The 69820-nt window shown below is 44.6% G+C and overlaps 3 protein-coding genes, 2 non-coding genes and 1 pseudogene across 18 annotated transcripts; 1 reads left to right on the top strand and 5 right to left on the bottom strand.

Annotated features, from left to right (window-relative positions):
• The first annotated feature begins 2045 nt into the window (after positions 1–2045).
• TRNAT-AGU lies at positions 2046–2119 on the top strand. Its single transcript has one exon. It is a non-coding gene; the product is annotated as a tRNA-Thr (tRNA).
• Positions 2120–7244: 5125 nt separating this feature from the next.
• Positions 7245–7327, bottom strand: TRNAL-CAG. Its single transcript has one exon. It is a non-coding gene; the product is annotated as a tRNA-Leu (tRNA).
• Positions 7328–9874: 2547 nt separating this feature from the next.
• On the bottom strand, positions 9875–40326 carry BTN1A1 (butyrophilin subfamily 1 member A1). Its single transcript, XM_036869543.1, has 8 exons — positions 40221–40326; positions 17241–17379; positions 16715–17062; positions 14627–14908; positions 13659–13808; positions 13143–13163; positions 13018–13044; positions 9875–12597 (listed from the first exon to the last, which is right to left on the bottom strand). The coding sequence occupies exons 2-8, from the start codon at positions 17317–17319 to the stop codon at positions 11924–11926; spliced, it is 1581 nt and encodes a 526-aa protein (XP_036725438.1). The 5' UTR covers positions 17320–17379; positions 40221–40326; the 3' UTR covers positions 9875–11923.
• LOC118903953 (butyrophilin subfamily 2 member A2-like) lies at positions 29890–42136 on the bottom strand. Of its 7 annotated transcripts, none has more exons than XM_036869534.1 (8): positions 41931–42136; positions 41319–41433; positions 40221–40568; positions 35214–35495; positions 33572–33793; positions 33139–33159; positions 33018–33044; positions 29893–31531 (listed from the first exon to the last, which is right to left on the bottom strand). In XM_036869534.1, the coding sequence occupies exons 2-8, from the start codon at positions 41401–41403 to the stop codon at positions 30909–30911; spliced, it is 1608 nt and encodes a 535-aa protein (XP_036725429.1). In that variant the 5' UTR covers positions 41404–41433; positions 41931–42136; the 3' UTR covers positions 29893–30908. The 7 variants fall into 7 exon arrangements, with proteins under 7 accessions (XP_036725435.1, XP_036725430.1, XP_036725429.1 ...); XM_036869537.1 differs by lacking the exon at positions 41319–41433 and adding an exon at positions 41141–41280 and having other exon boundaries at positions 29903–31531; XM_036869535.1 differs by lacking the exon at positions 41931–42136 and having other exon boundaries at positions 29891–31531; positions 33626–33793; positions 41319–41752.
• A 1539-nt stretch (positions 42137–43675) lies between these two features.
• Positions 43676–66597, bottom strand: LOC118903950 (butyrophilin subfamily 3 member A1-like). Of its 8 annotated transcripts, XM_036869520.1 has the most exons (15): positions 66406–66597; positions 64384–64548; positions 64030–64050; positions 63914–63940; positions 57573–57638; positions 53038–53122; positions 52453–52800; positions 51529–51618; positions 50769–51050; positions 48446–48646; positions 47944–47964; positions 47829–47855; positions 47391–47417; positions 46916–46942; positions 43676–45387 (listed from the first exon to the last, which is right to left on the bottom strand). In XM_036869520.1, the coding sequence occupies exons 4-15, from the start codon at positions 63914–63916 to the stop codon at positions 44684–44686; spliced, it is 1881 nt and encodes a 626-aa protein (XP_036725415.1). In that variant the 5' UTR covers positions 63917–63940; positions 64030–64050; positions 64384–64548; positions 66406–66597; the 3' UTR covers positions 43676–44683. The 8 variants fall into 8 exon arrangements, with proteins under 8 accessions (XP_036725415.1, XP_036725422.1, XP_036725419.1 ...); XM_036869527.1 differs by lacking the exon at positions 48446–48646; XM_036869524.1 differs by lacking the exon at positions 51529–51618 and having other exon boundaries at positions 66406–66596.
• On the bottom strand, positions 58808–59114 carry LOC118903449 (annotated as a pseudogene).
• Positions 66598–69820: the final 3223 nt, after the last annotated feature.

Raw genomic sequence — 69820 nt, 5'->3', positions numbered from 1 at the left:
ATATCTTTCTACTGGGTCTTCTTTCTGAGAGTTCCAGTTTCCAGCTTCCAGTCTTTTCTTCAGTAGTTGTTCCAGTCAGAGAAAGAGAAACAGAGAGTCCAGAAAAAACAGAACCAGTAGGAAAATATACATGTATTTCTAGGAGTTGACTTACGTGATTGTGGGGACTGGGAAGTCTGAAATCTGTAGTGTAGGCTAGCAGTCTAGAAAATCTCAGGCAGGAGCTGATGCTACAGTCTTGAGACAGAATTTCTTCCTCCTTAGGAAAACCTCCATTTTGCTCTTAAAGTCTTTAACTTGTTGGATAAGGCTCACCCACATTACTGAGGATAATCTCTTTTACTTTTCATCAACTAATTGTAGAAGTTAACCACATGTACAAAAATACCTTTACAGCAACATCTAGATTAATGTTTAATTGAATAACTGGGCTCTATAGACTAAGTTGACATGTAAAACCAGCCATCACTGCGGTGGACTCTCCTCCTCCTCTGGGTCACAGTGCACTATTCTTCCAGTTTCTCTCCCAAGCATTTGGAAAATAGTAGCACTGCCAGCCATTTCCACTGTCAGCAGTCTGTGACACCACGATCTGCACCTTCTCCAATTTCAGTTGTATGGAACAGAGCCATTGTGAGGGGCCTTTCCATGGTCTTTGCAGGTCACACCCAGATTTCTGGAAGTGATTGCTCTGAGTCTTAATTTTTCTCCCAAGACTTGTCTCTGGCTTGTTAAAAAACTCCTTTGACTTCCCAGAATTACTGTGCAAATTTTGACAGCTGCCAGTCAGAGGAAAAACCCAGACCAAATATTGCTGGCTCTGCTGTCTTTCTCAACGTCTACCACAGTTTGGTCAAAGCCATGTTAGGTGTGACTCTGCTGTTTATGATTATCTTGGCTCCAAGCACATTAATAATACAATGGTTAATCTTATACTGTGAAAGAAATCGGTGCTTATTTCATGAAGTGAATCAGACTGTGTGTTGAGTTCATAGACTTTCAATCGTTTTATGAAAAAGAAATCTAGCAGAGTCATGGGCTTTTTAACCTCTCCCCCAAATCATGTTCGCAGGCAGAGATTAGTGCCAATGGCTGGTTTAGAGTGAGACAGAGAAATCCTTCAATATTGATACAGTTCAGAAATACTGAAATGTTAATTTCAACATTTTCAGAACGGCAACAGATTTCAAGCAAGCAGCCAATCATAATTGCAGGTTTCATTTGGGAAGTTACTTTCACAGCTATGGCAACAACTTGTAAACTCTTCCGAATTCCACTAAAGCCCTTTGCCTAAGGACGGTTCTATTTCACAGAGAATTGAATGAATTTGGAACAGTTACAAATACACAAGCCCCCATGAAAATATAGAAATTTTTGTGAATGCTTTCAATTTGACAGCTTGTCAAGCAGATCCTTTGGACAAGTTTTCGGACAAGAAAGCGTCTCTCTTCCTCTAGCTGCAGAGGAGAGGAGACTGCTCCTTTATCTCTTTCCAAACTAGGTTTTGATGATGAAGTCTTGAATTTTTTAAAGATACAACTTAGTTAAGCAAGAAGCAGGCAGGTGGAACCCAATTTTACGGAAAGAAATGGGGTAAGGAAGAGCTGGAATTTTAATTAAAATCCGTGAACTAAAGAACACATAGCTTGCTTCCTGCAGGAACCAGTTCTTGGTGTTGGAAGTGTTCTGGTGTAAATGTGGCCGATTTCCTCTCCTCCAGGGGCCCCAGGTCATAATTCACCCAAGGAAGCTGCAGCTGCTGAACTCTTGCCCTTCCTGGCAGTTCCTGGAAGACTCCTCTGGCGCCGCCTGACGGTTCAGGCTCGCGCCAGAGCTTCCCTCACCCCACCCCCGCGCGGAGGGTCTCAGTTTTCCTATGGCTGCGCGGTCTCTTAGGTCTTTGGGGGCGAAGCAGAGGTTCATCTTTAGGGTCTGAGAGACCATCTGGGAGGGCTCGTGAACCTCAATAACAAGGAAACAGATGCACAGAACAAAAGCTAAGATCATTCCTTTTCTATGTTGATTTGGAAGCTGGCGGACGGATTGGCTCCGTGGCTTAGCTGGTTAAAGCGCCTGTCTAGTAAACAGGAGATCCTGGGTTCGAATCCCAGCGGGGCCTTTTGTGGTTTTCCTGCCTTCGAAAAAGTATGAGGGATTAAAATGTAATCAATCTTGAAGGTAAATTTTCCCTACGGAGTTTCACGGGACTGTATTATATGAGTCTGAGAGTGGGGACAGTTTTATCGTTTACAAAAAAGAAAAAGAAGAGACAAAGATGAATTTGTTTTTCTTTCAGAAGAATATCTACCTTTCTTGACGTTCTTACATTTTTATGTAATGTTTTTTTCAGCAAACAAAAAAGGAACCAGGGAAAGCAGAAGGCAAAGTCGCCAGATTTAAACTATAAGCAACATCATAATCTCTGGTCATTCTATTATTTTTCCTGGGGAAATCCCAAATGGATGCACTTTCGTAATCTACAGGCAATATTTTTTTAGCAAGATCAACCTCTGGAATGACTGATAAATGTGTTGTTGAGAAGTTTGCAGCATCTCAATTCATAGCAGCCACTAAAATCCAACTATACAATGCAAGTTGTAAATAACTATTTTAAAAGGTGGTCTTGGGCTCAGAGTTTTTTGGAAAGGAAAATCAAAGAGAAAAATATTTGTCCCCGTGATTTCAGAAAAGAAGCTGTGAGGGAGAAGCATCCTTTTGATTGCATATCCACGGAGTGGATAGCCCACTAGAACAGACAGACCTGAAGCTGTTAGCATGCAGGCTGACTTGAAGAAGCAGTCCAGGAAGGGCTGAGGTGCCTTCTTCCAAACTCTCTAAGAGAGAGGAAGGAAACATGAGAGGTGGAAAAGAAGTCTGGAGTTTTAATCATTACTGGGCCCCTTTACATAGAAACTCAAGACCAGGGAAATGAAGTTCACTGTAACTGTTACCCTCTTACTCATCTCCCAAGACCAAGCCCCCCTCCACCTGGCCCAGAAAGTCCCTACCAACCTGGCTTTTACCTTCAGACCACATTATTTTATGTGGATGGTCAAGGGTTGAAATATGATCTCCTGTTCTATCTGCAGAAACAAAATGTCCCAACACTTTGAAGAATAGTTCAGGAAACAATTCTACTTTTATGGAGACTTTCTCCACTCACTCTGAAGCTTGATTCCCCACTTTTCTTTATAGGCATCACACAGCAATGGAGACTATCAATGAAAATTCAATTAATAATCAAGTTGAGAAGAAAAAAAAGGGGATTTTATTTGAGCTAAACTGAGGATTATAACCAGGAGACAGATTCTCAGAAAACTCTGAGAAATGTTCCACCTGTTCGAAGTCGAATGCACAGTCATATACATTTTTGAGACAAAGGATAGTACATCAGAATGTACAGATATGTATGCTGATATTTTACATAAAATTCACCAAGCGTATACATAGTCCATGTAAGCACATACAAAGTGAGCAGCAAGTCACCATGACCCCCCTACAAATTTGGTAAAGAACGCTATTCTTTTAAGAAGTTACAGCGCTAGCATCAGCAGAAAGAGGGAAAATACGATCTTTATGGTGGAGTAGTCACTCCTCCATCTTTGAGGTGCTCTGGTTAATGTGTAATGCAAATGCACACTGCACATGAGGGAGGAGCTCCAAACAAACACAGAGAGAGAATATTATGTGTTAATTTTTTCTTGCCCTGCCTTAAAATATAAATTTTATTTCGTCAAAAGACAGACCCTCTTTTTCACATTCTCCTATCTTCTGCTCAAAAAAGCCTTTTTCCCAGGCCCGGATTACACACCTCCCTCAAATGGTGAGGCCAGCTGTGTCCCAGTGTAGATGTCAACACTAGACCACTCCTTCATCCTGTTACCAAACCTGCCTTAACCTTCACCTTTCTGCTCCATCAGGCTCTAGGAATACCTTTACAAGGATGCTTCCAACCAAGTGGCCCTCAATAGATTGCCTGATCTGTACGAGTGAGGTAGTGTTGCTGGCTACTGAAGCTATAGAATATTCCAGGTGAGGAATCTAACCATCTCTCCCAAAAGCCTAAAAATCTTCCTAACTAACTCTCCATGTATCAATCATGAAAATGATTTACGTGTACAAGTGGAAATGGTTTACAATCAAATGCTTGTTTATCCACCTCGTGCCTATCATGTGGCAGACACCATGCTAATCTCACATGGGTCATGAGTTCCGTCCTAAAGAGGCTGGTGGGAGGATGCGTCAAATAGTTCAATAGCAATTACAGTAGAGTGGGATATAACACCATTGGGAGTGGAGGGTACTGTAGCCCACGCTTTGATACTTAACGCAGACTGGGTGGAGATAGAAGGAGGTGGGGAAGACGTCATGGAAGAAGTGACACCCAAACTGAGCATGGAGGAGATGTAGGCAAGATCGAGGCAAGAGAGTGGGCTGGAGAGAGAAGTGGAGAGGTGCTCCAGGCAAAGGGAACAGTGTGTGCCTAGAGGTGAGAAAGAGGACGCTTAGTTCAGGTAAGCGGAAGCAACTAGAGAATGGGGTGTGCAGATCTTGAAATTCTTCTTTGTCTGGCGATGACCATAGACCCATAGGCATCCTCATAATTTGTGGCAGGGGTCCCCAACCCCCGGGCCACGGACCAGTACCGGTCGTGGCCTGTTAGGAACTGGGCCGCACAGCAAGAGGTAAGTGGCGGGCGAGCAAGCAAAGCTTCATCTGTATTTACAGCTGCTCCCCATCACTCGCATTACCGCCTGAGCTCCGCCTCCTGTGAGATCAGCAGCGGCATTAGATTCTCATAGGAGCTTGAACCCTACTGTGAACTGCCCATGTGAGGTTGCGCGCTCCTTATGAGAATCTAACGCCTGTTGGTCTTAGGTGGAGCTGAGGCGGTGATGCTAGCGCTGGGGAACGGCTGCAAATACAGATTACCATTAGCAGAGAGGTCTGACTGCACAAAGACCGTAATAAATCAATTGCTTGCAGACTCATATCAAAACCCTATCAGTGAGTGGCAAGTGAAAACAAGCTCAGGGCTCCCACTGATTCTGCATTATGGTGAGTTGTATAATTATTTCATTATATATTACAATGTAATAATAATAGAAATAAAGTGCACAATAAAGGTAATGCACTCGATCATCCCGAAACATCCTGCAAACCCCCTCCTTGGAAAAACTGTCCTTCCACGAAACCAGTCCCTGTGCCAAAAGATTGGGACCTGCTGATTTATGGCATCAAGAAAACCACAGCTGGACTTGGTTTGACAGTTTGCTAAGTCTCAAGTGTTTCATGTTTTCTTTTGAAAAGACCATACATTACCAAAGCAGTATGGATGGAACTTGAATTTACAGTCCGTGGATTAAGTGGGACCTCTAGCTGGGCTGCTGATGTTCTCCTATGGAGATGTAAGCTAAAAGGTCTTTATTTCCATTTTTCTTCCTGGGTAGCAACACTCATCTACTTGCTCCATACCTGCTTTTGCTGCCAACATGTCTATTCCTCGGGGTAGGAGCTGCACCTGTCCTGCTCAGAGGCCTTGGCAAACAGCGGGTGCTCAATTACAACAACAACAAAAAGATTTATTAGGCATTTATGCCAGGGATTTATCAGGCCTTTATTATTTGCCAAGCACTTTGTATATACCAAATCATGCAATGTCACAGCATACATATGGGGTAAGTTTCAATTATTTCCTCCATTTTAAAGAGGAAGTCACCAAGGCAAGGGATACAAAGTCATTTGACTGGAAGGTCATACAGCTCATAAGTGGCAGAGCCCAGGTAGCCTGAATAGCGTTGGACCCACCTAGTGACCCTCCAGGCACTTCTGAGTGCTTCTCCTATTACCCTAGGAGTTGTGCCTATTTGCCATTTCCTCCTTTCTCATATGTTTCCAGGGCCCACGTGGGGACCCTAAATGGGCAGAAATGGACAATATGTGGTCACCTAGACAATAAAGGGAAACTTCATTTGTTTGTTCTTTTCTAGCCTTGCTAATGACCATCTTTCTAAGACATACCAATTCACTTTTCTTTCAGTGTATGTATGAACCTTTCTGTGAGTTCTGAGGAATTTAGAGGAGAGAGAGGGCAGAACAATTCTAAATATCAATGATCATAAGAGATTCACCCTGTTTTCTGCCTTTGTAAACTGTTATTAGATTTCTTTTTTAAAAAAGGAATGGAGAGGAGAAAATTCCAGTCACCTGAGGTTTTTGATTTTGGGGGGCTTTGCAATAAATTATGTAAAAATAATATTCGCTATCCAAGTTTTGAGTTCAGAATAGAAACACTGTAGGTTAATATTTGTAACTGTAGTATTAATGCTCAAAATAAGCGGGCTGGACGTCAGGAAAATTGAATTTGAGGGATGTTTCTGGAGATGTCACTAAACATGAATTTGTGTGTGTCTAAATCTCCCTTCCTGGGTCCTGGGTCCTGGGTCCTGGGTGCTGTTCTGAACTGCAAAATTTGTAAGCTGTCAGACCCTCATGACCTGCAAGTCAGTCCTGCGGAAAATCTTACACAGCTTCATAATGGAATACATAGGAAGATGTTCATTGATGGCACCCTTATTTGTGGTGGGAGGGCGTTGGACCTAATCTGGGAGTCATCCCTGGGTGAGGACACACATTGCAGACCTCTGTACAGTAATTAAAAATAATAGTTCTAGATGGGGTCTAGAGGTACGCACAGCAACACAGATTAAAAAACTGTGGCACGAAAGGGACAAAGTAAAAATAGAATGAGATATATGACACAGCGTCACTTATATAAATTAAAAACGCATGTACCGAAACCAAAAATACATGTTCTACAAAAACATATAGCAAGAAAGAAAAGGATGATCTTTCCAGTGATTTCTTATGGGGGTGGGAGACGAAAAAATGAAATTGAAAGGCAATTAAAAAGGAATCCATAAATAAAACAAAAGAAGGGCCCTGTGGACATCAGTGATAATTGAGGAGTAACATTCATTCGACTCCTTGAATGTGAAGGAGAGAGAGAGGGACAGACAACTAGAGACAGTGAAAGGAGATGAGATTAAAATGACTAGATCTTAAATTGTGTTCTGGGTACAGAGTGCTTTCATTCTAGAGCTCGGATCGTTTCTTTTTTTAAAATATTTTAATTTATTTCGGATAATTTATTTAAAAAAAAAAAGGATGAATCCACGAGATGAACATGGAAGAATGTAAGTAAGTGATACACATACAATCGTTAACAATTTGAAAAAGCGAGTTGTCAGGAGTGGGATTCGAACCCACGCCTCCAGGGGAGACTGCGACCTGAACGCAGCGCCTTAGACCGCTCGGCCATCCTGACTAACTGCGCAAACGCCCCGCTCGAATTTCATTTCCGTGTTTACCTGAACGCTAGTCAACTTTTTTTTTTTTTTTTTCCTGAGGATTTGGAAATTCTTCGGTTAAAAAGCGAAACCACAAGTTTGCGAACTGCCCTGGACGCCGACCCTGGATGGAAGTGCGGAATAAGTGCCAGGTTGCCGGGGCCCCCGGGGGGCTTCTTCTGCATGAAAGCGGATTCGATTCCTGGCTGCCGCGGGCGTGGCGGCGCAGGCCTGGGTACCCAAGAGTAAGGGAACTTTTTCTCCATTCTCGACAGAATTCTTGTTCAAATAATGGCACCCACGTTGCTGAAGTTGCCTTACTTAAATTGACACCTGCTCCGGGAGGTTTTAGGCTATTTATTCAGTTTGGTGCTCGCCGAGGCCCAGCCCTCTCGGGTGCTAGCTCACTCCTCCCTCCTGTCCTTTCTGTTGTAAATCTCCCCGCTGGGGTTACGCTGGGGACCGGTGTAAGGGTGTCCGGGTGTCTTGCTTCTTGTTCCGAATTATCTAGCTGTACACTGAGGATTTGTGGACTTTTCTGTATGGATGTTATACTGTTCTCAGAAGGAGGCATCAAACTGAGACCAGTTCTGCCTTTCACTTTCTACAAGTGTATCGCTTTATCTTCCATTAATTCTTATGGCTTTCCTAAATCTCTGTTTATGTCCAGCAAAGCTACCAGATCTGTACCACAAAGAGTTTCTAATTGGTATGGAACACTCCTCAAAGAGAATTTAGTTTAGGTCCTTAGAACTAAACCATGGAGATATAGTTTTGTTTTGTTTTTTTAAGGAGAGGATAAACCCAAATTTTGACATCGGTTATATTTGAGTGATGAGATTTTGATCATTTTTATTTTTTAAAATGAACTTCCATATGTATTCAAGGAAAAAGGCTATTTCCATTTTAAATTTTAAAATGAGAGTAAATGTGCGTGTAGTTGGGAGTGGACTCAGGTTTTGAGAAGTTTTGAGGAGACCTGAGTGGGTCTGGAGGCAGAAGGGACAGATGAATTGGGATATGCAGAGAGATGGCGCGGAAGAGCTGTTGTTGATAAGGGATGATAGAAGTTGTACAGTTATTTTTCTCTTAATTTGAATGTCTGAGCTCAACTATCTCACAGAATCTCTGTTAAAGAGAGGCAGGCCCTTTCAAACATGTGATGACCAGAGTTGGCATTTGGTGTGTGAAATGAAGTCTATTACTATCATTACAGTAGCATTTGCATTTTGGGGCTGATCTTTAGCTGTGGGGTGAGAGGTTTTTGTTTCTGGTTAAAAAAGAAAATCAGGCCTTGGAAATACTACAATTAATTATTTGCAGTGGTGGAAGAGAGGCCTTTTTGGTGCTTCTAAAATGACAGTATCACCGATTCTGCTTCAGGTGATTAAGACGGGCTTTGGCAAAGCACCAGCAAGGCCACCTTTCTTCTCTTTTGGAAGATATGAAAATAAAGCCAGAACGACCAAGACTGTTAATTTCTTCCAGGCACTGGTAGCTGGTGCCAGCTGGAAAGAAAGCCTCAAGGCTCATCAGATAAGTTCTCCCTCAGGGTGCCTCATGTAAAGAGGCTAAAAACCTGGGAGGGGGGGTGAACACAGATGTTTCCTAAGAATCTACTACCAGCTCAGTACTGTGTTTGGTAACCATTTTCCTTGAAGATCATGAGGAAATAGGAAGGGGAGGGAAGTCGCAGAACTAATTAAAACCTATGACGATTTCTCTATCTACTCTCAGAGAAGGGTTCCTGTGGCAGTCCCATCTATTCGGAGTGAGATTTTACATATACATTTCAGGATACACATTGTACATTAAACTAGCAAAACAACTGCTTGAGGTTCTCAAGTATTTTTAAAGAAGTTTGGACTTTGTTTTTTGAACTTTTTTACTTTCTAAAAGTACAATTTGAACACAAATGAATACTTTTAAAGCAGGGGTAAATGATGTTCTTCTCCCAGGAGTACAGTGTAGAGTGGGGTGAGTAGGGTTTGAAGAAGGGGCAAGGAGAGGAGGACCTTGGGTGCTGGGGGTCCATGAAATAATGGAGGGAGGAGCCCTTTTTATCTGGTTCTCCAGGTACCAGCCCTCAGTTCCACCTTTGTAATTCCTCTAAACAATTTTCTGAAGCTCCAGTCCCCAGATGAACTTAATCTATCCTCCTATTCAACTGTGGTTTGCTCAGTGGAAGATGTCTTGGACAGATAGCAAGGACCCCTGCTTTCAGGTCCTGGCATGGGCACATACTATGTGCCTTTAATCAAATCATTTCATTCCTCTTACCTTCAATTTCCTCATCTGTGAAAGGAGGCAGTTGGAGTTAATGTTGACAGTCGCTTCTCATCTATTACATTTTCTTCTTGACCCCTTCCCAAAGTAAGACCTCTGTGGTCTGATTCATAAGCCTGGATGTGGATTCACTTAAAAATAATCTAGCAATACATCCATGAACATATGATTATCTAGATATTGTTATGTAGGTCCCAAGTCAGTAGGGGGACACCAAAATCATAACCAAAACCTAAGTGGAGCCGACAATGACGAAAAGTGAGTGGTGGAATATTGTTGTCCTTGTCATATTTCACTTAAAGTATCCTGAATGTGATGATAATAGACCTGTCTGGTGTTCAGAATTTCCACCTAAGAGAGAATGCTTGGTTTTAATTTGTCATAGTCCTCTATGAGGGTAGCAGGTAGACTGAAAACTTATAAAAGTTGGTTTTTAGCTTAATCATGAGAAATATAATGTGGTACAATAATGGAAATAATATGTTAGTAAGAACATAATTTGGAGTTCTCGTCTGATGAGTAGAGCTCTGATTTTAATAATTTCTCAGCAAGAGGCATACTTAGGAGGTGATCTCCCACCACTCGGTGAACCTTTGGAGACTCACAGTCTGTCCCTTTGGGCAACAGAGCTGCTTGATTTGCATTAAGGTCAGACCCTCTGTGAGGGGGACTATTCCTGATCCTTGCTTGGGGCAACATAGGGAAAAGTGGGCATCTCACTGAACTATCAGGGCCTTCAAAGTAGGAATCCAAAGGGCCTTTCCTCTGGAACAGCGGTTTAAAGATCACCCAAGTTTGTTTGTTTTTCCAATTATGAGGCATCACCACTAAAATTTCCCCAACATTTCCTCCAGAGGCTAAGGGTAGGTAGCCATTGGCACTGTGGCCTTATTGTAAGTAGCTGGACCATCCTGGGACAATAGCCCCTTCCCTGGTGAGCCCACTGCCATCAGGTCTGGGGATGGGTCTTGGATAAACAGAACCACACTGCTTTGGCTCACTGCATACCCACACAGGTTTCTTTCCTCTGTTTTTGTTTCAGTTCCACTTGTTGGGATAAAGAAAGGAAGGTGCAGATGCTGTTTTCAGCAATCAGACAGACTTATTTATTAGGTTAAGACCATGGGCGACATCTATCCTGGAAACTGGAAAACCCAGTGGAAATGAAAGCTGGGAGCCTAGATAAATTTGCAGTCTATTGGCAAGACAAGACACACGTATACAGGAAAATGCAAATACAGGCAACTGCGATCAATCCAGCTGTGCTGAGCACAATGATGCAGCCTTCAGGGACCCTGAGGAGAAGCAGCGTGTAGGAAAGCTGGGTGGGGAGAGTGCGATTGGTGGTGCGGTGTGGAAGTGGGTGGTGGTCGAAGCTAATTAAAGGTATGGTGGAGGCTTTAAACCAAATGTTGGGTTGAGGCTGAGACAATGGCTGATAAAGTGGTGATATTACTGAACGATGATGCCTGGAAAAGCCTCTGAAATGGAGAGATTCTAGATCAAGAAGAAGAAGAGAACGTGAGACTTGTGGAGTCAACAAAGTGAGGTTGAGATGAGCCCCAGGCAAGGGAGAAACGCGGGTGCAGAGAGGGGAACAGGGCCGAGGCATGGCTGTGAACACAACCTTTGAATTTTATCTAAAATTCTCTCCTCTATCAAACGTTCTGTCTGATCCCTTAGCCCTGCTCATTTCATCTCTTCTTTACTCTCCTCGCCAATTGCTCAGATCCACCCCAGAGGACATGACTTAAAAAATTTGACATATAGGCCCTAAAACTCTAGGGGCAGGCCAGATGTCCATCACTGGCCTGGGTTCACCTCACTTTCTTCTATCATGACTTCCCCTCCAAGTTCCTTTATGGGATTTCAGCCTCAGATCTTCCCTTCCCAGGATCCTTTGGGTTTTCTGCTGGCCTAAAACCTGTTCCTCTACATATTCCTATTCTGGACACCAAGATGTTTCTGTCACAACCCTAGGCCAGCCTAAGCCCATCTCGATCCCTGAGCTTCAAGTGCCTTCCTATAGGCTTTGGCCTCAAGGGCCAGGAGAAAGTGAGAAGTAGTTTGAGTCACCTCTCCGCCCCCTGAATATTGAAACAGAAAAGGAAACAGATTAGGAAGGTCCTGCACCCCACACTCTATCAGCAGCAACACAACCTTCTCAAGAGTAATTAATCCCTACCCAACAGAAGAAACAGGGGCCGGGTACAGCTGGCAGATGAAGCCCCAGGGGATGATAGAGAAGGGGGTAAGAGCGAAGGGAAACGGTTGAGCTGGGGTATTCCTTAAGGTACCCGTTGGCTGGGCTGGGGAGGGATCAGTTTAGAATGGAGGGTGTCTGTATCCCCAGAGGCAGAGTCCTGCCCCATGGGCGAGAGTGGGATGTCCTTAGAAAGGTCCTTGGGATCAGCAACTACTGTGACTCCCTCAAGCCCATCAGTGATTGGGCAGATGGTCAGGGGCTTTTTACCACAGGACCACAGGCAGAAGAAGGGCCGGAGGGGGCCTGAGAAAGAGGCATTAGAGAAAGTATAGATATGGGATCCATCAGTCATGTTGTAGAAGCAGATGTCTCCTGATTCACAGTCCAGGAAGATCCCAACTCGGCGGGGGGGTCCCGCCAATGGGAGAGGGGTCCGCAGGGGGGTGAGCGCCCAGTACCCATTTCCATACAACTCCACAGCCCAGAACCCATTCTCGGGAGTCATGGGGTCAAATCCTTTCTTCATCACGTTCTCCCTACACACCCCGATTGCCCAGTCAGTCCTGTCTCCGACCTCCACCTCCCAGTAATGTCTCCCCGAGGTGAAGGCCTCACGACCCAACACACAAGGCCAGGAGTCAAATCTCTCTGGTTTCTCAGGCAGTTTCTGACGTGAATCTTCCAATCGGACAGATTTTGAATTCTCATACAGAAAGAGGTGGGGGTGGGCGGTATCTGGATCCAGAGTCACATCAACTAGAGACAGAGAGAAAGTGAGTCTGAACATCAGTGAATGGTAAAGGTTGAAAGAACTATCCTTTCTTCTCCAAAGAAGTGGGACACTGCTCTAGCAGTTGACAGGTCCCCTCAGGAAGAGAGCTACCTGCCTGCTCAGCTGCCTCTAGTCCCCTCTTCCATCCACAGCCACAGGGTGATGTATGAACTGACTGTCCCCAGTGCCCCATGGGACCCTGTCAGAGGAGACTTGTCTTCTAGCCATCTTCCAAGGGCCCTCTGTGTGCCTCAAGGAAAATGTTGAGGCCATTTGCCATCGTCTATCCCCTCTATATCCTCATCACTAAAATATGTTAGTGGTTTTTATTTCCAAGTACTGTAGGACTTTGAATCCCTGCAAGGTAGATCCTTGGAGCCCTTGAGATATTTAGAGTCACTGACCTGCATGCAATGTGGCCTTTTTCCATTCTGCAAGGGGGGAGGGGGGAAACAGTGTTATTGACATGTTTTATAATAAGAGAGAGAAAACCTTGTGGATGAAATAATTAGAAGATGATAGAACTTACTGAGCTCTTCCAGGAGTTTCTCTGGAAAACAAACAGAAGTACCTTAGTGACCTTCTAGAGTGGGCATGAGGGAGGGGACAAAACAGGTGTAAGAAACACACAAAGGAGTAACTGTTTACTTCATGACTACCTGATTGTTGAAGCATTATCAATAAATGAAGAACAAGGATTATGTTTTGTTTTCTAAGAAATATGCAGGAAGTTCCTACTGGCTTGGGATCAGATCTTTAGTCGTTACTGGGAAACCAAGTTAAAAGTAAGGATAGAGTCTGAAGGTGAGTAGTGAATAAACATCAGGTCTATTCTCTCAGTTAGAATTGGTTTTGACTCGTCTTGTACCCCAAACCTCTGTTATTCTTCATATTGGGTGCCACTGACTTCAGGAGCCTTATAATCCCCTCTGACTTTCAGAATTCTAGAATCAATTATCTTCCCATTGGCAGTCATCCTAAAGGACTTGGATCCAATCCCACTTGGAAGCACTCCCAAAAAGAAGACTGGGATTCTATGACTTACCTTTAGAGCTGAATTCATGCCTCCTCTGTCTGGATCTTTCCTTGTATAGTCTCCAAGTGAAAAATATGGACCCAACTGTGAGAAGTCCTAGGACCATCAAGACCACAGCCACAGCCACCATCCAGGGAGTCAGCCTTGGGAAGAAGGGAGCTAAAACAAAATCCCCAAGAAGGACATTTGTTGAGAAACTCAGAGCAAGTCCAGCTCCTCTCCTGATTCCAAAAGGGGGTGGAAGAGAGGATGACCTGGGCCTCTCACATTCCTCCCATGGCAAAATAGTCCCTCCAATGCCACTGTGAGCTTTTCAGATAAATTTAGTCTTAGGTAACAGAGAGCAGAGAAAGAGAGGAATGAAGATGAACAAGAGTCATTTGGGGACAGGACCTGTGAGATAAAGAATATAATGGACCAATTCCTGTTTTCATGGAAATTTCTCCTTAGCTATCAATGCAGGATGGGAGCCAAGGGGTTGAGGGAAGTAAATAAGGAAGGGGAAATGGCACATCTGAGTGCAACAGAATGGGACTCAATGACCAAAGAATAAGGAAAATTTCCTGCCTGAACCAGAGATAGTGTGTAGGGAATAATGAGAAGATTTGCTTCCCTGAGGACCCTGGAAACTTAGACAGAGCTCTAACATGGAATGGGGAGGAAGGGGAGGCAAGGGTGGAAACAGGAGAACTAATTTAGTTAGATCCATAAGACCCCCCCCAAAGCTTCTCTACCAAGATATATCTCCCAAGATAGAAAGTCTGGAATTTGTATGAGATCTAGGTAAAATTTATACCTTCAGAATCTCTACTCTTCTAGTGAGGCTGGTGGGGCTCGGTGGGCAAGAGTTTAGGTGGGGGAAAGCTTAAGGTGAGGAAAATAGACAAGTCTGCCATGAGGTTACAGCCGGGCAGGGGTCCCATGTGATGTGCCCCTGAAGCTGTGTCAAAAAGGAACCTAGCACTGATTTCATTGACCTGGTATAGAAATCTCTACTTCTTTCTCTTGGCCGAGAAGGAGGTTCCGGATACAGCAGGATACATTCTTCATGGAGGTGTCCCTGATGATCACTGAAGCTGCCACGGTGAACAGACCTTCTTCATCAGGGTTCCTGGACTCTGACACGGATGGAAACTCCTCTCCCTTGGGAGTTCGCCACTGTACCTGGGGCTCTGGGTACCATCCTACTGAGGTACACTCCAGCCAGATGTCTCCACTCTCTTGAACTTCCATGTGGATGTGAGGATCAGAGCCCAGAGCTATGGAGAAAGAAGGCAACTTACTCTTTTAGCGGACATCCTCTGGGAGCCTTATAACCACAGGACTACATAGTTTGAGAAAGAGAAACCCCAGGGAACTGGGGATGAGAGGGACTCATCTCCATATTTTATTACACAAGGAAACAGAGGTATCAATAAAAGAATACATCTTATCAGAAAGGGGTGCTGTGTTGGGATTTAGTGTTGGAATTGTGGGCAGGAGTTTGATGGACAGACATGGGGTGCTTGTCCAGTCAGCGGGAACAGCAAGCCCAATGGCTTAGGGGTAGGTTAGTGAGTCTAGGCTGGGAGCTCCAGAGATGCGAGAGAGCTCTGTGGTTGGAAGTATCATGAGAAGGCTTTGGGTAGGAAAAGGGCTAGGATTGAGAATGTAAGGATGAACAGAGAAGGAGTATCCTTGAGGAGAAGGGGGATTGGAGGTTCTTTGCACTGAGACTGTAGCTGACAATTTAAGTTTCACTTACCTGTGATACTGATTCAGGAATTTTCTTAAATGATTTCAACCTCATCTACCCCCACCCCCCAATTAAATTCTGACATAAATCAACATGAAGCTGTTTTTCCTTTCTGTCCAGCCTAATTATTTTCTTACAATTCCACAAAGTACAGAAAAACAGCAAGCTTCAGAGAAGAGTTCTTAAACACATATCCACAACTATTGGTTTAAATCCATATCCCAAGTTGTGCATGTACGTGAAAATGTGTATTCTTTTCATGAAAAGGGCCACCACCCTCAGCAGATTCTCAAAGGTGTCTATCACTCAGAAAAGGTAACAATGACAGCTTTATGCTATCAAATCTCTAGGGCTTTATAACCAACCTTTAAGATACTTCCCTAAAAAGGAAATATGAGTTATATATGATGCTGCCACGTGGGGCACTCTATTATGAGGCAGGGACCCAGATTTCACCCAGGTATTTTTCAAACTTTATCTTTATTTGACTACATACATGAAAAGCAATATACTTGTATATTATACGTTGTAGGGCAGTCCGAGGCACAGTAATAATATCTTACAAGTACATAATGCTTTTAGAATTGACAAAGCAGTTTCTCATATATTGTCTCATTTTATTTCATTTCTGCAAAACCTTGTTTGAGAGGTGGTGCTTCCCCAGTTTTACAGTAGGGAATATAGCTCAGAAAGAGATTTGTTTGATGCCAAGTGGGAAAGTCAGACCTCAATGCATACTTTCCTCCTGAGTGTATACCATTTTCCTTGTTGTTTTACTCTGAAATTTGGCTTGAAAGGAAGAAGGAAACAAAAACAAAAACTTTTGTAGGTAGATCAAGACCCTTAACAAGCAGCCATGCTCCATGATTTTAGGAAATTGGTCTTTGGGTACTAATCCATAAAGCAGCGTCAAAGTATGCATTGAGGTTGCTCACCACATCCTTAATGTAATAGTGAAAAATAGACACAACTGAAATGCTTAATTCTGGGCTTTGATCAAGCAAATTATGGTCTATTAATAGAAGAGAATGTTATACAGTCATCACATCTTACACTTATTTAATTAATAACATGGGGAAATGCTTATGCTATAATTGAGAAAGGCAGGACATCATTGAAATAAAGCTCCGCCCAGAAAGATAATTCCGCTGCTCCCTCTCCACGCTCAACTCAAACCCCCTTCCTACCCATCTCCTACTCTAGGCCTGCCAACCTCTTCCAACCTAAAAGGGATTTGGGGAATGAATCCGATGGCTTCCAAAGTAACAGATCCATAGGAAAATATATCCCTCATGGAGTCACCGGAGAAAGTCAAAACGGGTCTACTCACCCACCACCTTCAGATGCACGGTGGCCTCTTCGTAGTTTTCGTCCTGCCTGAAAAAGCATCGGTACTCCCCATCATCAGAGGCCTTGACGTCCTGTATCCTCACAGAGACGCGCCCCTCCGCGATGCGGTCCTCCACCAGCGTCACTCTCCCCCGGTACTCGGCCATCTGCTCTCCGGGCTGCTCTCGCCCTTCCCGGCGCACGAACACTGCGGGAGAGACCTTCTCTCGGAACCACCGCAACTCCATGCGCTCGGCGCTCACGTTGCGGGAGAGGTGACAGGGCAGCTCGGCATCTTCACCCACCACCGCCAGGATGGGCTCCGGGGGTCCAATCACGTCAAAGGGAGCTGCCAAAAAACCAGGAGGATCAGACAGAATGCGGAGGTGGGAGTTGAGGACTGATACAGACCAGGATCCTGCCGAATGGATTGTTTACAATTACTGAGGAATTTCAACCTTGTAGGCCAGAGAGACAGAGAGAGAGAGAGAGAGAGGGAGAGAGAGAGAGAGACAGGGGAGACCTACCAGAATCCAGCTCGGGCACCTGGAGGAGAATGAAGACGAGCAGACACCCGGGGAGACAGGAGTTTGGAAAGACTGCCATCTCCAACCTTTGTGGGCAGCAAGATGCTGGCGGACTCTCGAGTTTGTCAGGAGCTTCAGCCTAGGAGAGAGATGAACGGATAGGAGATAGCTATGGGTTGTTGAGACACTGTTCTCCCGCGTCCTCCCAGCACTTCTTTCCAACTTGGAAAGAGTCATTTGCACCTGAAGCTTCATCCTCACCTCCCCGCACAGGGCAGACTTTCAGTCCAGGCGGCCCTCAGCACGCTCTCACCGACCACCCTAAGTCTGGTCAATCTTGTCTGTATAAAACAACAAAATGGGCCCTAAACCCCCAAGAGAGACTTAGGAGAAGGGAATTGTGAGGCATAGTACCCATTAATGGGTTTCATATAAATAGACAAACCTTGGAACCACTGCCCTAAAAAACCTCTTCTTTCAAATACAATAATTTGGCATTTGCTTTTAGCAATGATAGTAAAGATACTGTGATGGAGGTAGAGATGGAGACCAGGGGAATAAGTTGGAGGAGAAAGGAAGAAAGATTGGGAGCAGATGGAACGAGAAAGGGGAGCTGAAGAGAGCTAAAGGGCTTGAAGAGTAGAGCGCCTAGGACTAGGGAGGAAGGAGCCAGGGGGAGAGAAAATGCCTCCTGGCTGCTGGCTCTCTCAGGGGGTGAGAGTAATCCCAGATACTGACCTCTGATGTTGGAGGAAAAGGCACCAACAAGCTTCTGCTACCAAATGAGAAAGCTGGTTGTGGCCCCAGGGGCAAAAGTTAAAGGAGAAGGAAGGGGGAAGTGCTCTCAGGAAAGCCTGCCCCCAGGTCCCTGATGTATTTACTTTGGGGAAAAAATAAAGTTTTCCGGAGAGGAGAAGGGTCTGTGGATTTGTGGTCTTCAGCTGAGAAATCAGGATATGCATTGATGACCTGGGCTAAACAGAAGGGGACAGGGCAAAAAAGAAAAAGGATTCAAGAAAACACTAAAAGAAAATGTAAGGCCTTGGGCCGTTAATTCACCTCTGGAAGCCTCAGTTCTTTTATCTCTAAAATGGGAGTATTGTTAATAATACCTTCTTTGGAGTGGTGTTGCAAGGATTAAATGAGATTAAGCATGTTAAGTGCTTAGCATATAATAGGGACTTAGAAGAGAGAAAGTTGTTATTCTATTATTATTTATGTGAGTTGAAAATTAAAGATAGGCTAGGAATACATTTGCGTGATTCAGTTTTCAGGGCCCCAAAGTTGTCTCTCTGCCAAAGCTGCTTCCCTAAAAGCAATTCACGAGGCCTGCAATTTCTTGTTTTGGGTTAAACCCCTTATCATTATGGAAAATTAAAAAATATGTATATTTTTGAAAGTAGAAATCACTCATAATGTCAGCAAATAATGACAGCCTCTGGCAGAATTGTTGATACTTTTGTAAATATAATTTGAAACATTGTTAATAGCTACACAATATCATATTGAAGGTTCCTATAATTCCCAAGATTGTGGGACATCTTGAGTTTTTTGCCTATTATAAATAGTGTGCTTTATACACAAGTCTTTGTCCACATCTTTGATAGTTTCCTGATAAACTTTCTGATGAATTCCCAGAAATATTGTCATCAGGTCAAATGGTATGAACATATTGTCAAAGTTTCTTCCTGAAATATCAAGCCTATCACACCATCAACTGAAATGTCCTTCTCACCTAATTCCTGCCAGCATTGAGGGCTATTATTCCTCATCATCACTAATGGAATGGATGACGTTGACCAAATTATTACTTCACAATGCATTTATATAATGAGGCTGGTCATTTTTCATGTTTATATATTTTAATATATTCCAGAAGTGAATTTTTCAAGCTAATTGCCTTTTTTTTCTAGATAGATTCTGGAGCTCTTTTTTTTTTTTTTTTTTTTTTTAATCAAAACGTATGAACTTTTTAGAAATTAAAGACATCAACCCTGTATTATATGTGTGGCAAAAACCCTTCACCACCCATTTGTTCTTTGCCTTTTAATTGGGACGATGATCAAGACCAACAAAAAACAGTTCCTCCAGTGGACCCACCTGAGTGCTAGGAGAATGAATTTTCTCAAATACAAATCTGATCTTGTCACTTTTTGCTTAAAAATCCCTACATGTCTACTTAGTGGACCCCAACTCCCAGTTCTGGCACCTTAATCTGGTCAAGAAAATGCTGTAAGATCTAGTGGCCTCCCTCTTTCCTTCCTCTCAGCCTCTTCTCCCCAGAGCCTCTGAGTACTGTCCAACTCACATGAGAAACACTTTTGAAGTCTTTGGTCTTATCTATAATGTTTAAAGTAAATTAAACAATTTGCTGCATTACACATGAAACTTAAAAAAAAATATGACTCTGGCTAGACATTGCCCCCTCCAAGTGAAATCAACTCTCCAGGAAGATGGGCCAGGTTTATCCTGTGACATGGACAACTTCCTGGTCCCTCTTTGCTGGCACAAATCTGACCTGAATCCTACTGTGTGATGCAGATGTGTTTATTTTTGTCTTTTGTTTCCAGGTCTTTCTTCCCCTCCTAAACTGAGCTCTTTGAGGTCTCTGACCTCTTATCAGCATATAGACCCGAAGTAGAATTTGCAGCTTAAATCACACCCACCAGTCCTTGGCTTTCCTAGTTTGAAACGTGCCTGCCTCATTCTCAGCTCCCATTTGTGCTTAACTTTCAAAAATATCACCGATAATGTGTTTCCTCTCCTCAACCCATTCGGATTAGACTTCTATCCCTTGCTCTACATTGTCAAAATATCTTATAGGAAAATTTGGGGCAGGGGGAAGAGCTTTTACTTGCACGCAAGAGAGCTAGACTGAAAGAAAGGGGTTGGGGAAATAGAGAGCAAATGGTATTCAAGGTATTATGTGGCAGCCAAGGTTCTGACTGGATAATATCTGAGTCATTTCGACAGAAACTAGCAGTTTTGGACAATCAGTGGCAGGATCTCTGAATTGTCCAGGCTCAATCAGGGAACAGAGATTCTAGATGCCCCCAGTTTTCATGGCTCCCATTGTTTTTTAGGTGCCTTTGTGATGTGGGGCTGCTATGAGCAAGTTCCTGTTATTCTGGGGCCCTAGAAACATAAACTGTTTCCTCTTAGACATGAAACTATTTGGGCTGAGGAGTGTGATGTGCTCCGGATAAGAGCAAATGCAATGACAAGACGTCAGGGCTTCTCCCCCTACACTCTCCTTTTCACCACACACGATTCAAATTTCCTAATATTATAAATTGTCAGATCCAATGATTATTCTCTTCCTCGTCTTACTTGACATCCAACAGCATTTGACTGAGGCAACCACTTACTCCTTTTTTTTAAGAAGTAGTTTTTATTCTGTCAAAGTAATTCATACAAAGCATTAAAAAAAAAAAAAGTATAAAGAGCTTTTAAGAAAAGCACTAGTCCCACTTCCACCCTATCCTTCCTCATTCCCTAGAAATAGCCTCTTCAAATGCTTTGCGGTTTTGTCTGGTATTTATCTAGATATGTCTCAGGAGTAACATTTATGTTGCTATTTCTTGATGAATCCATTTTTAGATATTACTTTTTGATGCTCTATTATGATCAGTGATGATTTCGTTCTTGTGATGGTTGAGTTTATGTGTCAACTTGACTGGGCTAAGGACTACCCAGGTAACTGGTAAAAGGTCATTTCTGGTTGTGTTTGTGAGGCTGTTTCCAGAAGGGAGAAGCATTTGAATCAGTAAGTGAAGAGATGTCCTCACCGATGCAGGTGGGAATCATCCAATCCTTTGAGGGCCTGAATAGAATAAAAAGATGCAGGAAGGGCGAATTTGCTCTGTGCTTGAGCTGGGACTTCCAGCTCCTTCCCTCAGACATTAACACTTCTTGTTCTCTGGCATTTGGACTCTGACCTGAACTTACATCATTGGCTCCCCTGGTTCACAGTTCTTCGAGTTTGGACTGGAACTACACCACCAGTTTTCCTGGGCCTCCAGGTTCCAGAGGGCAGATTGTGGGATTTCTTTGCCTCTATAATCACGTGAGCCTAGCCCTCATAATAAATCTCCTTCTATATATCTGTATACTGTATATCCTATTGGTCCTGTCTCTCTGGAGAACTCTGACTAATACCATTCTTTTATATCACCAATAGAAATATATCATTTTTGTTCAGCGTTTCCAATACCATGGTTTTGTGGCTATGTTTTTATGGAGCTGAGGATCACATATGATTACATTTATTTTCCTGTACAACTTTTTGTGTTTGAGGGGGATGGGGGAGGGACGGAGTTAAATGATTCACCTTATTTCCTTTGTTTAGTTTTCTGTGTTCCCATCACAGATTTTTCCCAGCCCTTAACAGTCTCTAAGTACAGTTTCCATAGTCAGACGTCTCAGGTAATTTATTAGCGCTATTACAATCCCTCCCTAGCCCCATCCCCATCCCTCCCAGGGATTTAGGTCTGGACTGCTACCAGGGTTCTCCCTGCCGGCTGCTGCCGGTCCACAGGAGCTTTTTCCTCTTCTTATTCACAAGCCGCAGCTGAAGAGGCAGCTGCTGGCTCTACATGAATTGCGGAGATGACCCTGGGGGATGGTTCTGGCTCAGAGTCTTGGGCTTATTTCTTTTGCACGTGGCTAAACCGAGCTAAGACAAAGGGCTGGGTGCGAATGGGCACATCATGCACAGCACCGTATTCTGTGGCTTGTAGTGACCTTTGAGGTCAGCTGCTCTTTCTCAGGACACACACTACTGGCATACTGGTAATAACTAGATGTGACCTCATGATATGTTGACATTATAATACTGACATAATCCCCCTATTTACCAAGCCTGTATTAAATTTATGTGCATCTTGTAGTGATCGCTTTGTAATGTATAGAGATATTGAATCACTGTGTTGTGCAGCATGGACTAACATAGTGCTGTAGGTCAATTATACTTCAAAACAAACAAACAAACAAACTCATAGAAAAAGAGATCAGATGTGTGGTTATCAGAAGTGGAGGGTGGGGAGAGGGGGAATTGGATGAAGGTGGTCAAAATGTACAAACTTCCAGTTATAAGCTAAATAAGTACTAGGGATGTAACGTACAACATGATAAATATAATTAACACTGTTGTATAATATATATGAAAGTTGTTAAGAGAATAAATCCTGAGTTCTCAACACAAGGAAAAAATTTTTTCTTTTTCTTTGATTTTGTATCTATATATGATGGTGGGTGTTCACTAAACTTATCGTGGTAATCATTTTACGATATACATAAGTGAAATCATTGTGCTGTGCACCTTAAACATATATAGTGCTGTACATGAATTATGTCTCAATAAACCTGGAAGAAAATAAATTATGTGCGTTGTAGCCCAACAGAGTTTGCATATGTGAATGGGGGTTAGAAAGAAATTGAAGAGGTCTGAAGAAGATACGATGGATTTCTGTGTAGAAGTGGGGTTCGTGGGGATGGAGTGAGGTTAAATGTGTTCCCAGGGAGCAAGAGGCTGAGGTCTGGTTGAGTGGTGACATCTCTGAGTCACATCCCGGGAAATGCTTTTGAAATGGAGAGTTCCTAGAACAAAGAAGAGGGTTAGGAAAGGAACGTATGGGAGTCAATAAAGTGAGGTTGGATTGTGCAAGGGAAAAATTAGAAGATTTAGGGAAGGGGAACAGTTGTATGGACCACTCTGAGTTCTTCCCAGAATCCACCCCATTGCACCCTCTCTTCCTGTTAGCTGGTGGGGCAAATTCCTCCAAAGCAGGGCTCTATTCACCCTCTGGAGGACAGGCTATAGAAAACATGAACACACAGAGTTTATAGTGTTTTAGAAGCAGGCCATGAATTCATTATTGGTCTGACTTCACCTTGTTTTCCTCTTATCACAGATGTCACTCCATGTTCCCTGATCAGACCTTGTCTTAGTTTGAGTTCTCCCCAAAACAGACCCCCAGACACAGACATGGATGCAAGTAATTTACTTGGGAGGTGATCCTAGAAAGCATGGTGGGGAAGGGAAGAAATGAGACAGGGGAGAGCCAATAAAGAGTGTGATAACACCCGGATTACTGTTATGGGTGCCTGGGACTCAGTCTTGCTAGGGACTCTCTGGGAGATTGTGTGGAACTGGAAACTACCCAATTCAGAGTTGTCAACGAGGGAGGAGAAAGCAGAAGGATTTATCCATAATCCAGCCCCTCATTGGCTGAGGATTTTCTAGGTGAACACCAATAGGAAGGGTATGCAGGTGACCACCAAGGAGAGAGAGAGAGAGACAGAGACAGAGAGAGGGGAGACTGAGAATCAGTGAATGTGAGAGATTCAGAGGGCATCTCTTTTTCTCCAAAGAAATGAGACACCGTGGTAGGAATTGTCAGGTATCCCCAGGTGACATTTTTCCGCCTGCCCCCTGGTCTCCACTCCCAGCCTTCCCCGCTCCAGCCCCACACCAACTTCTTTCCTGATTATCAACTACCGATTAGTGTGCCTGAACTTCAAGTTTCTTGGGTTAGCTAATCTTATGGTCATATTCCAAGGGACCTGTATGTCTCCTAAGGAGAATGTTGAGGCAATTTACCACCATCTCTGTTCTCTCCACCCTCATCAGTGAAATGCTGTCAGTATTTTTCATTTTGTGTGCCCTGAGGCTTTGAATCCCTGAGAGATATGAGCTCTGAGTCCCAGAGAAATGAAGAGCCATTGACCTGCACACAATTGTACTTTTTTCTATTCTGTAGTAACAGAGAGGTTTTATAAGAGATACAAAGCCTCATTTATGGAACAATGGAGGGAACACCAGAATTCTCTAAGCTCTTTTATGAGTTTCTTTGGAAAATAAACAGAACAAAACCAGTTAAGATTTGAGTTAAAGATGGGGGAAGGAGGATGGAATGTGAGCATGAAACACACAATGGAGTGACTGTTCTCTTCTGTGAATACTTGATTATTGAAAAATTATCAATAAATCATGAACAAAGAATACTTTTTGTTTCAATTTTTGTTCTGAGAAATCTGCAGGAAGTTCCTCTTGGCTTTCGATACTGAGAGATTTTGTTGTATCTGGAGAACTGAAAGTCTGGGGCCAAATTTGGGGTGGATGGGAGTGAGCATGGGAGGCTGATAGTGGGGTTCTGCTTGCCTGTGACCATGTTGAAGGCCACCAGCCAAAGCCCAACTGCAGTTGAACGAAATTGGATTTGTTGCTACTTGTTACAGCAGCGTGGATTCAACACACCATGGGGGGCTGGGGGTGTATGTCTCAGTGAGAGTGTGTGGAAGAACTTATTACAGGATTTAGGTTTGTGTTGGGTGATTTGGGGGAGGTTCAAAGAATGAAGGGTTTGCTCTTGATGACTGCTGTAAGAAAGCAGCAGACTGATGTAAGAAAGCAGCAGACTGATGTATGATTGAATATTCCAATTTTTATTAGGAAGTGGAGGAACAGAGTGGGCTGGAATTTCCTGGTGGTCCAATGGTTAGGACTCCATGCTTCCACTGCAGGGGGCCGGGTTCAATCCCTGGTCGGGGAAATAAGATCCCACAAGCCACAGGGCACCGTCAAAAAAAAAAGATTTAAGTGGTAAAGAAGCAGCAATTACTGCAGTCAGCCGAGAGAGGGAGGTGTATGGTCATTTTTGTAGCTTGCATGGTGTTCTTGTTTTTTGGTCTGTGCTCTGACATGACTGCGGAGTGGATTTGTTTTTGTCTCACTCCATCACAATCACAGAATGGTCTTGCCTGATGTTAGTGTCTGTGAAATGTTTAAGTGGAGAACGCTGGAGCCACTGCCAGGCTTGTTTCTTTCTTCCTCAGTCAGAGGCTGCCTTTTCCTTCAGATCTAAAGGTATTTGGGGCTTTATAACCTTTAGAGTCCCTTCCAACTTTGAAAAATCTAGAATCATATTTCTAAATTTCTAAACTAGGATGACTTTTCAGTGGAAGTCATCTCAGAGGGTATGGCATCCCAGCACATGTCTACAGATGGGAGGAGTCCTGTGGATGGAAATACTAAGAGAAGGCTTTGAGGAGGACATAGAAATAGAAATTTGGTTGCATCTTGAACAATGGTGTGAAAGATTGAATGACTGACCTCAATCCTTCAGTCCTCCCTGAATCCTCACCTTTGGTATGGCCTCATCCTGGGCAAGTCACCCCTTGACTTTGCCTTTGCCTTTGCCCACATGATTTGCTTTGGCCAATGGCATGTGGGTGAAAGTGACAATGTGTCTGTTCCAAGACCTCTTAAGAGGGCTTGCATGTTTCTACTCACTCGTGAACACCATAAGGAACTGTTTGTCATAAGAAGAAACTGCTCTGATCAGCCCTCTAGTCTTAGGAGGATAGGAGACAAGTGGAATAGCCAACTCATAGAGCTGTTTAGCCACTGCAGCTTGAAGCAGAAAAGCCCAGCTGAGCTGAGGAGTAGATTAGCCACACTCATCTGACACCCAGACATAGGAACAATAACAAATGAGTGTTATTTTAAGCCAGTAAGTTGTGGGGTGATTTGTTGCTCAGTAATAAGTACCCAATGTAGAAACTGGTTCCTAGAAGTGCAGTGCTATCATGTTCAAAAACAACCTTCTAGCGGAGAGGAGCAATATAGAGGTTGGGGTATGCTATTAGGTATAAAATGAACTACAAGGATATATTGTATAACATGGGGGATATAGCCAATATTTTATAATAACTATAAATGGAGTATAACCTTTAAAAATTGCGAATCACTATATTGTACACCTGTAACTTATATAATATTGTACAGCAACTATACTTCAACAAAAAGTTTTTTTAATAAAAAATAAAAAACAACCCTCTGAGGGTCTTTGGCTGGGTGTGAAAATTAAACTGATAAGGACAGATTAACAGGAGAAAAGCATCCACATTTTATTGAATTTTTACATGTACATGAGAACCCTCACAAGAGGATGAAGACCTGAAGAAATGACCAGAGCAGGAAGCTTTAATACATTTTAGGCAAAGAAACAATAAATGTGTGAAAAATTGACATGGCGAAGGGGCTTGGGCTAGGGGTAGTAAATGGTGAAGAAGTAGCAAGGTTTGTTTATATAGCCTTCTCTCTGGTGATAAGGATATCTCCCTTCCTCCTGGTACAGGGAGGGTACCTTTCATATGCGAGATTTATTTCCTGCTTTCAGGGAAAAAAGGCGAGAGTGGGAAGCCTTCCTCCTGCAGTTTTCTCAGACTTTTTGGAGTAGCGTGCCCAACACCAGCTTCTAGAGGCTACCCGTTTCTCCAACTTCAAGTCTAGTAGCATAGCATCTTCAAATCTTTCTATCTCTATCCTCTGCTTCTGTTGTTCTGTCTCCTCTGACTCTCTTTTAGAAGGAAATCATTAGGTGTTTCTTTTTTTTGGTTTTGTTTTCTTGTTTTTGGCTGCGGCGCGACCAGGAATTGAACCCGCTCCCTCGGCAGTGAAAGCGGGGAGTTCTAACCACGGGACCGCCAGGGAATTACCGGAAATCATTATGTTTCTTCCTTGTTTAAAATCATACAGTGGCTTCCCATTGTATTTAGAAGAAAACACAAACTTCTTTCGCTGCCCCAAGAGTCTACACTGATCTGGCTCTCCCTGTTTCTCTGGTCTGCCCACTCTTTTTCCTACCATCCTTTGACTGCTCTCACCTTTTTGTTCAGGTAGTACCCCAAATCCAATTGCACCCTACTCCTTTGCCCTTGATGTTCTTTCTCAAACTGTGTGGTAAGAGGTCTGGCCTTTGTTCAGGCTCCTGGGAAATAACCTAAACCCTTGGAATTTCCCGAGTGTTAAGAGTGTTGTGTTATTCCTGGTGAGCTCTCTGGATTGTACCTGATAGTTTACTCTAATGAGATGACTCATGGGGAATCACCAAGCCAGAAAGTCCAATCATGTGATTAGGGGGTTGGGGCTTTGGGCTATGTGCTGTCAGCTCGACTCAGGAAGAGAGAGGGGCTGGAGATGGAGTTCAATCACTATGTGGTCAATGATTCAATCAATCAAGCCTACATAATGAAGCCTCAATAGAAAGTATGGCCATCGAAGCTTGGGTGTACTTCCTGGGTTGGCAATACCCCACGCATGTCACCTGCCCTAGTCACTGTTATTTTCCTCAGCGCCTAGACAGTGCTTGGCTCATGGCCAACAGCCAGCGATTGTTGGATGGATGTAAGAATAAGCTGCAGGTGTGTTGATTCACACTCACCAGAAACTGCTTGGCTATAAATGTTAGCTTATTTACTGATCATTGTACATGTACCTTATCTGTGTCAGATTACTTCTGTCTCTGATACCAAAGTCCTCTAAGTTTGATCAGTAACTGTAATTGAAAGGTCTGGGATAATTATACATGTGCCTTGTGCTTTGTGGTACAAAAGGGTTGGTTTGGGGTCAAGCATGGGGGAGGCTGGGGAGAAAATGAAATGATCCTGTGAACCAGCCTGGCAGCAATGTGCCTGGCTGCTTCCTGTCAGACCTGGGTAAATGGTTATATGATTAACCAAAGCTCTTCATGAGTCCAGGGATATGCAAGTTTCACTTTCCCAGAAGTTGGGAAAACTTCTAATTATGGTAGGATATGCCAAGAAGGCCTAACTTCCAATATCCTCACTCCATCTCCCTCCTTGGCCCAGCCTACTCTCTCCCACACGGGGATCAAAGGGTAACAAGATTAACCATTGCCCAGCAATAACCACTGACGATAACTCTCAGCCCATCTGAGGTAAAAGATTAAAGTCTCTCTTTAATCCAACATGCCAAAATCTGAAAAACTTCCACTGGAAGGTCTTGATTCAGAATTCTTTTTTTTCCCCCTCCTCTTGGGGTTGATCTAAGTTACAGAGCCAAGAGGGCTGGTGGGATCACAGATACCGCGGATCTCAGCCACTGAGGGCGCTGGGATCACTACGCCAGGCCTGAGCCGTGACACCCAAAGAAGGGGAAGAGTCCCTGGGGGGCGTTCCCCTTTTCTCCATACTCTACTCCACCTCGCTCCCAGCCCCCAAACCCAGGAAAAAGGAAATTCTGGAAAATTAAATTACTCATACTGCTAAGAATGAGTAACCCAGGAATTGCCTGGCGGTCGGGCGGTTAGGCCTCCGTGCTTTCACTGCCAGGGCGGAGCCTGGGTTCAGTCCCTGGTCGGGGATCCAGCAAGATGCGCAGAGCAGCCAAAAAAAAAAAAAAAAAGGTAATCCTTCTGGGAAAAGGAAATAAAAATAACTCTCGGGTGACTCCAGACATCTTCTGTTCATTTGAGCTTTGGTTTTCAGTAAGACTCTGTTTGATTCTCAGCACTTTGCTACGAGGTCCCAGATAGTCTGCTTTCTACTTGTTTCCTGCCTGTCCCATTCTCAATCTTTGCTCTGACTGTAGGGGTTTATGTTCCTTTAACTAGTTAGTTTATTTCTGCTTTGGGGCTCGTAATGCACAAGATTCCCGATGGTCGGGAATCTTTCTTAGTCCTCAAGTCTCAGAAAAACCATCACTTCCTCCAGGAAGCCCTCCTTAACATTGCCATCTAAAGTGGTCCCCCTCAGCCCCCACCCATTCCTCTCCATAATATCACCCTGTTTATTTCCTTTGTGGCACAACAGACTGTACATGGTCGACACATTAAAGGTGATAAATTTGTTGAGAGTGAATGAATAAGTAAAGATATGAAAGAAGACAGTAAAGGATAGGAGCCGAGTTTTATACTATTTACATATTTTATACAGTGACTAGCAGAGCATTGGGTTCATGCTTAGTTTCAATAAATACTTAAGACATTTGAAATTTATGTTTATAAGGCACCTTAAAGATGAGGCATGATTTATCAAAAAAAAAAAAGTATGAATGAAAACTCTATTTTCCTTGAACAAAAAAAAAAAAATCGCTTTAACTTACTAGACCTCACTATTTCACTGTGAAATGGGGATCAATATATTTGCTATGAGAAAGCAAGGATACTGCATGAGTGAAAGTGTTTTGTAAACTATAATAAAAGATATGCAAACCCACTCAAAGCCTTATTTTACAGAATATCAAAACACCGAAAAGCTGTAACTTGCCTAAGATTAATATAGGCAGTTATTAGTAGTACTTGTTTCCTGACTCGCAGTCTGGTGCTTTTAGTTAAAACTGTTCAAATATTATTATAACAACAATACCAAAAATAAAAACAACACACACACATACACATTAATAAGCCAGTCTTCCATCTCAACAAATCACCTATTTCAATGTTCCTGATTTTTTCCAGAATGTCTCCATTTGAAACTGCAGTAAAACAATTTTGAACTTTAGAAATACCTTTTAAAGTTTTCAGCCAAGTTTTACAATTGGATGGCTGAATTATGTAAAGTCCAAAATACTGCCGTTTATGTCATCATTTTAGATGACTGACTCAATTCCAGGATCCTCTATCCTGGTTCTCAAAAGATGTTTTGCAGATTTCTGGGTGGTCCCCGTAATACTTGCAAGGAGTCTACAAGATTAGTACTATTCCATAATAATGATACTAAGATATTATTTTTCATTTTTGCTCTCACTCTCTCACTAGTGTACAGTTACATTCTTTAGAGCCTACATGACCTGTGATATCCCAGTACTGAATACAGAGGCAGATGTGAGGATCTAGCCACCTTCAAGAAGCCAGACATTAGATTTGCAAAAACGTTAAAGAATACCACACTTCTCAATAAACTTTATTTTGCATTGGGAACACAGACAGTTATTTTTCATGAAATGTTTTTTTATATTAACCTATAATTGGCTTGTTGCTATTTTTAATATAAATTAATAAATAAATACATTTTAAACATTTCTCAGTTCCAATCTCTAATGCCACAAATATTGATAGATATATAACCCAAATGAGCAAAAGCTCTCTAGGGTCCTCAGTAATTTTTAAGTGTCTAAAGGCATCCTGAGGCCAAAAAGCTGGAAAGCACTGCTCTCCCCACTGAACCTGAACCTAGAGATCCACTTGGTCCGATGCTTACCTGCTCAGCTGGGACCTTAAACCTTAGGCCACTCTCAATAACTAAGTACTGACACCTTGTTTATTGTAGGGACACCTGAGCCAGGCCATGTCCAGAAGTATCCTCGTCCTTCATCCTTCCTCATCCGGATCTAGGCCTGGGGAGCTTTACTGTATGCCCTGGAAATCTTGGGGGTGGGTTGGAAATGGCCCATCAGCTCCTGGGACCCCTTAGCTGTAATGGTGCGGCTTAACCACATCCATAGCCTCGGCCCACCTCTCAGGTCTCACTTCCTCTATCTCTGACTTCCATCTGTGGTTCCCGCTTCCCTCTTACATCCTAGTGCGTCCTCACCCCAAATCCACAGTATCTGGTGTCAACTCCAGTCTCAGGCTGAATGTGTCACTCTGATGTTAAAGCAACCAGTTTTCTGCCTGTCACTTTCTCACACTTCTTGGTTGGGAGCCATGTGGCAGCACTCGTGTTCCTGAGACTGGCCCCTGCCCCATCGTTACGTGCAAATGAGTTACTAAAGCAACAGCCTAATGAGGGAGAGATGGGGCTGGGGCTTGAGGAGGTGTCCAGGGGACCTCTGGAGGAGATTCTCTTCTGTGACCAGAAGGAAGGAGGGTGGTTTTCCTCCAGGGGGTGCTGTGCTGTGGCAGTAGAGGTGGCCTGGGTTCTCTACTTGGCTCTGAGACCGGGGAATTGGTCCTGGAGGCTGTGGTGGGTCTCTGCCCTGTGAAGGACCAGGCCGCCCTCAGGCACCGTGACCCCCTGGGCCCCTGTAAACGCTGGACAGATAAAGAGGGGGCTGTCATCAGACCCCAGCCTGAAGAAGGGCCTCAGGGGCCCAGAGAAGGGTGAACGGGGACACGTGTAGATGTGCGACCTGTCCCTCATGTTATAGAAGGACACATCTCCAGCTTCGTAGTCCAGGAAGATGCCCACCCGGCAAAGGCGCTCTTTCAGGGGGAGAATCTTCTCCGGGGAGGACAGGGCGCGGTACTGGTTCTCAAACATCTCCAGGGTCCAGAAGCCATTCTGAGGAACCAGTAGGGCCTCCCCTTTCCTCTCAACACTGTCTCTACAAACACCCACAGCCCAAACCATCACGTTTTCGACCTCCACCTCCCAGTAATGTCTCCCTGAGGAGTAGCTCTCTAGGCCCAGGACACAAGGCTGACAGTCAAATCTCTCCGGGTTGTCAGGCATGCTCTGCCTGGAGGGACCCCGTCTCACACCTCTCCGGTCCTCTGACAGGAAGAGCTCGGGATGAGCGGTGTCCGGGTCCAGGACCACATCAGCTGCAGAGGAAGTCTCAGGTTTAGGCCTGGGATCTCAGGAGATTGTGAGATTCCTGGTCCCCAGAGAGATCCCAGAAAGCTGGTGGGAGATTCCCCCATGTAACCGCCTTTTCCGTGAAGGCCCCTCGATCCCAGATCCCAGGCAGCTCACAGAGAAAATTCCTGAGGCTGCACTTCTGTCTCTTAAGTGGCAGGAGCGCTGCCTCAGGTCGAGGAGAACTGGGGCTCTAAGAAATATAGAAAGTTCAGCAAATGAGCTGAAATTAATGGCTCCTGCTTTCTCTCAATGTTCTCAGATCTGCCCTCTTTTCTATTCAAAATATATGGTCTCTGGGACTCTCTTTAGTTAAAAAGTTTCCCACATGGCTTAAACCAGCAAAGAGGACCTATCCCCTCCCCCTCCCCCAATTAAGCCATTAAGGCCAATTTTTCCCTACACAGATAAGGGCGATAAAGTGTCCCTACACTGGTCCTCTGTGTTCTACCAGTTTAACCAGGTGACAACTGATTTACATGACTAATAAGCGCACCCTTCAAAGGGTAAAAAAGAGGGATAATGTCCCCCAAAGTCTACCTGCCATACTTGCCTGAGAGGTGAGTATGGCAAAAGGTAGTTTTGCTTTAATAACGTTGGTGTGACATCTACAGCTATGACCTCTCTGGATGTAAGAAATGCCTCAGACCCCCTACGTTCTGCAGCCCTCTCCCATCTGCAGTTACTATTACTTAGTCAGTCTACATCTAACACAAAATCATTGTGTTAAAATGATCTTCTTCTTTCTCCAAGTTGCTATGTGTGATGGTGATAATTTTGAAATTCGAAAGAGGAAAGGTCCAAGTGCTGTGGGATCTAGTAAAGCCTACATTCTTTGATGCTTGTGAGCAGAAAGTGACAAATCATAAAACTCAAAGTGCTCACTAGGACCAGGCAATTGGACCCTGTGGTCTCCCACCTGCCCAGGTCCTCTGCGCTGGCAGGCTACACAGAGTTATCAGCATTCTCTTGGAGCAGGAAGGCATTTCTGGTCCCTATTTGTACACCCCTCAGCCAGGCCTGGGAAGCTTATTGCTTTTCCCACACGTGGCTCTTCCACTGTGCAGTCTATACCATCTCCCAGGTTATAAATAGCTAAGCCAGTATTGTCTTCTTTCAAATTAATCCAGGATCCAAAGAGCAACAGCTACTAAAAGGTAACCTTTCGGGACGTCTATTATGTATGGCAGACCTTTGGTAATCATGGATGAAATTATTCTAAAAAAGAAAGGATGGTGGGAAGTAAGCTATAGAGTTGGTTAAGAGCTGCGGGGCTTCCCTGACAGCAGAGGTAGGCTCCAGCATTGGGTGGGATACTGCTAGTGAACCGACCCCAGGCTCCTGCTCCCCCTAGCCAGCCTTGGGTCTCCTTGTTCATCTCCTCTAATGTGTCCTGTTGGCTGCCTGGTGGGGAGAAAGCTCGGGATCTGAGGGAATGTCAGAGGCGCTCACCCGCATGTAAGAGGCTTCTTCTCCATCCTGCAATGGGACAGGCAGAGAGGTGAGCTTCAGGAGATAATGCAGGGCAGAATGTAAATCATGCAGGGAGTAGTTCAGGAAATGCTCAACTTACGCAGTTCTTCATGAAGTTGCTCTGAAAAAGAAACAGAAACAAATGAATGTCCTCAAAAGAAGAACTAAGAGAATTTGAGTTTGTCTTAAATGATGATGGCTGGTCTTCTATTTGAATACCACTGTCCCCCTCCCCCGCTGCCTTGGGAATTGTCAAGATACCAGAAATAATATATGATCAGGTGGCTGGGTATTATCAGTACTTATTTGGGTTTGCTCTTGTCCAACAATATAGGGCTGTACGTAGCCAGGTCAACGGATGCAACATTTGCAGAATGGAAGAAAGCGAGGTCTGAGGGATTCATTACTAGGACATGAAGAGTTCTAAGCCCTTGCCACTGCCTTTATTCACGTCCTCTCTCTCTTTCCCAGGCTTTTAGCTGCCCGAGCTGTGTCCTTTTGTATGACAGTGGACTGTCTTCCTACTCTTTTACCTTTTATTTGACGTTCTTTCTCTTTTTCCACACGTTCTTTCCCCAATTCCTTACGTGCAATTTCTTTCTCTTCATTTTCAACCTCTATTTGCATGGACAGAATCTTTTTTTCCATTTGGAGTTTCTTGATGAGACAGATGCTCCCAGCGATGAGGAGGAGCAGAGAAGGCAGGATGACAGTCAAGGCCACCATCCAGGGAGATGTGCTGGGAATAAAGGATTCTGAAAAGGGAGCCCAAAAGTCCCATTTAGTGAGAAAAAGGAGCCCTGGGATTAGAGCCCTTCTGGATGCAGATCTGAAGAGCGCCTCTCCTGCACCCCCTGGCCCCCACCAGCTCCCTGCTCTGTCAGCTTCTGTCTCAGGAACCCCAGCTAGGGAAAGAGACTTTGGCTCTGCACTGGCTTGCCGCACAGTGATTGCCAGGGTTGGGGCCCCAGCAGACAAAAAAGCAGTAACATCTGGAGTCACCATGGGTAAGACCAGGGTGACTAAAAGCTAACCAGCCATACGGCCACCACATGGTATAAGCCACCATCCTTCTTGCCTAGAATATTGCAATGCCTTCTCCCTGCTTCTGTCCATATCCTCTGCGGTCTGTCCTCAGTACAGCGGCCTAAGTGAGATCATGTTATTTCTCTGCTCAAAACCCTGCAATGTTTCCTATCTCACTCAGACTAACAGCCAAAGTCCATTTGTGGCCTACACTGCCTCATATGATCCGGATCCATTGTCTCTCTGAATTCATCTCCTCCAACTCTCCCTGCCCTCAATCCATTCCAGTCACACCTGTGTCTTGGGGGCGGTCCTTGAAACTGCCAGATATGCTCCTGCCTCAGCCCTGTGCATATGCTGTCCCTGCTACCTGGCCTGCTCAGTCCTCAAACATCTGCATGGCTCACTCCTCACTTCCTCAACTGCCATCTTTTCCGTGAAGCTTTCCCCGATCACCCTATTTACAATTATAACTGCCTTATGCCCCTGATACTCCCTATCCCCCACTCACTAATTTTTTTCTAGGGTACTTATCACCAACTGATATAATCCACAGTTTAATTAATTATTTCACTCCTTGTTTTAATTCATGATTTCATTTATTGCCTTCTGCTGTTCTAGAATGTGAGCCCCATGAGGGCAGGTATCTTCATGTATTTTGTTCACTGATTTACCTTCGGTTTCTAGAACAGTGTCTTGAACATATGAGATGCTTGTTCAGTATTAAATGAATTTATGAATGTCTACAGACAGAGAATTTCTCCAGCTCTTTCTCTTGGGAAATCTCTTGGGCAGGAAGGGAGGGCTTCAGCAGATACTACCTGCCCATACCACTGTCCATTGATTTATGATTGTTCTAAATGTTTGAAAATTGCTGCAGGATAAGGACCATAACAGAGAAAAACAAAACAAAACAAAACTATCAGATTTACCCTCAGAGAAGAGGCTTCCTACTCCTGTGTTTTGAGACGATTTGATTTTCCTCTTGTGACAAGGGGAGAGGCCTCAGCTCAGCTGTAGCCTCTAGCTCTTCAGGGCCCAGGACCCTTCCACTCCACGCCCCTACTCCCCATCCCCATGCTGGGCTCCAGTCTGTCTGCTGAGGATCCCGCCTCCATGAGATGAGCCTCCAGAGAGCAGGGAACTAACCTGGAATGAAAATCACAGTTTGCTTCTCCTGGTTGAGCAGGGTGTTGTTGACAGAGCAGGACACGTTCCTCACAGACTGGTCCCTGATGATCACAGCCATGGTGACCATGAAGAGGCCATCTGCGTTCGTAGTGTAAGCCTCCTCCAGGGGGGGCATGATCTCACCATAAGGGTCCCTCCACATGGCACGGGGCTCTGGATACCACCCTATAGATGTGCATTCCAGCCGGATGCCTCCATCCTCGTGGCCCTTCATTTCAATAACGGGCTTAGAACCCAGGCCTGGGGAGAGAGACCAGCTAAAGAGGTAATGGTGTCTTAGCCGAAGTGTCTTAGCAGATCAGCTCTTAGTGATGAGAGCCAAGGGATGCGGGGAGAGAGCAAGAAGCTGGTGTCCGGAGAAACTGATTACGCACATTCCATGCACTCCCTTCTGTGAAGGGAGAAAGGAAGGAAGGAAAGAGGGAGGGATGGAGGAAGGAAGGAAGGAGACAATAAGGAGGAAAGGAAGGAAGAAAACCTTGATGTTGGAGAACACCAGGAGACCAAGATGTCAAAAAAATTGTGAGATCTCTAAGTGGGGAAAGGATTACATTGTACTTTTCTTTGTGCTCCACCTACGGACCCCATCACGGGAGCAAGCATTTATCTGCCTCCTAATAAATGTTGGTTGATTGATTCATTCAGCTAGAGATTTTAATTTTCTCACTTCCGGGTGGGTGTGTCCACTCTGACCAGAAAGAAGCAGGCTTTCACTTTCTGCCCTGAGAGGACTTCTCAGTAGCTCTGGCTTCCTGAAGTTCTAGGTCAATACAATAAGGACAGAAACCTGCCAGGCTGGTAGAATCTTAAGAAACTTTTTGACTTCAAGGCACTGACCCTCTTCTCCTGGTTTAGGACTTCACATCGCCACAGCTATCTGATAATCATAAGCAGCTGTTGGTTTTTAGGAAAATTGACAGAGCCAGTGTGCAAAGCCAACCCTTACCCCAATTCAGAGATGTTTACCTTCCAGTCAATTGGGCTCAGTCAATTAGGTAATTTTCTTACAGTCCCTTGACAACATTCTCCTATTAGATCTGGATGCTCCTGGGATCCTTGAGATAAAAACATCACCTCCTTAATGTCAGCAGATCATCGTCAAAAGTCCTAAGAATCCAGACTCTTCCTAACTTATTCTATCTTTCAGAGAATCCTCAATAAAAGAGAATACTGGGTATGAGAGAGCTGCAAATGCATGGTCCCGGGAGACTTCTGCCCCTTTAGCCAGGTATCCAGCAATCATCCAAACTTCTTTTAAGGAGTTCCTTTGTTAAGCCTATCCAACAAATTATACCAAAGACAAAATTAAAGCAGTCACTTAAGTCTTACTGCTTCTTGCTCAATTTGATCTTTTCAAGATGGAAAATAAAAAACAACTAGTTGCATATTGAAAGGCTCACACAGAAACTTTGAAGTGGGATAAGATTCAAAACAACTTGGTAAGATGGAAAGAAATCCTACAAAATGTTCCAGGGCGGGTTCAATAAGGGCAAGCAGGAGACAATAGACTTAAGGACAAAACCAGCCAGCCAATTAACCAAACCGGAAAACAGTAAACAAACAAACAAGCAAACAGTTGTACACCAACTCACTTCAGAGTGGGGCAGGTCAGGGTCATGTTTACAGGGGAAGAATGGAAAATTCCTGCCACAAACAAACACATGGTGGTCAGCTCTGTAGTGCTGCTGTGAACAGAGTCAGGACACAAGGGTGGAGAAACCCTTCTTCCATGATATTCTACATTAATCAGATACAAAACTGCCCTTCTGAGTAACGAAGATGGGATCTCCTGCCAGTTATGTTGGAGGCCCACTGGGAAGGTCGCACTGTCCACAAACCTCCATTGGTCTGGTGGACTGAAATGCCATTGATTTATGTGTGTCTTAAAGGCATTTCCATTCTTCAAACATTTCTTTTAAAGTATAATACTCTGACACCGGAAGTGAGGTCATACCTTAAAGCCAATAAACTTGTAGAAATCCCCATTTAAATGCCATTTCTATCCTGAAGCCTGGCCAAATTCTCACTCACTTTCTCTGTGGGACCAGTAGGCTTAGTATATAATTTATATGTCAGTCACTCTCACGACAACTAGTATTTGAGGAAAGGGAAAGAAGGCAAACTTAATATTTATCAAGAAATGAGATGTCCATATATGCTGTAGTTTCCTGGGCAGTCCTTGTTGATTCCACTTGTCCCTGTGCAATTATTGACAGTGCCTCCTCTCACTCTCAAAAGTGTACAGTTTGAGTGATAAACTATATGGTCCCCTATCAGGAGCCCACATGCCCTGTGTTGTGCTAGATGGGCTTTCACACTGGATGCTCTCAGCAGCCGTAGACGTGCATGGCTCACTTCCTCACTTCATTCTGGTTTTGTTCAATTGCCATCTTTTCCGTGAAGCTTTTCCTGACCATTCTATTTCTAATTACCTTACCTCCATGCCTCCTAGAACTTTCCATCTCTTCCCTGCTTTATTTTTTTCTATAGTACTCGTTGCCATCTGATATAAAATCCAGTTTGATTATTTCATGTATTGCTCTGTGCACCCTCCAGAATGTCAGTTCCACGAGGGTAGGGATCTTCATGTATTTTGTTCACTGATTTATCCTCAGTTTCTAAAACAGTGACTTGAACATAAGAGACGCTTGTTAAGTATTTGTGGAATGAATTTATGAATGTCTGCAATGAGGGGTGCCCAAGGGTAAATTTTTCCACTCTGATTTTGATATCAGCAATTCATCTTTTTCAGTCCTTCATTTTACAACTACTTATTAAGTACCTGCTAGGTGCCAAGCAATTTGCTAGATGCTGGAGACATAGCTGTGAATAATTTCTGGTCCTGATTGGTTTTGACTGTGATGTGGACTATAACGCTTTAAAAGAATGTCTAGTAACAAAAACCTGAAAGAGTACTTTTTAGTGCTGTTAATCCAGGATCCAAAGAGCAACAGCTACTAAAAGGTAACCTTTTAGTTAAAAATATTTAGAAAAAAAAATTAGAAAAAAAAATTATAGAAAAAAAAATTTTAGAAAAAAAATTTTAGAAAAAAAAATTAGAAAAAAAAATTTTAGAAAAAAAAATTTTAGAAAAAAAAATTAGAAAAAAAAATTTTAGAAAAAAAAATTTTCAGTTCACCTGGGCCCATGGTTAAGCTTGTATTTCCCTCTCCTGTATAGTTAGGCATAACCACGTGACTTGCTTTGGTCAATGAAATGTGAGTATAAATAACATGTAGCACCTCCCAGGCAGAAGCTTTACAAACCAATGAGTAATTTGCTGGGCTCTCTTTCGCTCTGCTCAGGTGAACCACAAAGCTCCAGGCAGATCTGTATGAAGTAGGGCCCCACCAGACTCATGAAGGATATATTTCATGTGTTAGAAATAGACCTTTGTTGATTTAACGTATTGAGATTTGAGGGCTGCTTGTGACCAGAGCATAACCTTGACAATCCTGACTAATGCATACTTCAAAGATGATTAAAAGCATGGACTGGTAAGAGGCTCAGGAGGAGAAAGGTTAAAAAAAAGCAGATCTCAGGCTTAGAATAGAGATAGCTCAGGCACGACGTGATGACCACTTACAGCATTATGGAGCAGATTCATTTAATCCTTCAGTAATATTTGTTGAGCACCTGTTATGCTCCAGGTTCTGTTCTAAAGATGTGGATACAGCAGGAGCAAAATAGAAAACAATCCCTTATGAAATCTACATTCTAGTGGAAGAGCCATAATAATCTGGATAAATAAGTAAAATGCATATACGTAAGAAGGTGATAGGTGCTAAGGAAAAAAGTAGGGAAGGAGGGTAAAAAGGGTCAAGGATGGTGTTTGATCCTCACAGTCATGGAAAATAACTTACGAAAAAGAAAAAAATAGATTGAAATCACATGTGAAAAACTTCTCTTTGGACTTAATGAAAAAGGTACGGAGCATCATATATGATTGGCGAGAGTGTATATTGGTACAAACACTTTGGAGAACAAATGTGTAGTACTTATTAAGGATGTATATTTCTCATTATACAGCCTGTCTCTTCCTAGGAATCTGTCTAAGTTGGGGATTTTGAGAAGCGGCATGTTGTGGACTGAACTGTGCCCCCGCAAAATTCATATGTTGAAGCCCTAATCTCCAGTCCCTTAGAATGTGCATGTATTTGGAGAGAGGGCCTTTAAAGAGGTAATTAAGTTAGAGGCTGTTAGGGTGGGCCCTAATCCAATCTGACTGGTGTCCTTATAAGAAGAGGAGGTTAGGACACACAGAGAAAGACACCAGGAACATGGACCCACAGAGGAAAGGCCACATGAAGACACAGAGAAAAGACCACGTGAGGACCCAGTGAGAAGGTGGCCGTCTGCAGGCCAAGGAGAGAGGCCTCAGAAGAAACCAAACCTGCTGACAGCTTGATCTTGGACTTCCAGCCTCCAGAACTGGAGAAAATATATTTCTGTTGTTTAAGCCACCCAGTCTGTGGTTCTTTTGTTATGGCAGCCCTAGCAAACTAACATGGTCAGTAGAAGGCAGTGTTCTAGTTCTTGACATGAGTAGTGGTTACATGGGTTATAGTTCATAATAATTCAGTAATCTGTACATTAATGTTCTATGAGTTTTTCTGTATGAGTATAATACTTCACAATAAAGATGTCTAATTCTAAAACATGTTACTGAGGAAGATGCTTAGAGATCTCTCACAAGTAGGCATAAGAATAATTTGTAGGGATTAAGCATTTGTCCCTACTCAAGGTGACAGCTGAGTTCCGTGTGTACGTCTCAAGAGTCGATGCCCACTGTTTAGCAGAGCAAACCCACTCACTGGGTCCTTGAGCAGGGAAAAGCCACCCTCCCTGTTTAAAGGGGATTCTAGGCAAAAATCTGCTGGCCTGCAGGGGGTCTGAGGTGAGGAGAAAAACTTTCCCTAAGAGTCAGTCTGTGAAAAAGCGACAGAACAAAACGAAAGGACGTACCTGCCACCATCAGGTGCATGATGGCCTCGTCGTAGGATCTGCCTTCCTGGAAATAACAGCGGTAGATGCCGTTTTCGCGGGCTGTGACGTTGTGTATGATCAGCCCCACGCTCCCTTTGCTGATAGCTTCGCTCACAAAGGTTGTTCTTCCCCGGTACTCCTCCATCTGCTCCTCCGTTCTCTCTCGCTGGCCCTTGTACACGAACACTGCAGGGGAGAACTGCGTCCGGAACCACCGCACCTCCATGCCCTCAGCGTTTTTCTCAGGTGACAGGTGGCAGTGTAACTTGATGTCTTCTCCCACCATGGCCAGGATTGGATCAGCTGGTCCCAGGACAGTAAATTGGACTGTTCAACAAAGCGGTAGAGTCAGACAAGGGCACCAGCCATCAACTCTCTAAGGTGGGAAAGAAGTGGATATGCCAGGGCGCAGACATGTTCTTTCTAAGGGGCTTCCTGGGCTCAGGATTCTGGGGGCCAAGAGATGTGGCTGGTCGATAGTAACAGACACCTAGCAGGGGTAGGAGGGGTGTCTATTGAGGATGCTAATGCTTCTTGAACAACACATTGAGAAGCATACCCTGATACCCCCCCATGGACCCTGAGCTTACAGAGATCTTTTTCTATTTCCCAAACCAGCACAGTGCCTGGAGTATACTATAAACTTGAGCTGTCCAATACGATAGCCACTAGCTAGTCCCAATTGGAGTGTGCTGTAAATGTACAATACACACAATTTTGAAAATTTAGAAAAAAAATGTTAAATATCTCACTGTTAATATTTTACATTAATTAAAAGTTTAAATAATAATATTTTGGTTATGTGGAGTTAAAATAGATTATGAAAAGTTGTTTTATCTGTTTCTTTTTACTTTTTTAAACGTAGCTACTAAGAATTTTAAGTTATATATGCAGCTCGCCTTTGTGGCTCTCACTGGATTGCTAATGGAGCGCGCTGGGATCCGTTCGAAGACCGTGTGCAGAACGAAAAGGTGAGCGAACACAACTGCAGCCCTTCTTTACCCTTCCTCTTTGCAGACTGAAGTGCTGATTTTCCTTTCTGAGAAGTTGATAGGAGTTAGTGGCATGCACCCCTACCTGAGACTGCTGCAAACAAGCTGAGGAGGTGGAAGAAGAGAAGGGAGCCTGGCAGGGAGAAATGCAGAGAAGCAACTGGCTCCATAAGCACCCACGAGAGGCAGGGACGGGAAGCCTAGAGAGACGTGGAGAATCAGCCAGGGAGACTCGGCACTACAGTTCTGATCTAGGTCAAACTTTCCTGTAACCCGTGTTGGTTATCGTCAGCGCCCCAACTGCTGTCTTGGGCAGCCCCCTTCCTTTCCCGGTTCAGGTATTTCCCGATAGATGGCTTCATTAAACATTCCATGGAATAAGCCAACAATGCAACGATCGGGAAAACAGTTTTCCGCCCTCCTCGGCTCACTTCTCCGGCCAGAGTTGAGTTTCTTCAGACGTCACTTGATATTCTTCTAAACCCATCCTCCCTCCCTTCCCTTCCTCCTCGCCGCGAATCTGGCTCGGCACCAAGTCAAGCCAGGGGTGGAGAGCCTCCCTCCCCTCACCCCCGCCCCCGGAAGCATCCCCTACCCGGGACCCCGCCTTTCCCCGTATCCGGTTCTGTTCCTCCCGCCTACTGCCCCCCACTCCCCGCCCCACCCCGAGCGGTAGCGCGTCCCCTCCGTTTCTTACCTTCTAGAATTAACTTCCGCGTTTTCTTTTCTCCTCTGACGCTCAAATGATGATTTTCCGGTTGTCCGTCTTCCCCCTAAACCCGCCCGTGGGCACAGGCACAACCAGACCAAACCTTCCCGAAAGCGGAGAAGGAACTTTTCTTCGCCTCCTGTTAGTCACGGCCTGGGGGCTGCGGTCCCCGGGACCCGGTCCACTCGGGGACCACAAAGTCACAAGATCTCCAATGAATGATTTAGAGCAGGCCGTGGGTCAGCCAGCCAATGGCATCCCTGAACCTGCTTTCTCACCAGTTACTGGGTAGAATACACAGAAACAGCTTAGGACTTAAAAACGCACAGCTGCACGGAGCCTTTAAAAAACTTTCCGTTTTCTTTCTTCAGAAGCGAGATATTTTCATTTTTTTATTGAAAAGCCTTGAGATTCCCCGAGGATTTTGGCGTTGCTGCTAATCACCAGGAGAGGCCTGCCGTGTGTAGAAGTGTGTGTGTGTGTGTGTGTGTGTGTGTAGTGTTTGGGGTTGGGAGTGTGATGACGTAAGCATAAGCATATCTCACAGTTTCACATGTTTCTTAGTCTTGGGTGGGATGGAGCCCAGTTGCCCACATGATAACCAACTGATTAATGTACCCTTTATGTAATTTTTCTCTCAGTTGGCTTTTCTCTTTTTATTTATTTTCGAACTTGAGTTTCCTGGGATCAGTTCTCAAGTAGACAACGTGACTCCGAGTCCTTGACTCAGAGTCAGCTTTTGGGGAACCCAAAGTAAGAGATGGATTTGGTAGAAAGTTCACCAGACATCATCAACAGTGAGAATTATCTTTTCTGCAAAAGGACACTCTGACATGTATACCTGGGTTTAGTAAGTGAACGAAGGGCTACAGATAAAATTTCCAAAACGAGTCACTCATTGAGATTCATGGGAATCTCCAATCATGGAGGCCCTTAGTGTATACAGGACGGAGGCCTCCTCCAGAGTGAGTGAGGCTGTGACTACGTGTGCTAGCCTGAAGAGTTCACACCAGAATCTTTACAACCTGTGGTTATGACACATTACATGGCAAAAGAGACCTTAAGGTTATGGATCTTAACGTAGAGAGATTATCCTGGATTCATAGGAAGATTATCCTGGATTATCTGGTTGGACATATCTAATTACCTAAATTCTTAAAAGTGGAAAAAGGGAGGAGAGTCAAAGAGATTCAGTGGAAGAAGAACCAGGGTGGATTCAAAGACTGAGAGGGATTCAATCTGCCATTACTGCTTTGAAGCTGGAGGAAGAGGACCACGAGCTGAGGAACGTGGCAGCCTCCAGAAACTGGCAGTAGCCCTCAGCTGACAGCCAGCAGGAAATGACAGACTCAGTCCTACAACTGCAAGAAACTAAATTCTGCCAACAATCCGAATGAGCAAGGAAACAGATTCTTCCCGAGAGCCTCCAGAAAGGAATGCAGCCTGCAGACATCTTGATTTTAGCCCACTGAGACCCATGTTGGGCTTCTGACCTACAAAACTGTGAGATAACAAATTTATTTTGTTTTAGGTCACAAAATTTATGGTAATTTATTATGGCAGCAATAGAAAACTAATACAATAAGGACTTTGTGAAAATGTTGCCGTGAGGTAAATTGTGAAACTGTGGTGAGTAAACTGTAGGGGCTTAAAATCTAGAAAATGCTCAGTTGAAGAGTGAAGATTATTAACACATTTATTTAACAAATGTAACTTGACAACCACACGCCCGGTAGAGGGGATACACTGGTGAACAAAATAGTGATGATAATGAAGAGTAACTTCTGCCCGGTACCCATAGCTGCAAGGAACATCCATTAACATCAGTAACTGATCAGGCATGGAAATATCCCTTTCCTGGAGATGGACTCTACAGCGCGATCAAAATACTGCTAAAGTTCATCTAGCTTCATTCCTCCCAAATTCTTGTTCCACAGGCAGTCTTTAGGTATTAAGTTAGGCTTTCGAGAGACGTGAAACGTAGGAGGACTGGTTCTGGCTCCACGATTACCTATCACATTGGCTGGGGGGTGGAGGGGGGTGGGGCGGTGGTGGTACTCATGCCCTTTAGTAGTTAAGATTTTGGCCTTTAGTCCCTTTGCAGTCCTGTGTGATGTAGTCACTGTGAATTCATTCTCTGGACCAACTCACCCAGCACAGCCAATCCAGCGAAGCGCTGGACCTGTGGCTCTGACTGTTGACCTTGAAGGAACCCAGTGGGGTGTGGCCTCCATAGACACCTACAGTGATCCTTACCCTGGGGTGCCCTGGGAAGGGACACTCAGGGCTGCACATGGTCCCTTCCCCACAGGGGCAATCGGGCTGGAAAACAGGCTAGGGGGTAGAGGGTGGGTGGAGGTGGGGGACAGGGGCCAAACAACCCCCATCAGCACAAACTGATGAATTATATAAGTCGCTTAACTCGGCCCTACCTCAGTTTCCACACTCGTGCAACGAGGCTATATCACAGGGTTGCTGTAAGGATTAAAGGAGTACATTTATTTAAAGCTTTGACACAACCCCCAGTACACTTACATCATCCGTAAATGTTTTATATTCAAATCCCAGCTGTCATTTACTAGCTGAGTGACCTTTGGGAAGTGAATTCACTTTTCTGCACCCTGGTTTCTTTCTCCATATAAAGAAGACAATAAAGCGGTGTCAAACTCAACTGTCCATATGGAATAAATAATTGTATTAATATTAGTGAAGTGCTTCACACAGTGTGTGTCTTCAGTATTTTATGGTTGTGATTTGTTGCTGTTAGGGAAGAGGCCCTCAGCTTCAGGCTGGGCAGGGAGAAGCAAGGACTTTACTTCAGCCTGAGGCTCCCCATTCTCGTCAGCTGAGCCCAGGGCCACTGGGGTCTCCAGAGAAAGGTCAGGCTCTAGGTCAGGAACACCGGAACTCCCCACTCCTGTCAATGCTGGGCAAATGGTCAAGGCAGTGGGCTCCAAGGTCAAAATCCTGAAAACAGGCCACAGAGGCCCAGAGAAGGAGGTGTGCGGGAAGGTGTAGACATGAGATCCATCCGCGGCGTTGTAGAAGGAGACCTCACCAGTCTCGTAGTCCAGGAAAATCCCCACTTTTTGAGGAGGGTTGGCAATTGTCAGTTTGGTCCGGGGGTCAGTGAGAGCCCGATAGTCATTCCCATCAGACAGCCCCATAGTCCAGAATCCATTCTCAGGTGTCATTTTAATCCAACATTTTCTCTCCACGTTCTCCCTGCACACCCCGACGTGCCACTCTTTCCTGTCCCCAACCTCTACCTCCCAGTAATGTCTCCCTGACGTGAAGCTCTTGCAGCCAAGCACACAGTAATGCCAATCAAATCTCTCGGGGTTGTCTGGCAGATTCTGTCGTTCGCCTGCTCGCTGCAAGCTCCTCTGGTCGTCAGAAACAAGCAGGATGGGGTTTGCTGTGTTCGGATCCAATATCACATCCGCTGCAGAAAGTTTGGGGATGGGGTCATGGGTCAGCCATCGTTCCTAGATCTCAGAGTCTCAGCCCTCAAGGCCTGGGTCTGGTTGAGGAAGCCCAAGTCCAGAGCTGGGTGTCCCCAGCCTGCCCTGAATGTGACCCCCTTAGCAATACCAAAAGAAAGCCCCCAGGGGTCTTAAGTTCAGTGGGAAAGAGGAGGGTGATGAGGGTCAGGGTCTTCTTAACTGACACCTGGAGCTGGCTCTTTCCTTCTACCTTTTTCCTGTTTCCCTCCCCGAAATGACTCTGCCCACCTGTGCTTCACAGGCACATAGGTTTAAATTTCAATCCTTGCGCTACCACTCATGAACTGAATGTCTTTTCCTTTTCTCTTTTCCCATAGACCCAAGCTATATAATATCTTTAAGCCTCAACTTTCTTAACTGAAAAATGGGGATAAAAATACTAATCTCTAGGGTAGGAAGACAACACTGTTGTGTATTTGGCTCAGGGCTGGGCATGGAGGAAGTGGCCTGATGTTATAAAAGCTGCCAGGCCTTTTCTGTGCTAAGGGCCATGTTGGGGGCTTTATGTGCTCCCAGGCCCACTCTCCATCTTTCTCCACCCTCTTCTGGGCCCTGGCAATCTGTCCTCTATGGACAGTGTCACTGGGTTCTCTTGCCTCTGGTCACCTGCTGGATTTGGCCAATGGGAGGTACTAGCTGAAGCCTGGAAGGAGAAAGAAGAGAGGCACAGCATTTATTTTTCCCCCTTTCTTCCCTGCCAGCTTCAGATGGTGATGCTCTAACAAAAGGATGACTTTTCTCAGGCAGCCCTCTCCTTGAGCTATAGCTTCCTCTGGGCCGCACCCTCTCCCTATGTCTTCAGGCCCAGGGGTGGTGACAGCTCCCCACTGTTGTGAGTCCTGGGGGACAGAATGTTCCTTTGTCGGCTTCCCTTTACTCTCTTTTTTGCCTCTGTAAATAGTTCCTTCTTTAAACTCTCTTCAGCCACCCATTTTGAATATACCATCTCTTTCTTGCTGTTTTTTTGACCAAATACACATTCATTAGCTCATTTAGTCTTTACCTCAACTCTCACATAAATAGGAATTACAATCATCATCTACAATTGAGGAGACTGAAGCTCAAAACATCAAGTAACTTGAGGACACACAGCGACAGGAGGTGGCATACGGAGCTTGGGAAAGGACAAGATCTTTGAGCATTGCTTTCTCTCCTTGGTCACGTTGCATCCTCGCTCTCCCTGTAGTATTAGTTCACTCTGCCTGTCCTTCCCCTCAGCTCCACCTTTGAGGCCTCTTCCTTCCCATAAAGGTCTATGGAAGCCCAGGAGAGCAATTCTCCCTGGTTCTCTGGGCTCTCAGTGGGAGGGCATGGGAGATGGGCACAACCTTGAGAGCGAGACCTCAAGTCATCCGCCCGGAACTCTCCCAGTCATGGGGACTTGTCCCAGAATCTCAAGACTTGGAGAAGAAAAAGAGAATATGGTCCCTCGGGTTGTTGTCCTAGGGGACATAGTGATTCACTCACCAGCTTGGAAGAGGGCCTTCTTCCACTCTGAAAGAAAGGAGACACAATAAGGAAAGGTCATTAATTCTGATCTTTCCCTTATCCATTCTCCTCAATAAGCCTTTTCTGTGTCCCTTCAGTCTCTTCCAGTATCCGGCTTCCTTCATCTACAGCTCTGACAGATTAGGCATAAGAGGTCTCAAAAATGGTGGACTTCCTCATCATGCTGGGGCTGCAGGTGACATGGCCAGGCTATAGTAGGCTGTGTGCTTGTGTGCCAGCAGGGTGGGGAGTGGCTGAAAGTGCCCAGATGCTGTATCTGAAGGGCCTCTCTGAGGCTGCAGAAAAGCAGGGGTGGTATTCCCCACAGAAAATGAGCTTCTTGGTTAGATCTGAGTATTCCTACTGGGAACGCCAATGGGTCACACAGCAGGGAAAAAGTTTGAATGCTTATATACATGTGCCAGGAAACTCAGAGGACATGCAGGTCACTCACCAGGATAGGCCTGAGACTTCTCCCCACCTACAAGGGAAGAAAGGCAGAGACATCAACTGAACTCTGTCATTTCGGAGTCATTTCCTTTCTCCTCCTTTTGCACCCATCTCTCCTTCTTTTTGACCGCCTACCCTTCTTACTTCCTCCCTCTGCCTGTTCAACTCTCTCCTCCCCTCTCTTCCTTACGGGGGCGGCGGGCGGGAATGAAGGCCCCTTTCTCCATTAAAAAACAAAACAAAACACTCATGAGTCTCTCCTCCTTTCTCCCCAACAACCACTTCCCCCCAGTCGGCCTCCCATATTTCTTTTCTTGGGAAAAAGGATCCAGAACATTCCTTCAGCCCAGGGCAGAGTTAGGGGCTGAGGAAACCGGCTGGAAAATACTCAGGCAGAGACAGTCTTAGATGAGAATTCGGAGAAAATGTCAGAGCCACTCACGAGCCACGTACTGGATCTTTCTCCACTCTGCAATGGAAGAAAGGTGATGAGTCATTAAGAGGCCCAGCGGGGGATAGGAAGATGAGCTTGGGTCCCCGGGGGCATCAGAACTTACTGAGTTCATACTCGAGTGTCTCTGGAAAAGAAGCAGAAAAGAAAAAAAGTACTGTTATGGGGATGGAGGGAGGAGGACCTCTAGAAAATAAACGTTAAAAATGACCTAGTGGGCTTCCCTGGTGGCGCAGTGGTTGAGAGTCTGCCTGCCAATGCAGGGCACACGGGTTCGAGCCCTGGTCTGGGAAGATCTCACATGCCGCGGAGCAACTAGGCCTGTGAGCCACAATTACTGAGCCTGCGCGTCTGGAGCCTGTGCTCCGCAACAAGAGAGGCCGCGATGAAGAGTGGCCCCCGATTGCAACAACTAGAGAAAGCCCTCGCACAGAAACGAGGACCCAACACAGCCATAAATGGATAAATAAATAAATAAATCAACGCAAAAGTAAAAAAAAAAAATGACCTAGTGCCGGGTTGAGTGCGCAGGATGGGGATGGGGTGAGGTAGTCCGGCTCCCTCCTGTAGTAGGCACAGGCCTTAGATTCCCTCTCGGTGTCAGATACCTTTTATTCTTTGTTCCTGCTCTTTTTCTGCCCGTGCCGTTTCTTTTTCCTCTTCTGCTCTCTCTTTCTGCATGAATAGAGCCTCCTTTTCTTTCCTCTGTAGCCACAGGAAGTAACCAGCCCCTGCGAGAAGCAGCAGACAGACAGGCAGCGTCCCCGCGAAGGCAGCGATCCAGCGCTGGGCCCTCCTGAAGAAGGGATCTGCAATGGGACCCAGTCGTAGCCTCTCACCCTCAGGACAGGGATCATGGAGTTTATCTCCTGCCGTCAAATGATCTTTCTCTTCCTAAGTTCTCAGAGAACTTTAGGGAAGACTGCAGTAAACCCTAGTAAGGGTTTATAGTTATAGCAATAACAAGTACCATTACTTGTCTTGAAATGTCTGCCTCTCACATGTAAATGATACTTGAGCATCGCAATCAAGTTTTTCTAATTAAAATTTATAATAGGTTATATTCACTTGGCTCAAATATCAAACAAAAAAACATAAAACATCACCCAAATCTCCTATTCACTTTCTCTCCCCGCCTCCTTTAATTAGACTCATTTAATCAGCCTAGTATGGTGACTAAGAATGTGTACTTGGGAGCTGGGGGGCCTGGGTTCAAATTCTGATTCCTCCACCTGACTAGCAGTGTGACCTTGGACTAATTACTTAACCATTCTATTCCAGGTGTCCTAATCTGTAAAACGGGGGCGATAATAAAATTAATAATAATAATAATAGAATAATAAAACCTAACTCATAAGGTTAAAGCATTAAGTTAATGTTTATAAAGCATTATAAACACATAGTGAGTGCTATGCAAGTGTATATTAAATTTAAAAATATAAATGTATTCTTATTTTTTCTTGTTTACTCCAAAGATAGCATTCTGTATAAACTGCTCTGTATCTTGCTTGTTCTGTTTACGTTGTATCTTGCAAATCTTTCCACATTAGTACAGACAGAATGGCTGCGTTTCCTTTCAGAGCTGGGCAATATTCCATTGCATAAAAATTCCCCGTTGGGCTTCCCTGGTGGTGCAGTGGTTGAGAATCTGCCTGCCAATGCAGGGGACTCGGGTTCGAGCCCTGGTCTGGGAAGATCCCACATGCCGCGGAGCAACTGGGCCCGTGAGCCACAATTATTGAGCCTGCGCGTCTGGAGCCTGTGCTCCGCAATAACAGAGGCCGCGATAGTGAGAGGCCCGCGCACCGCGATGAAGAGTGGCCCCCGCTTGCCACAACTAGAGAAAGCCCTCGCACAGAAACGAAGACCCAACACAGCCATAAAAAAAAAAAAAAAAAAAATTCCCCATTAGTGGATATTTGCATAGTCGCTAACTTTCTGCTCTTATAATTAATGCTATAAGAAATAACTTTTTACATGGGTAGTTTTCTACACATGCAAGCATATCTGTCAGATAAACTCCTAGAAGTGGGATTTTGGATCAATAAGTAGGTAGTTTGGATATATATTGCTATATTGCCCCCAATAGCAATTGTGCCAATTCATACCAAAAATATATCAAATTATGTATACCAAAAAATGTCTAAGAGTGACTGTCTCACCACAATCCTACCATCAGAATGTTTTATCAAACAGCACTGTTTTGTTTTGTTTTATCTTGTTGCCAGTCTCCCAAGTGGAAAATGTTTTAATACACATTTCTCTGTTGAGTGAGGCTGGACACTCTTTCATATGTCATTCCTCTTCTGTGAACGAATAATTCATATCCTTGCTTTTCTTCTACTGGTTTGTTTTATATTTTAAGGAGATTAGTGCTTTCTCTAAATTATGAGTTGTACATATTCCCCCCACCCCCACTTTGTCATTTGTCTTTGCTTAAGGATTTGATCTTTACCATTTCTCCCCGAATTCCCATTGCCTGTCACAATTTCTGGCACATAGGAAATGCTCAGTAAATACTTGTGACATAAACAGGGAAAAAGAAACATCCCTGGAGCAAGAAGACGACTCTGGAACCCTGCTCAGTGCCTCGTTTTCACTGCAAAGTCAACACAGAGAATCACACGTCCTCCTTCTTTCTTTTCTTTTTTCCTTTTTTAAAATTCATTTTTATTTCATTTTATTTATTTTTATACTTTTCTCTTTTTAATATGGCTATGCTAGATTTCAATTGGTTAATGTTTAAATTGTCATTTTTTTCTAATTTTCTACAGATTAAATTTTACATATGCCTCTTTTAAGGTGCGTTTAATGGAATTTTAAAAATTGAAGTATAACTGACTTATAATATTATATTAGTTCCAGGTGTTCACATCTTTCTTCTTCCAATAGCCACAGCTCAATATACCTGAGGCTAAGCAGGGTACTGACCTGCAATGGAAATCTGGGCTGTCTTTTCCTGGTTGAGGAGGGGATTTCTGATGATACAGGACACCCCTTCTCCAGAGCTGCTTTTCACCATTAGAGATGATGTGACTGCATACAGGCCTGCTCCATCTGTAGCTGGAGGTGCTGCCACAGCTGGCATGTTCTGGCCCTTGGCATCTCTCCACTGTATTTGGGGCTGGGGATACCAGCCGGTGGATGTGCACCCCAGGTGGATCCCTCCATCCTCATGGCCCTTCATTTCAATGTGAAGATCCGAACCCAGCGCTGTGGAAGGGACAAGTGAGCCTCAGTTCTTGGGAGCCTCCAGTATCAGTGAGGGTCTCAGCAGGAATTGGATGGCACACCCACGTTAGATAATTAAAGTAGGGTTTCATTAAGAAGCTGTTTACAAAAGGGTGGTCATTAGTGAGGAGAAAACTATATGGGGTAGAGCAATACCCCAGTGCCAGGAACAATAGAACTGTTACCACCCACCCCTAAACCCAAAGGGAGGTAGAGAGGAAGCTGTTTTGAAGACCTAAAAGGAGAGAGTCAGGTAGAGGGGACTTTCATAAGAGGAGCTGTGATCTTTGGGAAGAGCACGCAGCCAGCTAGAGGTGGCCCTGCAGGGAGAAATCCGGGGGCATAAGTACCCGGACTTCTCTCCTCCTTCCCTCCTCTATCTTCAGCTATGGCTCCCCATTGACCAAACTCAGCCAGAAGCCACAGTGCAAGAGAATGCTCTGAGAAAGAGAAATGCAACCTTTGACATTGGACATGGGCCTGGTCTTGGTGTTCTCTTGGGGAACACAAGCCATTTCATGGAACGTCAGCATCAAAGGGCCCTTTGTCACTATGACGGGTCAAGACAAAAACAAGACCAACAACAATCATGTTTGAACAGAGAGAAAAACACGAACAGTGTCCAAAACACAACAAAGACCAAACATCCTCCTGTCCTGGCTGTGAGTGACGATGCTCCTTTACCAGTCCCAGCTTTAGCTTCACTCTAGTCTTCCTCCTGGGTAAGATTTATGAAGATACCCACCCACAGAATTACAGCCCCCTCCTCCCTGACAGCATCCAATCCAGAGCAAAGCCTACTTCCATAAACGCTGCCCCAAATCCCCTAACAGAAGCCCAAAGTCTGTACCAAGTCTCCTCTAACAGCCTCTTCCTGAGACCCCCAGTTCCCACATGGCATGGACTCCCCCTCCTGCAACAAGGATTAAAGTCAACTGGTGCAACTGCAGGGGTGTTCCTGGGAACTCGGGTTGGGGAACAGTGGCTGTACAGGCGCTGTCCCTACAGGTCAGCCTCCCAGGGCTCACAGCAGCGTGTACCTGGAGGGGCGCCAGAAGCCACAGGGAATGCAACTGAACCCACACCACTGTGCACCATCTCTGAGGAGATGTTTTCTTATCCTTCTCATCCCCGACCTTCCACTTCCCAGCTTAGACCCTGGCGACCAGCAGGAGGGAGTTCTCTACTTGATATGATAGGGTACAGGAGGGAGTCTTCCCGGAGGAAGACCTGCATCTTTCCCGAGGGCCTCAGAGAAACAAAGTTGGAAGGCAGCGGAGGCAGTTCCTGGTGATCAACCAGGAGCTCTGCGAGGTGGATTTGGAGCACGAGCTCTGCTAGGGCCCACAGAGGAATGAGCTCAGAACAAAACCCGGAGGCTCACCTGCAACTTTCAGCTCCACCAAGGCTTTTTCGTAGAAGTTGCCATCCTGGAAATAACACAGGTAGTTTCCACCGTCAGAGGCTCTGACGCTGTGAATTCGGAGAGCAGCCTTCCCTGCAGTGATGCCATCTCTTAAAAACTCAGTTCTCCCTCGATACTCTGCTGTCTGTCTGTCTTCTACTTCCTTGCCATGTGCATACATGAAAACTACTTGCCTGAAGCTGGATCTCACCCACTTCAGTTCCATGTTCTCTGCGCTCATCTTCGGGGACAGGTGACAGGGCAGCTCAGCGTCTTCACCCACCATGGCCAGGATGGGCCCGGGGGGTCCAATCACAGCAAACTGAGCTGGTCAGCAAAAGGGGGAAACTCCATGAGAGGGAGTTGGGGCCATGATGGTAAGGGGGTGTCTCAGGCAGAAAAACCTAGAGAGGAACAGGATCCTGACAGAATGACATTTGTCTTAATGGCATGTGTACTTTCAGTTTGTGACGGGACTTCCAGGAATGAACAGTCAAATGTTCTGACTGGGCGCTAACAGGTAATTGTCCGCTTCCGATACATAAAAGCAGCATCGTTCCCTACCTGAGCAAGAGGTGAGCAGCTGGACCAAGATGATGCAGACAAGGAGGTGGAGCAGAGGGGAGTCTAGGGACCGTGCCATTTTCATCTGTGCTGCAAATAGAGAGATGCCAGAAGGAGTCAGGCAGAAATACGGCCTGGAAGAAGATAGATAATTCTGCGTGGAATTCTGAGGTTTCCACGCAGAATTCTCCACCTCAACAGGGCCAACTCAGGGCGAAACACAGGATCACTAGTGTGATGACCCAAGATCTTCCTCTGCCAAAATGTCTGCTTGGGAGTCTCTTCACCTTTGAGTTCCAATATGGAAAATCTCCCGTAAAAGTATGTATGTTAAGTGTACAGACAGTAACCCTAACCCATCAGGAAATCCTTGGCGCTACTGTCTGAACATGTTCAGAATCTTTACCCTTGCCCACACTTCCCCAGCTACGCCAGGTCCAAGCCTCCACCATCACACTCTGATTAATACGGGACCCTCCTCTCTGGGTCCCCTGATTCTGCTTGTATCCCCTATAGTCTCAACACAACATCCAGAATATTCCTTGAGTCACATCCTGTCACTCCTCTGCTCAGCACTTTCCAGTGGCTCCCATTTCACTCAGAGTAGATGCTGAAGTCCTTCCAGTGGCCGGCATGGTCCTCCAGGACCTGCACTCCTCACTTCATCTCCCCTGCTCTCCCTGTCTCTGCTCCAGCCACACTGCCCTTCCTGCTGCTCCTTGAACAGGACATGACAGAGGACCTCGACCTCAACTCTTCCCTCTACCTGGAACCCTCTTCCCTGCATATTCACAAGCTCACCCTCTTGCCTCCTTCAAGTCTTTCCTTTAAAGTCAGTTCCTCTATGGGACCTTCTCTGACCACAGAAATATGGCAAACTGCTCCCATCCCCCTGAACCTGCTCTCTTTTTCCCATTGAATTTTCACCAGTGAACATATCATACATTTATCGTCTGTCTCCACCTGCTAGAATGTAAGCTCCACAAAGCAATGATATTGGTCTGTTTTGTTTCCTGATGTGTAAGAAGCCTGTAGCATGGTGGTGGTTCACATGGAAACCTCAGTAAATATTTGTTGAATGAGTGAATGGATGAGGGGTTACATATTAAACCATCAATACTCACTAGCATTTTAGTTCACTTTAGATGATCAGATTAGTTGGTGGTCATCCAACTAATGGATGGAGAGGAGGGGAGGTGGAGAATTTATGAGGATAAGTGTTTTTCTCCATAATGACAGTGCTCTTTTGGTCTGGCTTAGAGAGCAGAGCCTGGCCTCCTGTGGTCCCACTGGGCCTTGCCTATATTAATGTGTTTGTTCTTATTTTTCAATAAAGTGGTTTCAAGGAGCAAGCCTGTCCTGGACATGCAAGTGTTGCAACTTGATGTGCCTTAGTGCACTCTTTTCACAATTGTTCTGGGAATTCCCTGGCGGTCTAGTGGTTAGCACTCTGCACTTTCACTGCTGGGTTCGATCCCTGGTTGGGGAGCTAATCCTATGCGTGGCCCCCCCAAAAATTGTTCTTTGGGGGAGAAACATCTGTTCTTTGGGGGAGAAACATTTCTGGAAAGGAAATAATTCCTTTCCTTTCTTCCCTTTCCTCATGTGTTCACCGACGCTCCTTGGCAGATGGCCTGCCTCTGGGCTCACCAGCAATGGATAATTTTTGTATCTTTGTCTTTGCACTGCTAGAGAAGTGTCTTTTAGGGGCAGAGATGTTATGTGCTAGTACTTGCACAGAAGGGGCAAATATGTCAACCGAGAAGCACACAGCAGCCCAACACAGCTCACGCCTCTATGCAGTGCTGGCGTTCTTCCAGCTCAGAGGCAGGGCCCCTGCAACTCCCCAGTCCCAGACCAGTGTTTCCAAATGTATCTTGGCTCAGAAAAGCACCTTTACCTCCTTTTAGGCATGGTCTGTGGCATCACTGTGAACTTTAGTGATAAGGGAAGTGTGTGGCCCTTGCCGACTAGCCAGGCTTCATTCTAGTTGGAGTTCTAACTCGGCTTCCATCCCAGCCACCCCAGAGTTGGCTGCGTCCCTAAATAGTAGAGACCCTGAGAGTCGGCCTAGGTGGATTACTCCAAGACAGGACTGAGAACTCCAGAAGTAGTCCCCTCCATTCTCCCATCATGTATTCTTTCCTTCCCTGAAAATGTCAGATGGAATGGTGTGCCGACAAATGACTCAGGGTGTGCCCGTCTGTGGAGCAATACTGCCGTCTCCTCTAGGCCCCAACCCATGGCCACCACCAAGTTCAAATCACTCTTCCATCAGACTCTGGTCAAGATCCTGGCAGATTCCCTGGGTCACCCAGAGGCTGAACCTACCACTTCTTCTTTTTTTTTTTTTAAATTTTGGCCAAGCTGCACAGCTTACAGGATCTCAGTTTCCCGACCAGGGACTGAATCCGGGCCACTGCAGTGAAAGTGCCAAAACCTAACCACTGGACCGCCAGGGAACTCCTATGAACCTACCACTTCTTAATCCCAAGGCAAGTGAATGGAAGAGTTAGGAATAAGACCAGGTCTCACCCGTGTGTTTTCATTCATTCAACAAATGTTTACTGAGCACTCACTGTGTGCCAGGCCCACTACAGGTTAGATGCTGGAAATAAAAAGGGTGTGGGAAGTAAGTAATGGCACTATGATTCACAAACTTTGTGATCTCAGTCATGTGACAAAACCTATTTGAACTTCAGTTACTCATGAAACATTGTGAAATAGGAACTTTAGAATGTACATAATTGGCTCAGCAATTTCACTTCCAGATATCTGGTCCAGCAAAGCACTTGCATGGGTGCAGAGAGAATTATGTGTAAGGATGACACTGAAGCGTTATTTTTAAAAGTAAAAAAAAAAAAGATAAACAACCTAACCAGCCACTGTAACCACTAACAGGAGACTGGTTAGTTAAATAAAGGATCATCTGTGTGAGGGAATTCAATGTGGCAGTTAAGAGTGATTTACAGTCACTAACCCAGATAATCAAGATATATTAAACAAAAAGCACACTGCAGAAAAATACGAATGACTCTATTAAAAAACAAAAACAAAGCTATAAATTTGTATATACATTTTTATGGGATCGCCTTAAAAGAGTTCTGAAGGGCTACATGCTAAAATGAAAATCAGAGATTGAGTGAGAGACACTTGTCCTTTGCCCCCTATACTTTGAAAAGTGTTTGGATGTTTTCAATTTTAAAAGTTTTCACGTTTTACTTAACAATTAAAAATTGTTACAAATAATTATTGTGACTGCAACATATTCGTTGTTCAGAAAATACCGACTCCTGTAAATCGACTATATGTCAATAAATAAATAAATAAAAATAAAATACCAACTCTTCACACCAATTCCCCCAAAACAAACCAGCATGAGGCCCACAGTCATAGTACCTGCTGCCATGATAACCTGCGCCGGGAACAAGGCCCGCAGAGGGGGTGGGTTGAAGAGGAGCTGGGAGCAGAAATCTGTGCTGCTGGGAATTCTCTGGAGCCTGCCTGAAACCCGGACAACCCTCAGACAAAAGATTGCCTTTCACCATATCCTCTGCTCTTCAAAACTACTCTCTAAGCTGCTAGAGAGGACAGTATTATTATTATTATTATTATTATATAGGTAACAATTTCAGTGCTGTCCTCAGAGTGAGGAATATATTTTCACTAAATTTTTTAGGATATTTATTGGTTTTTGTTCTTGACTATAGACAACTTCAAAATGGAGAAAAATATGAAGGAATAAAATTTAAATAATCTGTGATGGTAATCATATACTTTGCTTCATGGGAATATAACTATTTCTGGAAGTATTTTGGCCATAGATATATACTAAATGCCTGAAAATTGTCAAAATTATAATTTGACCCAGAAATTCCACTTGTAGAAATTACTCCTAAAGAAAAAAAAAATCAGGTATTAACACAAACATTCATGTTTAAAGCTGTTCATCATAAGTAAGATCTACAATAGCAAAATGTAGAGACAATTTAAATCTCCAAATTCGATCCAGTTTTGTTACAATTAGAAATATAAACTCTTTATTAAAAATATGATTCCTAATGACTATATGAAAATCCCTTTTATGATTGGACAGTGTGTTTGTATCCATTCTCCAACTCTTGTATATATAGGCTGGCTCAGATTTTTGTAATTACAAATAATTCTGTAATGCACAGCTTTACATATATATCTTTAAGGCACATCTCTTTTTAGAATCTCTTAGAACAGATTCCCAGAGATGACTAAGAGAGATAAGAGTCCTTTGCTCCTTTCTGACCACAGTAAGCTCCTAAGAACATGCAGTTGGCAAGTTTTTTCATTCACATTGTCTCCTTCCCACAAATTTTCCAATTCAGGTCTTTAGCCTTTGCATTGTCCTGCTGCCTCCACCCCCTCATCCTCTGACTGGGGCACACACAAGTACCAATCCCTTTGTCTGGATGAGGGTCTCCCTGGAGGCCCACTGTCAGCTCTTCAGCCTCTCTCCTTCTAGGGCTCGTGGCCCTGGCTTTTATCCATTTTCCCACACTTACCTCTTGGCTATCCCATCTGAAAATCACAGCCCTCAGAATAAAGGTAATCAATAGAGGCTCTGTTACCTGGAAGAAAGGAAAAAGAAATATGCCTGCTCACTATGAGAAGCAGTAACAGGGTCATTCTGTGGAAGAATTAGTTTTTGGATTGGCTCAGAGGGGTGTTTCTCATCAGTTGCTGGGCAGAAACCAGTGAGGAAGTTTAAAATGAAAACTGAAACTGTATTGGATTGTACGCGGTGAAGAAAAATTCCAGCCTAATTCTCACACTGTGTCACTCTGTGTTTTCCTAATTGAACCACTTATGTATATGTATGTGTATAATTAGTATCTCATTATATATACCTGTTTTACATCTTCTATATGATAATAGATTTATTTTATATCATAAAAGATTTACTGAGTAGAGAAATAAAAGATTTTAACATGTGAAGAGAGGAAGATGTGCATTAATTAAAATGTTTCTGTGGCTATTTGTTAACATCTGTTTGCATGTACACAGGCACATGGAGGAGGATTTATCTTTTACAACAAGCCAAATGAGAGTATGAACAGAAAACCAGACCCACTCCACCTTTTTTAGCACCTCTGAAATTCAGGTCTCGGATCCATTACCAAATAACATAATTTTCAGATTTCCCAAAGCAGTGTTGCCGGTGACTGATTGGCATGTTTTACATTTTTCAGAAAAATTCTTATTTGGGGTGTTGCTCAGAAGCCTCATTCACCCTCTGAGCCTTATTTGTGCTACATTTGTATTTTCATGTGTATTTCTTTCTACTCTGCCAGCAGGATTCTGTATTTTCCGAGGTTAGATCCTGGATAGTCTGTGGATACTGTTTCTATCAGGGGTCTTTGGGACAAAGTGGTCCTACCTGTGGCCTAGCGCCTCCCAAGACAATTTATTTGCCTCTTGAGACAATGATTAAAGCTCAAAGGACTTTGATATGACTTGACTGATGGAATTTATTTATATATGGGTTGGCCAAAAAGTTTGTTCGGGTTTTTCTGTAAGATATTATGGAAAAAGTTGAACAAACTTTTTGGCCAACTCTCTCTCTCTCTCTCTCACTCTCTCTCTGTGTGTATATATATATATATTTTTATTTTTTTATTTTTTTATTTTTCCCCCTACCAGGGATTGAACCCGGGCCCACAGCAGTGAAAGCATGGAGTCCCAACCACTGGACCGCCAGGGAATTCCCAGAATTTAATTATATTACAACAGTTTGAATTTAGGCTCCGTGGTAGAGATGGCTGTTTGCTTGTGCAAGTTCTATTTTCTGCTTTTTTTTTTTTTTTTTTGATGTACAAAGAGCTAGCATTCTTTCTGTGGTAAGGTAGATGTCTTGGATGGCCCATTCAAGGAAGTTCACGGAGTCCAGCTTAATGAAGCCTACGTACCTCGCATCCTGATGGAACACTGGCAGCCCATATTGAGGCAGTATTTCTGGATCAGACTGTGAGGGTTTGAGCAGAAACGGCAAGACAACCCTGGCCAAATTTTCTCAGATGGCTCCAGTAGAGCTGGTGGTGACCCATCTTGCTTTCTCATTTCCAATGAGGCAAAAGGTCCCTGCTTCTTAGTACTCAAACCCAATTTTGGGGAGTAGTGCAACGTGCCCATCCTTATAGATAAGAGAGGCCAAGGGACTAAGTTTGAGCCAATGATTTGCAGGCGGAAGTTGTTGGGTTATGTTTCTCAAGACAGGCCCACGATCTTCTACCTCTTTCTTCCTCTTGCCTAGAACATGGTCTTTGGAGCTGGAGTGCAGTGACCAACTTGTGACCATGAGGCAACCTTGAGAATGGAAACTACATGCTGAGAGGGCAGAGAATAAAGACAGAAGGAGGCTGGGGCATGGATGCATCTCTGAGCTGCTGGACCAGCTCTGGACAGCTGCCCTCTGAATTCACCTTACGTGAAAGGAAAAGAAATCTTGTTTTATTTGAGCCGGAAGTACTTCTGGTCTCTATCATCAGCAGCAAAATACAATTCATCCCTTCCCAGTCCCCACTTATCAACACTTTATCTTGAAACTTTTCAAACGGATAGCAAAGTTGAAAGAATTTTTCAGTGAACGTCTAATATACCTATGGTCTAGATTCTACAGTGAACATTTTACTATACTTGCTTTATTATAATCTATCCTTCTGTTCACACCCTTATCCATCCTTATTTATTATTTATTCCAATATTTATTGATTTATTTGGTACCTTCTAAAGTAAGTTGCAAACATCAGTGCACTTTCCCTTGGAGACTTCAGCAGACCTATCAGGTAGAACATAGTTCTGAAATGCTTGAGGTACCAATGCTATGTCTGAAATATAAATGTAGGAGTATCTTTCAGTTATATGTTCTAAAATGATCAGGGGGTTATTTTTATCTGGCTATCCCTAGCTCCTAAATGCCCAGCCATCCCCAAAGATATTGATGGTCTGGACCCAGGTACCTGGCCACTCTTACTAAGAGTCAGGGCTACCTCCAACAGGCTATGTGTAAGCAGGAGTGCTCCAGGACTGCCTGTCAGGAACAACCTGAGGCAGGGACAAGCACTGCCTCAGGTCCCTTTTGTCCCTTCCCTGGCACCTACTCAGAGAAATGCTCCTTTCTCTGCTGATACCACAAGAAGGGACTTGAGGTTCTTGAGGACCTGTAGGATTTAGGCCCCCAAATCACATGAAGAATGGCAGGCATAAAACCACTTATAAAGGAAACTGAGGAAAGGCATGGGATTGAGTTCAGAAATAAAATAAAATAAATAAAATAAAATAGAAGAGTGGGCATGATATCACAGAGGGGTAAGAAGGTAAAACTTAGCTCAGAATGTAAAAATCTGCCCTCCCAGTCATCAGGCTGGGATAACAGACATGCCTGATAAAGTCAACTCCATACTTAACAGGAAATAGTATTTCTCTCGAGGTCATGTTGCAGCTGCAAAGGGGCAAAACAGCCCCCTTCTCTGAGTGCTTCCTGCTTTCTGACTCACTGGGAAATTTCATTTTTAAAATTCACAGTCTATCAAAAAGCTTTGCTGCTGGAAATCATATCAACGAGAATGAAATATTCCCCTCTTGTCTGGAGGATCCAAGCTACTTTGACACAGAGAAGCAGCCTTGATTTCCAGCCTAGATGCTAAACTTCAGAGAAGGTGTTTCTAAGCACAGCATTTTGTACCTCTTAACTTTATGGTTTCCAAAGAAACCAAACACCTGAAACTAACACAATATTGTAAATAAACTATACTTCAATTAATACAATTTTTTAATCTAAAAAAAGGCATTTTAAGTTATGCAAGGTCACCAAGAAAAGAAGAAGATAGAGGAGCAAAAAGAATAAGTTATATTTCTAGCCCTGACCTCCTGTATGGACTGCGCACTTGGTTATCCAGCTGCCTACTCTGCATCTCCATTGGATCACTGATACCCTCTTCCACCTTTCCATTCCGTGCTACCTACTCCCCTTGCCCCCGCTACCTGTTTCTCTATCGGTTTCCTATCGCAGAAAATGGCAATTCCATCTTTACAGTTTCTTAGGCCTTGGACCTTGGCGTCATCCTTGATCCACTCCTTTACTTGCACGCCACATTGAAGTCTATCAGCAAGGCCTTTTTACTCTATTTTTAAAATAACTCCAGCACTGACCCCTTCTCACCACTTCCAGCACTCCCCCTCGGTATAAGCCATCCTCACTTCTCCCCTTGATCTCTGCAGCAGCTCCCAGCTGGTCTTCAGGCTTCTATCCTGCCCCTTCTAGCCTCCCCCTTTTCCCCCCCATCCCAGTCTCAGTTTAGCATCTAAAGTAATTTCTCAAAACGTTAAGTCAAGCTCAGTTCCTCCTTTGCTCAAAACTCACTGGTGGCTCCTTTCTCAGAGGCAAAGCCAAGGCCAGCATGATGACTTTCAAGGCCGTATGCGATCTGGCCCTCCAGGCCCCTCTGATCCTACCCCTTCTGATTCTCCTGGTCACTCCCTGTCCTCTGGCTACACTGGCTCCTTTGCTACTCTTCAGACAAACCAGTGTGCTTCTGCCTCTGGGCTTTGGCACTGCGGTTCTCCCTTCTTGGAATGCTTTTCCCCCAGCTATTCCTGTGGCTTGCTCCCCTACTTCATCATCACCCTGTTTTATTTTAATTTTTTAAATTGAAGTATAGTTGATGTACAATATTTTATAAGTTCCAGGTGTACAATTCATCACCCTATTTTAAACGACACCTTCCAATGCAATATTCTGTTATCTCCTGAGTACATACTAACGTGTGCCAAACTGTATATTTTACTATTTCTTTTTTTTTTTTTTTTTTTTCTGTCTTCTTCCACTGGAAGGTAGGTTCTTTGTGAATGGGAAAGTTCTGTGGTGTTCATTTCTGTGCCCTGGGCACTTAGAAGAGTAACTGGCACATAGTTAATAGTCGTGGATCTTTGCTGAGTTGATGAATGAATGAATGAAATGAATAGGGAATCCCTGAGGAAAGCTGGAGAGTGAGGGGTCTAGGATGAGAGTGGGGAAATAGCCTCAGAAAGGAAAAAAGACATCTGCTCTGTTGCAAACAGAGCAAACAGATTAGAAAGGGCAGGTGCAGGTCGTGGGGCAGGAAGTTTGGCAACTCCCACTTCTCTTTTCTCTCTGAGGTTGCATTACCTTCAGAGATGTGGGAAAAGGATGTGGTGATGAAGGATCACAGCTGATGTTCACTGAACTTAGCTACATGCTACGTCTGTACTGGGTGTCCTCCACACCTTTATCTCATTTCCTAACATCTGCTCAAAGTAGTAGTTGTAATTAAATCAATTTCTAGGTGGGAAAAATAGAACTTCAGAGAGGTTAAGAAGCCTGTCCCAGTTTGTCTGTATGAGTAGAATAAACAAGGTCAACCAGGTGTGGTGAACAGGCAGAGGAAATCGGCACAGAAGTAGGAAACGGAATGATGGATTTGGGGCACTGCAAGTGGTGTGGTCAGGCCAGTGTAGGGCGGTGCGTGTCAGGGAGTGTCCAGGGATGGAGCAGAAATAGGATTGGACCACCGAGTGACTGCATTGCGGGGTTAAAAAGTGCACGGATTGGACTACCTTTTCACGTAGTGTTTCTTCAACTGAGTTATGTAAGAAACTTGGTTGGGCAAAAATTAATTTCCAAATACATCTGAAAATATACCTTCAAAGTCTTGAGGGAGCCAATTAAAAAATGTAGCATTAAAAGTTAAAATCTGTCATTAGGGAGTTCCTTTGTCACTAATGCAATTATGAACATAGCAGTTAGCTTGGAAACTGGAACCACTCAGCAATAATTGATTACAAGGATGTTAAGCAGGTGATATAGGATCTGCTTAGGTTGTGTTTGTTTTGATTAAAATTAAGACAATTTTTCAAAAAAAAAAATTGAAAAATCCTTTTAGAATTTACAAATGTCCATAGCATCCCCCCTCCCAATAAGACTGCAGAAGGCAATGGGAAGCCACAGAAGGTTTGGGACTTGAGAAGAATGTAATCGGGTTTCTATTTTAGCAAGTCTACTTTGAAACTCTAGACAATGGTAAACTTTTCAGAAGCATGTCTTGTTTATGCTGGTTGTTTTTCAGATTTCTTGTCTGTTTCCTAATATTTATTTAAACTAAAAGTCTTAAAAGGAAAAGGGCAGCAGCAGCTCTTGGGGGAGTGGAAGCAGCTTGCTGTTAAGAGAAGGGTCTTGGTAACCTAATCCCAGGGATCTGTGATAAAAGAAGAAAGAAAAATTGGGGGAGGTATTCTATGCCTCAGAAGGGGTCCTGGGCTAAGTAGTAACAGGACTTGCCCTGAGGGGAGGAGAGGAGGTTCCTTGGGTGGGTGCTGGCAGCATTGTGCAGCAGGGGGTCGAGGAGGAAGGGCAGGTTGACAGCAAAGGAGATGGAGTTCAGTTTTGGCCACAGGTTTGAATACCTTTGGGGGACTTCCCCGGTGGCGCAGTGGTTAAGAATCCGCCTGCCTACAGGGTTCGAGCCCTGGTCTGGGAAGATCCCTACTTGCCGCGGAGCAACTAATGAGCAACTAAGCCCGCGTGCGGCAACCTCAGAAGCCCGAGCGCTGCAACATGAGAAGACGGTGCGTTGCAACAAGAGAAGCCGGTGCAATAAGAACCCCGCGCTCCGCAATGAAGACCCAATGCAGCGGGGAAAAAAAAAAAAAGAGAAGAAAAACCTTTGGGGCATCCATGAGGTATGAACAGAACTATTGGGATTCTATGGCGTAACTCCAGATAGTGTAAGAGTAAGCAAGGCCTCAGGGGAAAGAATCAGGAGAAAGGCACCTATTAAATGAAGCGCATAAAGTCTTAGATGAAAAAGAAAAATTCCAATTTACTCACCATCCACTTTCTGGGCTTTTCTCCAGCCTGAAGTAGAACAAAGAAACCTCATGAGATAAATGGCACATGAGAGGGCCTCAAATCGTATACACAGGGGAGGGAAGCACAGAACTTACGGAGCTCTCTTTGGAGTTTCTCTGAGAAAGGACAAGAAATGAATCAGTACCGTCCACAGGAGATGAGGCAGGTTTACATGGAAAGGGCCTCAGGGAGACCCATTCCTGCATCATGTGTGCAGTGAGTCCTGTGAGCTGTCCTAGAACTAGGAAAGCTAGGGCACGGTCAGCGTCACAGGGTGGGGGAACTAACGAGGTAGGGTTGCTGGTTTTGAGGGAGGAAGGACTGAATTAAAAACCTCACCTTCAAATCCCCTAATCCTCTTCATTCTTGTCCTCTCCCTTACCCTCTGTCCAATCCCTTTTCCACAGTCTTCTTTGGACCTCACTGCCTCGGTCTTCTGATTGCTTTACCTTTGGTCCAGCATTCTTGCTCTTTCTCCCGGCAAAGCTTCCAGCTGAAACCAAGAGCAGCCAGCAGGAGCAGTCCCAGAAGAAGCAAGAGTGAAGTCTGAGCTGCTGCCCAAGGAAAGTGCTTCAGCAAGAGAGTGCCTGAGCCGGAAGTGCTGGGCGTTATTCCTGCAGAGAAAAGCAGGAAACGGCCAAGGACTGTGGGTGCTGGAGCGCACAGAGGATGTCTCCGGACTCTCCGAGATTCCTGGGCCAGCCCAGTGGCAGAGGGGCCTGGCTGGGAGAGTGACTCCAGCTTTGCCCCATTCTCTCCCACAGGATGGTTGGGAAACCAAGATACCTTGAGAGTCATCATGGAAAACAACAACAACAAATAAACATAAAGGCTCTGGGACCCAGTGTTAAATCAAGGAGGCGCAAATCGCTCCTGAAATATGGAACTGAAACTGGGATCCGGAGGAAGGGATGGAAATTGTTCCCTTTTTCTCAGATCATGAGAAGAGGAGCCTTCCACTGAGAATCACCCCGAATGTGGGAGCCCCTCAAGTTACTTGCAATCGTTGAGAGAAGTATATTTTTGGTAGGGAACTGGATGCTGCTGGGAATCAGAAGCCCGGGGTTCTAGTCCCACCCCCACTGCTGTTTCCACCTGTGGTTTCAGCCAAGCCATCCAGTGTCCCTCTGTCTTGATTCCTATAAAGTGGAGAGTTCAATAATATTACCTGTGCAATCAACACCACCAGCTCAAAAAGAGAATTGTGAGAAGAGAACTTGGCTATCTATATGAACTTTTATGCATGTGTTTCTTTTCAATCTCCCTTAGCACCCAGCCCATGCGATTCATTGAGTTAGCATCCAATAAACACCACTGAGTTGAAAAAGAAAAGTGAGAGTGTAAACCCTTTATTTCTCTATCAGAAAAAGGATTCCATGTGCATAGAGAGCCTTTCCAAAGAGGTTTTACAAATTCAGTGACACATTATATGTGTAGAAAAAGTTAAATTAACAAAATAAAAACTACCTGTACAGCCAGAACAGAGTCATAACTGGACATAAACGTAACAGCCTAAGGTCAATGCATGGAGCATAAGCAAATTTCCTCCCAATATCTGACAAATGTCATTGTCGTGAGGATTAAAGGAACAGTGAAAAATCAGTTGTTGTTACCTTCCTAATACAGTAGAATTTTTATTGACAGAGTAGGTTCTGGCAATTTTTCCTGAAACTAAAGCATCATGTTTTTTTGTTTGACTAGTCATTATTTCCCACAGCAACCTACAGAGGACTTCCCCATTTCTGTACTTTTGTTCTTCCTCCATAAAATTTAACCCTAGATTGTGTACTGTTTTGTACCATTTCCTAGCTATTTTGTACTGGTAATGGCTTTACAGTGAAAACCCTGTATGTCCTAATAAAGGATAATTTTTTAAAAAGGTAAATATATAAAAAGAACGTGTCAATGATTCATTTAACTTATTAATTAATAAGAAAACCAGTAAAAATGTTAAAAGTGGTTCAAATGAGGATTTGATTTATAAAATCTTATATTCTCTGTCAGAGAGAAGTCATCTGCATCACCAAGCACAGGAACCATTTGTATTACTCTCACTGTTCTATAAGTTAACATCTGTCTCTACAGAGTTGTAAATGGTCTAGAAAAAGAGACAAGGGCTCAGTCCTACAGAATCAGAGATCTCCAGTGTGAGGTCTGCTAGACAATGTCAGTATTCCATTGAAGAGATACCCAGTAATCTTTTCTGACCATTAAAAGTCTTTCACAAATTTTCCTGGCAGTTCTTTCTTTTCCCTACAGTGTTGAATACAAACAGACAGTGGTGGTTTACACAAAGGCAGCGAATATTTGATAAACAGACCATTTCCCAAGAAATACTGCCTAAGTAGTGCTTTTAAAAGAACCCAAAAGGAATTTCCAGAAATGATTCAGACCGTTTGCAAAGAGGCTAAAATGAAGAGAGAGAACTGCACATGTGCACAGCTCTCCGTCCCTTTAAAGAGCAAACTCACCTGCTTCCTTCTGCCCAGCAGTGGCTTCAGTGAAGTCCCATTGCTGGGAAAATGGTGAGTGTTCAGGGACTCCGACTTGGCACCTCCCGGTGGAAGAGCTGCAGGCCTGCCCTGTGTGGTGCTGATGGGTCCCATCCTTGTCCAAGCTCATGACCTAAGAGGACTGCTCCTGCTGGACGTCCATGGGCCCCAGTCTCACCTCGGGGGAGAGGGGACAGGGGAGCTCGCTGTCCTCTACACCTTGGCTGGAAAGTCAGTCACCTCGGAGGTTACTTCCTGCCAAATGAGCTGCTTCCCAACCAGTAAGAGGGAGAAGAGGTGGAGGCAGGTGTGAATAAAGGAAGGACACTGGACTAACCTAAAGATGGGTCACACCTCTCCCTCAGGAGTCTGGGAGAACAGACGCATCTGAGACCCTGCTTTATTTTTGTCCGTAACACTTACCATGTTATCATCAACGTATATGTATAGTTGATTATCTAGCTCCCTGCTCTAGAATATAATCTCCACAGGGACAGAAGTTTTGGGCTGTTTTGGCTTCTGCTGGATTCGCATCACCTAAAACAGAAGGTTGGTAGGGTCGCCAGGTAAAATACATTGTATTTCAATTTGCTAAATCGGGGTACCTTAAACACAGGAGACTCTCAGTAAATATTTTTACTGGAATGAATGAATACTGTTTTCTGCCTGGAGCTTTAATGGGGAAACAGAGAACCCAAGCAAGGCAGCAGGCAGAGGGGAGCTGGTCTGGGAGACAAAGGAAGCTGGGTTGAGTTTATAAGCAGAGCGCCCTGTCTGTTTGATGTGAGCCAGACCCTGTGCTGAGCACGGAGGTAGAAGCAGTGGAGTGAGGAGAGGATTCAGAGTCCGGGCCTCCCAGGAGCCCGCAGGCCTCACGCCCACACCCGCCGTCCCTCGCCCACAACGGCTGGCTGCCTCCGCATCATGAGTCCTCATGCACCCACATTTCTCTGCTCCTCTGATTGACTCTGTCTTTGGATCCCTTGGTGATTCAGACACTAGGCTGCACCAGGCTCTAGTCAGGACTCTCCACTGCCTGGGGTCTCAGGGTGGAGCACAGACAGAGGGCAGGGAGTGCTCACAGGCTGGGCATGGCCATTGGCAGGGCTCCCCTGAGGACTCTGGGCAGATGTGTGTCTGGTCAGGGTGCCACGTCTCCACGCCTGCCCCCTGGTGCTGACACCAACTATGACAGCAATGAGCTCTGGACTGTGAACCCCTTTACCCTGCATTTATGATGGAAGATATTGATGTTTTCAGGGAAAGAAGCCCAGCCTAGAGATCGGCCTACACACACCTGGGTTGGTCACTTTCGCCACAGCACTGCCTACTTGGAGCTCACAACATCTGGCACAAGGCCTTTGAACTCAGCCGGCCTATTGGCAATACCTCATGTGTCACCAGAGAGAGCCGGTGACATGGCTGGGGGACCTGGGAATGAAGAACAAGCTGTAGAAAAACAATTTTATATTAAAACAAAATCAAAAACTAAAGTGCAATGCAGGATGCATCTGAGAAACACTTTTCACATGTTTAGTCCCACAGGGATTTGCAGGAAGGTTGGGGGGACAACGGGGACAAGGAGCTGGTGCTAGGAAGCAAGGTCGGGTAGGGTCAGAATCAGAGATGGTGTGCTTTTCTTATTAGGAGGGAACTGTCACAGCCGGCAGGTAAAATGGCTAAAGCTGCTAAAATGATGCTCCACAGGAGTTAGAATCTAGGAAAGACACAGATCAGGGGAATCACCAACTATTAATACCGTCAGTAAACTTCAGTGGGATAAATGCTTTGCAAGCTTCCCTTCCAGATCTGAACCTCTCTCTGCTTGTGGCAGCATTTAAGACCAACAGACCCAGATGCAAGGAGTAAACGTGTTCTTGACCAAGAGGCATAGCATTTTGGCTAAAAGGGTGAGCATTTCTAGGGTTACACCATCTGGATTCATGTTTGGCTCCCCCTCGCTTTGCTGGCTGTGTGACCCTGGGCATGTTATTTACTTCTCTAAGCCTCCTCTACAAAACGTGCTGAATTGTAGTGATGGCTTCACGGGAAACCTGTGAAGATGGAACCCGGGTGCGCGTGTGAAGCCTCTGGTGCGGTGCCTGGTACAGACGCTCAGTAAGTATTAGTTACGGCTCTGTTAACTCTTAACTCCAATTGACCCAACACTGTGGTTGTTGATTAACATCTAGCTATCCCTCTAGATGGCAAATCCTTGAAGAGAGATGTCTGGGCTGGTTAATTTTATTTGCACTTCTCTCCCCCTCCCCCTCCCCCAATCCACTCCCTACTTTTTTTTCCAGTGGCTGACCCCTGAGGGCTGATTCAGCAGTCTTTGCAGTCTGGCTTCTGGGGGGGACCTGCCAAGAGGAGACAACACCAAAAGATCCAAAGGGCATAACAGAGACTCCAGGGTACCTATTCCCCTAGCTCAGTCCCTACTGGGCAGCAGGTGACAGTGGCTGCCTGCCTGCTCTAGAGCCACAGCTCTTTTGGGACACTTCCATGGCTACAACTCTGCCCTGCTTTGAAAATACTCTCCCTTTGCTCCTTCAGACCCACTGGGGATGCTCCTGCTGTAGCCCCAGAGTATGTCACAGTTCCTTGCTGGTATCTCTTCCCTGACCTTTGCAAATGGTCCCCCATTAAACTCTGTTCAATTGCCTTTCTGGACTGTGGCCTATTTTCTGCCAGGGCTGTGACTGGTTTGGTGCTTTATCTCACTCATTTGTTCATGTCTTCAAATGTCACCCCATACGTGAAAGTTTTCCTTGATCCTTACAGCCAGAAAAAAAAATCTCTTTCCTATGCACCTTCAAAACAATTTATAAGGCAGGAGAGGGGACCTGGAACTCCACTACCCCTATCAACTCAACCATTTTAGAGCTCAGGCTTTCTCAGAATCCACAATATCACTGATCTCATCTAGTTCCCCTCCCTTTCACCTTATCTTTTTTTTTTTTTTAAATAAATTTATTTATTTACTTTTGGCTGCGTTGAGTCTTCATTGCTATGCACAGGCTTTCTCTAGTTGCGGCGAGCTACTCTTGGTTGCGGTGCACGGGCTTCTCATCTCGCTGGCTTCTTTTGTTTTGGAGCAGGGGCTCTAGGCTCTAGGCGCACGGGCATCAGTAGTTGTGGCTCACAGGCTTAGTTGCTCCGCAGCATGTGGGATCTTCCTGAACCAGGGCTCGAACCCGTGTCCCCTGCATTGGCAGGTGGATTCTTAACCACTGCACCACCAGGGAAGTCCCCTCCTTATCCTTTTGCAGAAGACAATCTGAGGCTAAGATGCTTTAATGGACGTATCCAAGGTCATAGCTAATTGGTTTTCAGATTTTTAGCCCACAAGCTGCTCCTGTTTGAATCTGAGAGCCTGATCTGGAGGCTTCCT

Source organism: Balaenoptera musculus, chromosome 11 (genome assembly GCF_009873245.2).
Source record: "Balaenoptera musculus isolate JJ_BM4_2016_0621 chromosome 11, mBalMus1.pri.v3, whole genome shotgun sequence".
In the NCBI taxonomy this organism is placed as follows: Eukaryota; Metazoa; Chordata; class Mammalia; order Artiodactyla; family Balaenopteridae; genus Balaenoptera; species Balaenoptera musculus.
The sequence above is the reverse complement of the archived record's forward strand: the minus strand, read 5'-3'. Positions and strand labels throughout refer to the sequence as shown.

Excerpts from the sequence above, each read along its gene's own strand:
- BTN1A1 (XM_036869543.1), bottom strand. The coding sequence starts at position 17,319 with ATGGCAGTCTTTCCAAACTCCTGTCTCCCCGGGTGTCTGCTCGTCTTC. Across the intron at positions 14,909-16,714 it reads CGTGCATCTGAAGGTGGTGG|CTCTGGGCTCTGATCCTCAC; the intron begins GTGAGTAGACCC and ends CTTTCTCCATAG. Across the intron at positions 12,598-13,017 it reads AAAGGCCACATTGCATGCAG|TTGATGTGACTCTGGATCCA; the intron begins GTCAGTGACTCT and ends CTCTGTCTCTAG.
- LOC118903953 (XM_036869534.1), bottom strand. The coding sequence starts at position 41,403 with ATGGAGCCAGTTGCTTCTCTGCATTTCTCCCTGCCAGGCTCCCTTCTC. Across the intron at positions 35,496-40,220 it reads CATGCACCTGATGGTGGCAG|GCCTGGGTTCTAAGCCCGTT; the intron begins GTACGTCCTTTC and ends CTCTCTCCCCAG. Across the intron at positions 33,794-35,213 it reads AACTGTGATTTTCATTCCAG|AATCCTTTATTCCCAGCACA; the intron begins GTTAGTTCCCTG and ends CTCCCTTTTCAG.
- LOC118903950 (XM_036869520.1), bottom strand. Across the intron at positions 52,801-53,037 it reads GCTGCTCACCTCTTGCTCAG|CTCAGTTTGCTGTGATTGGA; the intron begins GTAGGGAACGAT and ends TTTGCTGACCAG. Across the intron at positions 51,051-51,528 it reads GCCCATGTCCAATGTCAAAG|CGCTGGGTTCGGATCTTCAC; the intron begins GTTGCATTTCTC and ends TCCCTTCCACAG.